Source organism: Phalangium opilio, unplaced genomic scaffold (assembly GCF_054372755.1).
Source record: "Phalangium opilio isolate 3A_F unplaced genomic scaffold, DU_Popi_V2 ptg000246l_1, whole genome shotgun sequence".
Lineage (NCBI taxonomy): Eukaryota > Metazoa > Arthropoda > Arachnida > Opiliones > Phalangiidae > Phalangium > Phalangium opilio.
This window is the reverse complement of record NW_028324225.1, coordinates 1,746,443-1,818,531: the sequence shown is the minus strand read 5'-3', so window position 1 is coordinate 1,818,531 and position 72,089 is coordinate 1,746,443. Positions and strand designations below refer to the sequence as shown.

General features: G+C 37.4%; 1 long non-coding RNA gene and 1 pseudogene across 1 annotated transcript; one reads left to right on the top strand and one right to left on the bottom strand.

Moving 5' to 3' along the window:
* Positions 1-13,215: 13,215 nt before the first annotated feature.
* Positions 13,216-13,778, top strand: LOC149611313 (uncharacterized). Its single transcript, XR_016376407.1, has 2 exons — positions 13,216-13,339; positions 13,604-13,778. It is a non-coding gene; the product is annotated as an uncharacterized LOC149611313 (long non-coding RNA).
* Positions 13,779-49,759: 35,981 nt separating this feature from the next.
* LOC149611312 (poly [ADP-ribose] polymerase 1-like) lies at positions 49,760-55,654 on the bottom strand (annotated as a pseudogene).
* Positions 55,655-72,089: the final 16,435 nt, after the last annotated feature.

Genomic DNA, 72,089 nt, shown 5'->3' with positions numbered 1-72,089 from the left:
GTAGTTTGCGGAATTTTGGTCAGTTTTAGGATTATGCGATGCGCTCTGAGGGAGTCGAGAAAAATGCGAATGTAATCGAGTTGAAAAACAATCTGGGTTTCATGAGAAAGAGAATTAAGCCCTACATAGTGGAGCACTACATTCACGACCCGATAGAGGAGAAAGAACAGTATTGTCACACTCTATTGATCCTCTTCAAACCGTGGCGTGCTGAAACTGAGCTATTGGGCGCTTTTGAAACATACGCCGATGCTTTCGAAAACTCGCTTTCGGTGTTGAAGGACATGAGAGAATATCACGAGAAACTCTCGGTTTCCAAAGAAGTTGAAAAGAAACGGAAGGCTTCTAAAAAGGCTAAAGAGCCAGAAACCATAATTTCGGAGGCTGAAAGTGACGACGATGAAAATGCACTGCAAGGGAAGGAAATCGTTATCGAAACCGAACAAGCGATGGCTGATGTGGAAGCTGCCATGGAAATGAATTTCGTTGCTGATGTTGACAATGTGGCGTTACTAAACTCGGATCAAAGGAGAATTTATCATCACATCATGGATCACTTCTCCCAAGAGGGAGAAAAATCTAGAAACAAGTGCCTTTTTGTGTCGGGACCTGGTGGAACTGGCAAATCGTTTCTTATAGCCACTCTCGCCAACGCCGTAGGCGACGCTTTCAAAATCCTGCTAGCGTGGCAATTGCAGCGCCAACGGGTTTAGCAGCGTTGAATATTAATGGCGTAACATTACACAGATTACTAATGTTGCCAGTAGATCATGGACGTATCACCGAATACCATTCCCTGAGTTCTGACAATATGAGAATTATGAAAGAAACTTTGGGAAATTTAAAACTGTTAATTATTGATGAAATTTCTATGGTCTCATCGGTGTTACTGACTCACTGCCACGATTTTTACCCCCTCTTCAGGCGGCCGACTACTTACAACCGTGTGCATTGATTTAAAAACTAAAAACTACGAATTTGTGAGTGAATTAAAGAGAATGGGTTGTCGTACCATGGATCTACTATATTTCAAACAAATATTTTCCAAACAATACAATACCCTAATTAGTTAAAATATTTTAAAACCGACTAATTTTGGCGGTGCATGTGTAGGGGTTATAAAATGTTAATTGTAATAATAATACAATTAACATTTTATAACCCCGACACATGCACCGCCAAAATAATAGCATGCACGCCATATTAAATTAAATTACTAGATTTAGTTGCCACTTAATATTTTATATTATATTAAATTAAATGCGCGTTATGCGAAAGAGTGCTTATCACAACGGAGTTCATAGTTGCGCACTTGTCACCGAGACTTGCGGCGATACTAGACGGATCGGACGGAAGTGAAAAACGTAGATGTTGTAGTTAAGAGTGTTGGTTGGCGCCAAAGGTGAAGAATCAAGACTTTTCCGGTCGACCAGTGGTTTACAGCGCTCCGCAACCGAGGTGGAGTTCCGTTCCCGCCATGGGAGAAGTACCCGGAGATGGACTTCGGTTCTATCGTGCAGTCATCAAGAGTGTCTTTCTTGAATCTCGGATCTCTATGTTCTGGTTATCTCATTGTGGTGTTCAGTCCTTTTTATAGAATTTCGATGACTTGAAAATCTTTGTTCACTGATTGGTTGAGAGCGTCGATTTGAACGCCGATTGGTTAACGAATCGAGAATTTGGCGGTTACTGTTCTTGGTGTTAGGACGCGAGCGCGGGAAAATAATTTTGACCACGTCGCGGTGGCAAATTATATGGGCAACGATAAGATCTGGCGACTATCTGGCGTCTTTAACTTAAACAGTACAATTTCTCACAAAAGCCCGCGAAAAGACATTTCTATACAAATAAGCCTAAAATTACACTATAGTTATAACAGAGCTATTTACAGCATCCAAGGTACGACAGTATATTTTTTGAAAGGGTAAGGTAATAATAAAGAAAGAAAGACTCGGCCGGCGAAAGAGGGGTTGAACCGAGGGGGTAGCCACTAAGTGAAGTAGGTGTACATTTGGTTTTGTAATATTTAAAGTATTAAAAAATATCGAAAAGTAATGTGAAGTATATTCGAAATAATAAAATATTGCAAAGTATGGTGTATTAAGTGTAGTACATGTAATACGAAGAGTATACTGAGAATATGAAGAGTATGATATAAATATCCGAAGTATTTCGCGAATCGTTACGAATATTAAAGGGACGTTGAATATATTTTTTTAAAAAAAACTCACCCGACCCATCCTCCCCTCTCTTGTGTTTGGTTTTGATCCGCCCTGCTTCGGCGTTTCCCCAGTTCTGACCCGCGAGAGTCCGAGATCCCCGCTGCGTTTGCTAGAAGGAAAGACTTTCGTTTTGCTCACCCCCCCTGGGATTCTGACGTCAATAACGACGTTTTCAAAAAATATTTCCAACGGTCCGCCGACCTCTTTAGAGACCCTTTAAGAATCTTAGTGTAATATTTTATAAAATCGAGTAGTCTTGCCGAATTTTGTTTCCATCCCATATTATAACGGTGGGAAACAGAGGATCTCGGATTTTAGTCCAAATTCCCGAACTTTCTCACGGTAGATACCGAGCATATAGCTTTACATAGTAGTAGAGTGGTAAAGGCTCGTTTACGTGTGAGTGAGAATGGTATCGTTCCTTTCAACCGAATTCCCAATGGACCGAAATCCCATTCGACCGAAAATCCCGCAATGATTTTAGATTTCCAGCCCAATGGCTATATTCCCGATGGACCGAAATCCCAATCGTCAGAATATGCCCCTAAAAAATACATGAATATAACTTGAAACACTGTATACGTCAGCGATTCGGTGGTGTAGTGGATACGATGTTGGACTGCGAAGCGATAGGTTGTTGGTTCGAATATCCGTAAGGTATGTTAATAATCTTAAACGTAAATGTTTCGTGATACTAATTAAAACGCTCACTTTCATTCCTTTCAAGGCAAGAGATATATAGAATTAATAAACAAATTGTGATTAAAATGAAGTACAGTCTTAATGGTAGTTCCATCAACGTCTCTAAGTTTTAAATTAAAATTTTAATATTTTGGTTTCGGATGGGTTAGGTTAGGTTCCAATAATTCGTTGACATCTTTTCCAAAATATGCTCCTTTTAATTAGCTACCACCTTTTCCAAAATATTCTCCCTTTAAATAGCTACCACCTTTTCCAAAACATTCTCCTATTAATTAGCTGCCATCTTTTCCAAAAGATTTTCCTATTAATTATCTGCCACCTTTTCCAAAATATTCTCTTATTTATTAGCTGCAACCTTTTCCAAAACATTCTCCTACTAATTAGCTGCCACATTTTCCAAAATATTCTCCTTTTAATTAGCTACCACCTTTTCTAAAATATTCTCCTATTAATTAGCTACCACCTTTTCTAAAATATTCTCCAATTAATTAGCTGCCACCTTTTCCAAAAGATTTTCCAATTAGTTAAAAATATATTTAATGCAAAACCACACAGTATGTCTTCTTCCAGTTCAATAGAATTTCGGTCCAATGGGACTATAATAAAATCGCACCTTTTGGCTACGTTCGGTCGAATGGGACACCACAAAAAAGCCGTTCTGTCGAATGGGAATTCGGTTCAATGGGACCAAAGTGCGAGAATTGGGCTTAAAGTTGATAGTAGAAGTTGTAAGTCGAATCTTTTTCTCGCGCCTAAAAAAATCGCGTCTGCCAAAAGCATTTGTTCCCACTGCTCCACCCGCTCCTTCGTTTACATACGAGCTGGGCGGTAGCATGAATCTAGATTGCAGAGTTGTCTTTCAGTCGGAAGTAAACAACTAAAATGGCATCGACTGTCGTTAGTTTACTTCTGCTTAAAAATAAGCTATTGCTATTGAAAAACATTCGACATTTATAACAAAAAAACACCAGAAAATTAGAACGGAACGTCGTTGGAGGGGTACATCCTATATGGAGAAATAGAAACAAAGAAGGCTATTTTCTTCTTTTGGAACGTTACTTGATATAATTTGTCAAGGTGCGTACATTTTCTCTACTTGAGCTTGAGAATAATTTTGATTAAATTGTCGAGCTTGAAAGGATGAGGCAATGTGATTACACGTATTTCAAAAAATTGTATCTTCTCCATGGTGGCAAAGAGGGTATAAAGTGGGGGAGTAGAAGGCTTGGCAGGAGTGTTCTCGCTTTGAAAGTTTTCCTCTAAGCTTCCGGTGTGCACGCGCATCTATCTCTGCTCTCTTATAGGCTAAAATACGGTGAACCGGATATTAGGAGGAAAATATATTAAATAAATAAAAAAGAAAAGCGAGAACACCCAAATTGCCTTGCTTTGATGGTGGTGCCTAGGCCTATTTCGCGAGATGAACGCAAAAATATCAAACGATATTCGGTCCTTGGATATTATTGGCTTGGAAAATCACGCGACTCTTTGCGACAAGCAAGCATGAGCTGAAAAATCTACCACGGCAGATCGGAGCTTATTCGGAACACCCGCTTCATCTATGAGCAACAAGCGCGACTTGAAAAGTTCTCATACGCCTCATCTCTCAGCTTTACGCTTCGACTTTTTTCATTTCTCGCGCACATGTAAACGAGCCTTAAGGCAAGGTTTTCGATTGGCTTAAGCTGTGATCTGACGTTTAGTTGGGGAGTTTCACCCCTTTTCCACCTACACTTTAAACGCCACATATACTGGTAAATGGATGCTTTAAAGAGAGAGGTTAAGCAAGATGCTTGATTCCTAATTTTATGTTCGGGCGCACATGATCATTAATTCCTGTGATATTTATCATCACTATAAGCTTAAGCTCGCTTGTTGAATAAAGATATGAATACGAAATCATACCTCTGTTACCAACAATTAAATAAAGTGAGCTTGAGCTTACAGACGTATTTTCACCCTTTACTTAATCTGTCTGTTATCTATACGTGTTAAAGGCTTGTAATTTTAGTCTAGGTTTATTTCGGTCCTCTTGACTAAGCAATTACACTGGTTTTTGCGAGTTTTTCGGACAAAAAAGTAGCATTGCGCCCATGAGTTCATCGAGAATCTATACTATCGTTTGAATAGATTTTGTGATCAGATCTTAGGCAAGCTCTAACCTAAACCTCATCAGGGCTAATATTAACGGCTAATCTAATCACAACCTCGATCTAAACCTAAATTTGGAGCAGGGTAGCTTAAGGGTTAGTTTTTCAAGTTAATAACTAGGTTTTATTAAAATACGATCCAACTCACATAACTCTTAATTATAACTTGGCTGTAATGAGCCCATGCATGAACGCCTTAGAAAAATGCCAAAATTTCCATGAAAACACGATCGACGAACCATCAGTTTTTCTACCCCAAAACAATGTTATATTCTACAATACCATAAAAAAGCTTAGACAAGATAGTACGTATTAGATGGAAATACTATAATATCGAAATATTGCAACTAGTAAGTGTAACGCATAGAGACGTGAGTCGGTAATTTGCCGTCCGTTTATTACCAGTAATTTACCAAATACCGAGTAAATTACCGTTTTATATCTTACCGCAATTTTACAATGGCAATTTACTAGTAAATAACGGCGGTAAATTACCAAATATTTTTATAACGCATTAAAAGTTCATTTTACACTTAAATGATCAATTAATTCTGTGTTTACTTCCAAAATGACTCACCAGACGCTATTCGCTAGTCAGTACCAGGGAGAGAGAGAGGTGCCGCGTGAATAGCGCGAGGTGTCTCTCTATTGGGTGGGGGAAGTAAATTTCCCAGCCAACGGGGGTAGTATCGCCTGGGCTACCGCGAGCTCTACTGCGCAAAATCCAAAGTTTTTATCTCATGTAGCGACTATTCGTGATGTCACTTCGCGCATGCTCAATGATCCACCGAATGACCCAAGGTAGAGAGAGAGAGAACATAGTATTTCATACCCCCGTTTTCAACCCCTTCCCGCTAGATACGAGTTCTGTTAGCATTAGGCGGCTTCTCCCTCTCTCCCTGTCAGTACTCACAAAGTTGGACTAGAAATTAGTCTTTTAATAAATCTTTAGTTAGAGATCAGATTAGAAAGGCCACTGCTGCCGCTTTGGTAGCAAAAGCCGCAAATACGTGTAAAGCAGTCAAGATAGTGCTCACAATTAAACGTTGTGTAAAGTAATTGTAATAACGCGTGGTTCAGAATTATCTAGAGAACAATAACGCGTTGGATTACGTTTTTGAGTACCTTCAGAGCTGGTGTAATATTGGAAATAACGGGTTGAAAAGGTAAGTATATTTTTAGTATAGTGTAATATTTGAAGTTGGGAGAATATTCCATAAATTATGTAATTTCGAAATATCCAGTAATATTTTGAATTTTTCCGTAATATTTGGAAATATCGCGTAATATTTAGAAGTAAATTCGTAGTATGAGAAATTATCGTGTAATATAGAAGTATATTCGTAGTATCGTGTATTATTTGTATTACCAAGAATTTCGTAATATATTCGTAGTACCGAGTAATATTTAGTATGGTGTACGTTGAAAACGCTAATGGTTACCCCCTCGGAAATTTGCTAGGATATTCTCCCTTCGGTATTGTTCCAACTCAAGCATACGTCTTAGAGTAAAGCATCTTAGTACCTCGAGGCACTGCTTGGTATTTGGCTGCAAAAGACATTTACCCAAACATTAATTAGAACCATAACAACCAGTTACTAAGTTTTCCATATAAATAATTTCACAACCTTGACATGAAATATAGGATTAGACCTTCTTTGGCTACTAATATTCTAAGTCTTCCGGTCTTGTATAAAGCCCCACTAATATTGTTAAAGATAAGTTATGAACACCAACTTACTTCAGGATTCGGTTTTAACAAGTGTTCCAAATAGGCTAATTGGTATGAAAAGTCACACTGCCGTTGTTTCAGTTTCTTTTCTTTAGCCTGGCAAAGATTTGACAAAACATTTTCCCCTTCGAAAATTGCATCCAGGTTCGGAACAAAATTATATTCGCTTAACTCCACTGTAATTCCTGTGGTCTACAAAATTAATTAGAACTCAATTAAAAAACAAATATTCCTTTCTAAATTCTAAAAATCTATGTCTGCATAGAAGTCGGTTATAGCCCTGAAGTTTTGCCATAATTATTGTTCATTTATTACTGTAAGCAATTACCTTAATGATTTCGTCAACGTTCAAATGGCTTGTCCCAAACAAGCTTAAAAATGGAAATTGTCTTGTTATCTCCTCCAACGTAGACATCTTTTCGTAATAAGCGGACGTTTCAATCGATAATAAAAATCAACAATGATGTATTACTACCCTGGATGTGCACTTTATATCTGAGTTGTAAAAAATGTATGTATATTTTTTAAAACAGCGTTTCTCGCTAAAAATAGAGTATCTATCACGGAGGAGGTATCAGAAGGAGAGCTAAAGTTCGATTTGGGGAAAGGAAACTATTACGGCAGAGCATGATCGCATCTATCGCGCATCCACTTCGGCACAACAGTTGAGGAGCCAGACGTCACAAAATCCGTTAGGAAGTAAATTCAAAAGGGTTGAGGCTCAGAGTAGATAACTGTAGGCGAGTTTGTTTTTTGTAACATTTTTATGTAGGCCGTAAGTTGTAAAAACTGATCCTATGAAAAACATTAACATGTACAAAAATGGGCCAAGCCTCGCTCGTGCCCTCTCCGCCGTAAAACGTTCTGAGATCCCATGTAGAGCCAAGCCTGCCTTATGTTCTTATTCAATCGCCAATAGAACAATTATGTCATAAATTAAGTCCTTTTCCTAATTAATAACCAATATTCTTTGACTCTATCATTATTATACATCTTTGTTCGTATCAAAAATATCGTGACTTGGCAATCGCAAGTAAGTAATATTAAAAGGAAGTCGAGGGGATATTCACTAAATCGTTGTCGATTTCAAAATAATCGAAGGGATATTCACTAAATCGTTTATGGTCGAGGGGATATTCACTAAATCGTTTATGGTCGAGGGGATATTCACTAAATCGTTTATGGTCGAGGCGATATGTACAAGTTTATAAGGCGAGTTATGCATAACCTTATGTACACGTTTATAAGGTAATTACCTGCGCTTGCCAAGTCACGATATTTTTGATACGAACAAAGATGTAAAATAATGATAGAGTCAAAGAATATTGGTTATTAATTAGGAAAAGGACTTAATTTATGACATAATTGTTCTATTGGCGATTGAATAAGAACATAAGGCACAATTGGCTCTACATGGGATCTCAGAACGTTTTACGGCGGAGAGGGCACGAGCGAGGCTTGGCCCATTTTTGTACATGTTAATGTTTTTCATAGGATCTCACTTCTTTTTGTAGATCCTCTCGTTATACTTCGGTAGTTATATTAAAACAAGACCCTCTCGTGGTACTTCGTTTGCTAATATAATCGCTAACGTTTGTCCATATTTACGCTGAATTACCCCTTTCGACCCGCAGAGAATATGCAATAACGATTGTACGCGATATCCTAATATAAGAATGTAGCATCAGTTACGACACATTTCTTTTAAACTACTACTCCTATTAGCTTTAATATATATTTAACTTTCGGTTAACTTTGGACCATTACGTCCTTTCATCAAGAACACACACTATTTCTGTTGAAAAGACGGCAGCGCCATCTAGTTTTAAAATAAAGAACTAAAGAACAATTTTATAAAAATTTCGGGATGTTTTAATTTTTCTGTGCTTTATAAAATAAATGAAAACTAAATCATGAATTTTAAGTTTCTATCTCCCCTAGAAGTACCTTAGAATTTTGATGATCGGTGAGTGAGTGAGTGAGTGACAAAATAAGGTAAATTTCACCTGCGATATTTCGAAAAGTATATAGGGTAGGAACTTGAAATTTGGAAACTATAGCTAGGATTGACAGTCCTCGCGGCAAGCAAAATTTCAGACTTCTACCTGAACCCATCACGAAGTTACAGTGGGCTTAAAAGTGCCACGAGTTGCTTCGAGAAAAGGATGTCAGTGCTCGACTTGGCTGGGAGCACTGCCGTGCTCCCAGATGTTTTTCGTCTCTGTTGCGCCGATTGCGCATGTGCGAAACACTTGGCTATAACTACAGCTCCGTAACTCAATTTACAAGGGGGGGGGCTAACGGAGAATTCGGTCTCTTCAAGAGTCCTTGTGTTGTGCGATCCTTGGTATCTATAGACCAAGTAGCGTCAATAGGCCAAAAATGAAGTCAAAGTTCTTGCAGAAACAACACGTGTTCCAACGTCTTTTCCTCAAAAAATAGGACTTTGAGATCATGTTTGGCCTATTAACGCTACTCGATCTAAAATCAAACCAAGGAGTCGCATATATAAGGTTCATTAGTATAAAAATGTACCTTCCGTAGATTAAAAGTTGCGTTAAAAAACCTGTAAGTGACGCTTATGCCTATTTCTATTGCCTATTTTGTATGGAGTATCGTTCCTGGAGAGGTAACACAAAAACGGCCATAAAAGAGCAGTTAAATAAAATATCCTTTCCCAGGACATGATTACTCCATGGGGCGAAAAAAGTAGCAGTCAAAAAAATGACTCATTTCAACCTATGCCCTTATAAAAAAGTATTAAATGCTAGCATTAAGGCTTTTTCATTCTTTCTTTGCTTTAACAGCTACCCGATAAGTTCGTAGGTGCTTCGCTTGTACAATCTATTAAAACTCGATCTAATTGACTAGAAAACTACTGTCGGCGGAAAATTTTTGAATTGGAATATTCAAGCGTTGTAAGAAGTATTCGTAAGTATATGTTTTATTCAATTAATCCTTATTCAACATGAAAATATAATGCTGTAGTTGAAAAGTTTCCTCTAAAATTTAGTTATGGGCTATGTGAATGAGTCACGTTATATTAAAAATGATAGGACAAGTTACAGGAAAATGGGATATATTCCTCCCCCAAGCTCCTTAATCATGCTTTGGCACGTATCACCTAAAAACTATCATACATTTAATTAAGGTTCTGATATAGTAGGTTTTCTCAATTTAGGGTTCGTTTGCCGTCTTTTCCGACTCAAAATCTAACGTTACCTTACCTGAACTATAACAGTCTATATGAGAGTCCATGAAGCTGGGCATTTTCGCAAAATGTACTGGGTTTCCTAAAGCTCTGGCACATTTTCACGAAATTTCCGCCAGAACTCGCGTTCTTTGTAATTACATTAATTTTCGTTAAGCCTTTGTTTTTGAATTTGTTTTAATTCCTCGTGTTTTGATAAAGATTGTTTCGGGAGAAAAATATTAATTTTACATTTAAGCCTATTTTTGTTTTAATTTCAAGCGCTTTAACAATGTCACGTTATGAAAAGTGAATACGGACGGACGGTCTGACGGCGCGAGGAAAAACAGGCTTTTATGTATAAGAGTAGAAGTAAAGTCCGTTGTGGCTATTACAACGGGCGCTAGCAATATGTTTCGGTAATCCGTTCCCTTTGACTTATATTTTGGTGACTGTCTCTCCTCCTAATTGAAGTTAAAATTAAGACGGTAACATAACTATCTTATTGAAAACTATACTAAAACCTGGCCACAGCATGGCAAACCGACCCCATCCCCAAGTACTAATAGTGTGTTAGGCTAAGTTTGGATAGAATAGGTTTTGTCAATTTAGGGTCCGTTTTGCCGTCTTCTGCAACTGAAATTCTACCCTAAAACTAACCAAGCCTAAACCTAGCCTTACCTGAACTCTCACAGTCTACATGAAATGGAAGGTCAGGTTTGCGGCTAGAACACGGCTGACGGACCCCACTTTATATACTAATCAAACCCAACCTAACAAAACCTAAACTAACCGCAGCTAACCTTACCTGAGCTAACCTATTAGGCGTAATGTATGTTAGGTTTAATTTTCAAATTATCGTATAGCAGTATATAAAGGGGGGTCCGTCAGCCGTCTTCTCCCCAGGTTGGCCGTCTTCAACTTAAAATCTACCCTAAAACTCACCAAGGCTAAACCTAACCTAACTTTACCTGAAGTGTCGCAGTTTACACAAAATGGAGGGTGAAGATTGCCGTCTTATATCCCCCTACTAGTTTCCGCAATTCCGAAGGGTCCACTGGGTTTTATACAGGGTGTTTCTGATAAGTCTGCCATAAATCAAGGGGCGTGTTCTTTGGGTCAAACTGAGTGGAAAGTGTCAAAGAACATGGGGTGTACAAGAATTTGCAACTGAGATATGGCCCCCCAAACATTGGCCCCTAAAACAAGAAAATGTTCGAAAATGTAGAGTAAAACAAATTTTGCCTCATCAACTTGTTTAGAAACAGGAGACAATTTCAATAGTCTTCCTTCTAACATCGTTATTGAACTTTTACCTGGTAGAAGTGTATTAAATGGGTAGAAGCATGCCTACTGTAGTAAAGTAAATTCAAAGTATCATGGTACCTTTCGGTTGTTATTTTTAACGCCGTTGGTGGACATTTTGAACAATACCTGTAACGTCCATGTTAACTTGTTAAGAATAAAATAAATACCAACCGAAAGGTACCATGATACCTTGAATTTACTTTACTACAGTAGGCATACTTCTACCCATTTAATACACTTCTGCCAGGTAAAAGTTCAATAACGATGTTAAATGGAAGACTATTGAAATTGTCTCATGTTTCTAAACAAGTTGATGAGGCTGAATTTGTTTTACTCTACATTTTCGAACATTTTCTTGTTTTAGGAGCCAGTGTTTGGGGGGCCTTATCTCAGTTGCAAATTCTTGTACACCCCATGTTCTTTGACACTTCCACTCAGTTTGACCCAAAGAACACGCCCCTTGATTTATGGCAGACTTATGAGAAACACCGTGTTTATTAGATAGTTTGTAAAAGCATTGTTTCTGAAAAAGGAACCTCGCGCAGATATTTCATATGGGTGGATCCAAAGACTATTAAATGTTTAGTGCCTATATAGACGGGAAACTCTTCTCAGTTTGTTTTTAATGTTGAGAGTCATGGAAGGTTTTGTTTAAAATAATATAAAACTAACGTCTGAATTACCAAGCTAAACATTTAGTCATTCTTTGTTTTAGATGGATAGAGCAAAGTCTTCATTTGCTGCGAAGTACAACGCATGGAATATACTACAAAGAGTATCGGGTGATTTTGCAAGTGTTTGGCCACCGAACATTTCGAGGCTATTTTTTAAGAAAACTCTAGTATACCCACAACAATTATCTATGATTGCCAGCTTTGGCTATTTAAATGGCATTCCGGTGCAAATTCTTATTGATGCGCTCTCTCATAATAAAGTTGACCACATTTATGAAGACCCATTAAGATGTGTTACACTTTTATACAATTTGTGGGACACGTGTACCGACATTAAAATGTCGATTGGTAGTTACTCCGTAACGAAGAAGGCTTACTGTTATTTGGACGGAAGCAAGTAAGTGGAATTAATGTTTTTAAAGTACCATGATAAATGTAAAATGGTTTCAAAATAATTAGAATTCAAGAAGACGTTTTGGCAGAAAAAGGACGTTTATTGGGAATTTTCATTGAAGATAAATGGTATTTATGAAAAAAAGTTCTTATTTTATCCCATAAAATAAGTACTTATTACTTATAACTATAATAATATAATGTTAAGTCATTCGATAATTATTTTAAACAACTGGTATTGATGGTTGCGCGACTCTTATACTAGAACCAGAAGGGAATTCCATCCCGTTGTCTGTGTGAATAGCTTAATTCGGGTTCAAGTGTTTATTGCCTACTTGAGCCAACGGTTTAAGACACCAACTTAAGCAATTTTCATTTGAAAAATTCAGTTTAGACTATGAAATATTATTTTGTTCTCCACTCGCTCGAGACCCCTTAAGACATTAAGCGTAGCAACATCGACAGAAGCTCGTTAGCCAATCAAGGGAAGGGAAGGGAATTTGAGGTTGGTAAGAGTTTTGTATCAGTTTTACAACATTATGGATATGTAGAGTGCCATTCTTCTCATATTATTCCTTTCTGCTAAAACCCATAGAGAAAAATGAAGCTTTTATTTATTATTTCTTTATCAACCCCAAAGTGGTTTAAGAAGCGGTTGCGTTTTTTTAACTATGTCGGACGACAAGCATGCAAGAGATTATGATCCTTAACAAGTAGAAAGCGTAACCGGCTCGTTACCCGTGCGATGAAGTCGTAAGCTATACGTTCTCGTAACGACCCGCCTGAGTCTACGCGCTTATGAATAATGACTAGTTATAAAGTACTTATGGCGCTATAGATTATTATCAAAATGATTTTATATAAAATGAAATGTGTTTTAGTAGCGTATCGTCACCCGCAGTGGTGAATGTGGAGTCGTCCGATATTGATAGTGCCGATGAAAAAGAACTATCGCAGTTCCTTGAAAAGTACGCAATGATCGGCCTACCAAAGGTTTGAGGTTTGGCCATTGTACGGATTTCTGATTTTATGTGTAACATTTTGTTTGTTTGCGTATTATGGTAACTTAGAATAAATCATAATCACGATATTTCTTAAATATGCCTAACATTATTACGAGTGTAATAACTCTGTTTTGTGTTTTGAGATCGGATGAAATTGCCAAACCATTTTAGACATTTTGTCCGAGGCTTAAAGAAATAGAATTAATGTTTCTCACTATTTTTACTTAGTCATTCCGATACACGTGAAGTTCATGATGAAAATGACTCAAGTCATGAAGAAGTTAACGGGGATGAACCATTTGTTCATTTGGAATCCTTAGTTGGCAACGAAAAAAATAATACCTTGGAGGCTGAGTGTGAAAAAGCTGCTGTTGAAATTGATTCTAACGATGATGTTTTCTAATTAAAAAATAAACAATCAACGCAAAAACACTCCTTTTTGGGGTCTAATATTTGAGATTGTATGAAATTTCAGACAAATAAAGGTATATTTTTGAATAAAGGGTTTCATTATTAAGCTTATTTCGCACTTAATGCCCTGCAGTTGATTAACTAAAAGCAAAAGTAAATGAATATTCAGGTTAAATAACTGGGTAGTGATAGTCTTCTCTACTCGGAGAGGTAATATTTTGGCTTTCCCAACTTGTTGTAATTAATTTTATTTTATCTCCAAGAATCAAATGTTAGTCGAAAGTAAAACCTGGTATCAAGTTAGTAACCCTTAAATTATTTTAGGTGACATTTCTTCTTGAACTACTATTGAGAAAGCCCCTGGGCAGTGCAGTATATTGGGCCCCGAATCCCCTATACAAATCAAATTAATCGAGAAATTAAAATATTTATTATTTCCTTCAAACGAAAGTCTACAAATTTAAAAGTCAACGCAGAGTTAGAGACATTTGGGCACTTCCTTCCTTGAAAATGCCTTACAATTGGATAGAAGTCGATAGTTTTTTGGATCTCCATTACGTAATTCACGTTTGAACACATATTTTGACCAATATCTTGCCTTGGAATTCTAATGCTTTCTCCATCCTCTTTATACACTCGGCGGGTCTTGGAAAGGTCGCTTTCATGGTTCTGACAAGATGTCGGCCCATTTAGAATCCAGCAATCAACTGAGTTAGGATTACCCATCTGTTTCCTGGAAGGAAGATGTTTTCGTTTCACATTTAAGCACTTCCACTGGTGGAATATCCTCATCTGGATCAGTTGTAGGAACAAGTGATGACTCCACTGCAATGTCGGTTGGAACTGTGGTAGTCGTTGTGGGCTTCGGTAATATTGTTGAAAGAGTCATTTTACCAGGCTCAGCACTTCTCATAGCATTTTGATGGAAACATGATGTTAGCTTTCTCTTTCTCCAGCGCAGCTCGTTTTATCTTCTGAGCACCGCTCAAAGTATTACGTTGCATTTTTGATTTGATCACTAATAATCTCTATTTATGGTTTGTCTAACATCTCAGCCATAATTTTATTCATAACAGGCTTTATATTTTAAACAGAGTTGTTCACTTTCAGCAGGGAGAGAAATAGACTTGTACCCCACGTGCCACCTAACAGCGAGAATGATCGAGAATATTCCAGGTTTTCTCTCTGAGCATGGGCAAAATGACAGTATAGACTGAGACTGTTTTAGATTGAAGGTTTCAAACTAAATAAATAAGCCGATGTGCGGTTGTTAAGTCAGGCCATGGGGAGGGGATAACGTAAAAGCCTAGGCAATGGTTGACTACCTCATAGGTCTCAGATTTTTAGTTTTACATTTTTCAAGTTCGAAGGCGAATTTTTTTATTGACCGATGGAAAGTAGTTTATATTTTCTTGTGGTTTTCTTATGACAAGAAAGGTAAAATGAGTATTATTTGACAATTATGGGGCCCTGTTCTTAAGGGGCCCCTGGGCCAGTGCCCAACGGGCCCAATGGATAAGACGGCACTGCTCACAATAGCACCATCTACAGCAAAATATTTGGAAATAAAATTCATTATCTTCGAATATTTAAAAAGTTAATTGTTTTGCCTTTTTTCTTAGACTTATCTTGATTGGCCCTCCATATATGAACTTTTTGTTTTGATTTATTGTTCATAACTACTTACATTTAAGGTTTTCGAAATTGGAATATTCAATTAATGAAATCGAAAAAGGCCAAAAAAATCGATGTCACGAATACACGCACAGCCTTACGAGTTCTGCACAGGAGAACAAAATATAGTTGCAACACAGTTTTTGTTCATTCAAGGTACAATATAACTTCGTCACCAGCGATTCGCTTTAGCAATGGGTCCTTTCTCTTGATAATGGTTGTTTTCGGCAACTTGTTCAGCGGAGTTTTGAAAGCCAGTTACTCACCTCAGAAAAGAAAAAAATAACAGTGCCTGTGATTTGTTGAAAGTACCCCACGTCCCTGGAGTTATGGAAGAACTTTGCAAATCGGTGATAACTTTTAATGCATTATTTTTATGTCTTATGTGACTCAATAAAATTCCATTAGATTCAGACTGACAAGGAATTGAGAATTATCTGCAATTTAAAAAAGAACGCCAAAAAGACAATGGGGAGAAATCATGTGGTAGTTGGCGGTTTAACCAGTCTGGAGTATTTTGTGGAGATTAAGAGAATGTATCAATCTCAGCTTTATCTCAGTTCGTATAGGTACATGTGAGTAGTAGGGACTACCTAGATATGCAGAGATCCAAGATGGCCGCCACCCCAAGATGGCGGCCAGACCCTCATCCACCAGACTCCAACCAAACTTCCAACCAAAAATTGTGTTATTTAATAAGAGAATCTTACCTGCCTTCCACCCTGCTAAGACTATTCAGAGGAGATTTACCTATTTTTAATAAACCAGTCCAGTTATTTTTGCAAGATCCCCGTTTGAATTTCCCGCCATAAACCTCTAAATATGTCTAAGAAACAAAGACAGATATACAAATAAAGATTTTTTAATAACAATACCAAATAGTATATACAATAAGATAATAGAGAATAACAAGAATATAGATATAACAAAAATAATGACATTGTTTGCCACCGTCATCAAGAAGGTCAATACTTCTTTTCTTTGAGTTGGGAATGGCTTGTTCCCAACTACAAAAAACATGTTACATGCTGAATCCTAAATTAAATCGAAACTATTTACCACAAAGTAAGTTCGCACGATCTTGTGGATGACGTCAACCACCATCAGTAAACTTTGTTCATGCATTCTGATGGCTGACGTCAAGTGGCGCGACATAGGATAAACGATGCCGGATGAATTTTGATAAAAGGCAAGCAGGATAGACGAGGATTGTTAGAAATGACCTTTTAAGTGAAATCCTCCATTGGTTTTCGAAGATCGTGGATCTTTCGGCGAGACCTGGTAGTTTTCGCCACTTTTTGTTCCCGAAATGTATCTATCGTTGAAGGTTGGGCCACGTTGATGTCGTGAAATTGTTGAGCCTCTCTGAAGAGAACATGCTCCAACTGGTGCAGGGTACGCAGAACCTTATGCGGAGGATGGGGCTTGTACGGGCCATGTCCCATAAAATTCTTCGTTGACCCTTTACCTCCCGAAGGAAGTTACATCCGAGCCACTGTGGGGCCTAATCTTCTTGTGCAGGTCTGGCTGTTTGAACCAGAACTTCTCCTTCATTGCGAGAGTCAGTTGTGTGCACGCAAATGACACTGCAATGAAGTTCGATTCATGAACCTCCTCAACATTATTCCACCTGGTTTCTTAGTCCGGGACCAAATTCTCCGGATTTCTGACGTAAATCTCTTGCATTTGGTCCCGAACCATGGCCGATGTTGAGTGGTGGGACGAAAAAATGCGACTTCACACAAATTTCCGCAACTTTTTTTGCAGCCAAATGTAACCAGTAAAGATTACAAAAAAAGTTACGGAAATCGAGGCACATGAATCGAATTTGGTCTCTTCTCAAGCTATGCCCGAGAAGAGACGGATGGAAAAATCGAATTTGGTCTCTTCTCACACGACTTTTGTTGTGTGAGTCCAGGAGCGGTGGAGAAAGACATCTTCGTAAAAATAGTACTGGAGGAAAGCATCATCGTAAAAATAGTACTGCACACGGTTAAACATGAGAGCGTAGTCAGGCAACTGATAACTTTCTTTTCGAAACACCGCGCTTATATACTAAAATACGAAGGGCAAATTTAATATTAAAAGAGTTCTCTAGATAAAAAAATTTATTTTTTACCGACTCCACCCTTTAATTTATTACTACAGGCGGATGGCTTATATAATAACTGCCTCAAACAAGCTTGAATCCGGATCGAACTAGTCAGGGCGTGGTCCTTTTTTTATTGGAATCGGGTCGGGTTAATTACCTAACTACGTAGATGTTTCAAGGGTAACGACTTTAAAAGTCTTTAACGACTAAAAAAGAATTTTAATGTTTTGATGAAAATAAACGGAGTGTTTTGTAAGGTTGCCAATGGCTCAGTGGGTAAAGGAAGGGTTTACTAATGTGATAACCAAAAAGTGATGAGTTCGAATCCCGTACAGTCCACCGAACCATTGGCAATCTTTTTTATGTATAAAATAACGTTAGTCTAAGAAGTTGGGGTTAGTTGACAAACAGGCGTTAGTCATGAATGACGACTTTTTTAACTTTAGCGTCTAATACGTGTTTAGATATATATCCAAATAATACCCAGTCAAGTTTTAAAAATTATTTGCATCAGCCTTTGAACTTGACTAGTGATTTTGAAGTAGGGTTAGCGGAAATCATATTTCCAAATCACTGGGTGAATATAATCGAGGATTTTAACAAGTTTGAAATTCAGGTCGTAAGTGACTCAAATCGGGGCAATTACACGGCTGTCCGTGAACCTATTGAATATTATAAATAAGAGTTACCAGTCCAACGCTATGGCAAAACCAAAGAGTACGAGCTTCCTCGAGATTTTGTCGATTTGCTAAATGATGATGTTAACAGTCACCCGTATCTAAAAGGCAAATTATCTTTTAAATTAGTTAATAAATATAAAGACGGGGTGCGAGGAAATCAAAAAGATAGTAATTTACCGGTTTACCTGCAAGTTTTAGGAGCTGAAAATATACGGTTCAAAATACCAGGTGATTCACCCCTAGCCACTTTATTCGAATTTAAGCAGAATAATTTCGAAAACGTCCCCTATATATCCAAACTACCTTTATCAAAGCATGCTAAAAATATAACTTTAAATTACACTACCAATTATGTGGAAATCGAAATTGAGAATGTTGGAGACAGTTTTAAAAAAAAATTTGACTACAAGTACGTTCCTAAGGCCGCCATTAAACGTAAAACAAGCCAAGAAATTCCGCAAATAAGAAAAAAACCTCAACCAGAATATAAACCTGTACCGCCATCTATACCTATTTTACCGCGAACTACCCCCTTTTTGCCGATACCCATTGATCCAACTACGCCTGTTGTACCGGTGCAACCAATGCCAGCTAAAATAACTCCTCCACCACCACCACCCAAAATAACGCTTCCAAAACAAATTTTCCCAGAGCCTGATCAGCCAAAACCCTACTATCCAGCATTTCCGACAACTCACCCACCTAAAACGACCACTTCGCCATCAACTAACCCAACCCCTCCAAGTTCGACTAAACCGATACCTCCAAGTTCGGATAAACTAATACCTCCAAGCTCGACTAATTCAATCCCTATTACAACGATTAAGCCAGCATCTACCACAACAACTAAGCCAACATCTACCACAACAACTAACCCAACATCTACTACAACAACAACAACAACTAGGCCAACCCCGTCTACTTGAGATCCCTCAAAGATTCTGACTACAGAGCCACCAAAGGCTAAACTACCAAAGTCGAAGCCGGAGACAACGAAGTCCGAACTACCAAAGGCTGAACTACTAAAGTCAAAGCCGGAGACAACGAAGTCCGAACTACCAAAGGCTGAACTACCAAAGTCAAAGCCGGAGACAACGAAGTCCGAACTACCAAAGGCTGAACTACCAAAGTCAAAGCCGGAGACAACGAAGTCCGAACTACCAAAGGCTGAACAACCAAAGTCGAAGCCGGAGCCAGATCCCCTGAAACTTCCAGATCACCCGAAAATTCCAACTCCAGACCCATTAAAGCCTGATCTACCGAAACCCGATCTATCGAAACACTCTACCTTTGAACCACTTTCACCTAAACCCTCGCCAACGGATGTTGAGGAAATAGATTTGTTTTCAGAGCCAATCGATCCGCCATCAAAAAAGCCCGAGCCAATTGATGAAAAACCCTTGTTTCCGCAACCGGTTGATCCCCCCGCAAAAAAGTCCGAGCCAATAAAACCTGAAGAGCCTGAACCAATTAACCCTGAAGATTATGATAACTATAAAATATTGTTCTTATCGCAAACTTTTAGAGCCAGTGAAACGCCCGAGAAAAACGCCGAAGGACTTTATCGAGCCGTAGCCCGTACTTTAGAAAGTTTAGTATTTAAAAAAATTGCCGTAACATATCACACAATAGATAATTGGGGTGATGCTATCATGTATAATTTCAAAACACCGGAATGGGTGGAAATTATATTTTCTCCCCAACTAGCTAAATTGCTCGATCTTGACCCCAATAAATACTACACAGGACTCAATCAATCTGGTCCTTTGAGCATGACGTTACAAGAATTTACCATAAATGAAAACAACGCGTACCTAGAATATCGAGTCAATAGAACCATAAAGCGCTATACCGCTTGGGAAGAACCCTGGCTTTATTTCTTTTTTGGAATTTCAGGTGAGTTTAGATCGACTGATGATTATAGGATCTATGAAGAAATTGCCGAAAACCTCAAAATAACTGCGCGCAATTTTGACCCTTTAAGATTGCAACAGGCCGAATTTAGCGTTATTAAACAAGGAGCGGAACGTTATTTTAGAGTCTATTGACCGGCAAAAATTGAAATACTATTCCCAAAGGATTTGCGGGATATATTAAATATAGAAGCTGAAAACGTTGGTGGGACGTTTCTATCCACTAAACCTTTAGAGCGTAATTTTACGCATTTCAAAACAACTAATGACACATTCGTAAATTATCGTGTTCATGACTCGCTAATGTATCTATTTACTAAGACTAATTTCACAAAAATCAAAATACCCGCGGGCGAATATACTTGCGATTTTACGGCGACCGGGGCCGTAATCCCCTTCTCTTTACATTTAAAAATTATAAACCAGTTATTGGGGGTTCAAGAATATATGCCTCGCCAGTATTTTAAAATGAACATTCTCAAAACGGCGCTGGAAAATAGATACTATGTTCGTCTCGAAATAGAGCCAGGTGTTCGCGTATCGGTAGCTGGACCAATGGCCCAGTTATTTAACATTCCCGAAGAGGGAGAATTTTTTCAACACAGTCACTCGGGAATAGCTCTGGTAAATCCCCGATTGAGATCAATAACCCTGACAGCGGCTAATAATTTTTGGACTAGCGAATACGATGTTGATAGATTTCCAGAAGACCCAAATATGGCTGACCAGCCGTATTTACCCGGGTCTCAAGCCAGACGAGTTGATAATTTCGCATGAGAGATTCTCCCGGGGTATATTATCATATTAGCGATGTTTTAAGTGCTATGAGCGAAGCCATGTCGGGAGACTGTTAGGCTTTAGTAGTAATCAATAAGATCGATACATTAATAATGAGACGTCGGAGTACCCCGCGGATATCATGAGAGGCGTCGACGCCATGTTTGTCTATACCAATATTATCCGTAAACAAGTAGTGGGTGGTGGTCAAGCCCCTCTGTTACGCTACATAAAAATGCCTTCTTTCTCGCTGCTAGACGAGGAGAACCAGGAAATATTTAACAATATCGATTTTTTATCCAATTTCAACTAGCGAAGAAATTGAAATTGAATTGAAATCCGATTACGGGGAAAATATCCCGCTTAATGTGGGTAAAGTATATATTAAACTGTTTTTTAGGCGTCGATAGAACTTGAGCGATGGTATCCAATAGATATACTCTGTATTTCCACAGAGGATCGTCTCTTCCAGCTTTACACGCGAACGTTTTCCAATCGGGGGGGGGGGGTCGTTTTAGTGTTGGCGGTATCTTCAATTCTTTATTGCGCAAATTTACACCCTTTATTAGGCCGGCCATTAGTACTTTAGCGTCCGAAGCTGTTGGATTAACGAGCAGAGTAATTAGCGATGCCCAAAACCCCGGAATATCACCTCGAGAATCGATTAAAAGAAATGTCAAACAATCTATAAATTCCCTACTACATCAAGGCGTGGATAGATTTGTCAACACTCAGACCGGGACGGGTCGAAAACGAAAGAGGACTGCTAAAACAAGCCTGAGCAAACGTCCTAAGCGACGCACTAAACGCGATTTTCTAGACTAAACATGTCGACCTACGAAAGTGTTCTCTCCGACTTTGAAGTATTTGAAAATCCAGTGGTGAATAATAATATTGTTGGGACTAAAACGACTGCTCATTATCCAATTGCCCCACTAGCTAATGCTAAATATGTAGAATTTATCATTCCTCCCTCTAACAATTATCATGATTTGACTAAAACTCTTTTGAGATTAAAATTTCGCGTTTTACAAGAGGACGCACTGCTGTTCCAGACGCGGAAAAGAAAGTCTCGGTAACAAATTTAATAATTGCCTCGCTATTTTGTCAAGTAGAATTATTTCTCAATGGCGTCGCTGTCCAGCAACCTAATAATATGTACCCCTATATGGCCTATTTTAAAATACTTTTAAATTATGGACAAACGGCGGCCAACTCCTGGTTAACTTCTATGCTATATTATTTGGATACCATTATCGATCCGGCTACGGCTTTAGAAGACGCCAATATCAACAAGGAAGATAATGGTATTGGTCGTCGCGCTAAACGCGTGGCAAAATCAAAGACGTGCGATGTAATAGGCGAATTATTTCTGGATATGTTTAAAACGCCCAAATTCTTGCTAGATAATATCCAGGTGCGAATTAGACTTCATCGAAGCTCTACAGATTTCGCTATTATTCACAATGAAACGGGCAAAAAGTATAAGATTGATTTAACGGAATGCACTTTGTTTACGCGCGAAATTGAGGTTAATCCCGAACTGCAGCTAGGTCACGCGCAGATGTTAAATTCGGGAATAAACGCTCGCTACGAAGTAAACTCTATTGTTATGAAAAATTTCTTAATAACCACCGGAACGCAAGATTTTATTAGGGACAGCTTGTTTACTGGCCAATTACCCTCGCGAACTGTCGTGGCTTTCGTTACTAATAAAAAATTTGTAGGGGAAGCAACTTCTAACCCCCTGGATCTCCAACACTTCAAGCTCGATTTCATGCAATTCTCTTTAAATTCTCAAAATTACCCTGATATCCCCTTTACGCCTAATTTTGACGACAATCAATACGTTAGATGTTACAATTCTTTATTCGAGGGGCTCGAAATATTAGGTCTTGACAGAGGAAATATTATTTCTTACGATTTATATAAGAAAGGCTTTTTTGTCGTTGTTTTTGATTTGAGTAGAGAACATCTCGCTTCGTTAGGTCTAAATTCCATGCCCCAGACTAGTAACTTGCGATTATCGTTAAGATTTAGCTCTCCGCTAACCGAAAACATCACGTGCATTGTCATGGCCGAATTTCCAAACAACCAATTAATTATATCTAAAAACAGAGAAATTATTTATAATCACCCCAACGTATAAAAGACTAAAACTTTATAAATACAGTATCAGTCGCGTGTCAATATGCATCGAGTACACACCGTCACGCGAAAGCTCGACATTAGCGTCATTGAGTCAATTGAACCTAAAATTTTAATTCAAAGATCGGATACGCGTACAAAAACTATATTAAAACCTAACGCTTGGTACGCTTTGTTTCGGTTTCAAAATGAACTCACGTCCTTTTTTGACGGAAAAATACCTCGTTACCATATTTGGTTGCCCGTCAAAGAGCGCATCAAGCTGGAATGCTTCGTCAACTCGAAAGATGAACGTCTAATCGATCTTCGATACTACGAACGAGGCAGTGGCAGTCGTTATTTCCTCAACTTTAGTACCAGCGAAGGATTCAGCCTGAACAAAATAGGATGGCAGACATTGATTGATTTAAAGCCGCTGATTGATGAGGCTCTCAAGGCTAAAGGGATAGCTGTCTGTCGCAAGCGCGAATTAATTTTAAACGAGCTCACCACCACTTTGATTGACGTCACTTCCACTTGCGCCAAAGTCGAGTGTCGAAAACAAATATGCCACTCTCAAAGCTGCTCGGAATTTGACACAAATTTCAGCGATCGAGTCGAACGTAATTTGCACGAAGCGTTGCCTCAACTGGATCGAGAGAAAATTTTGCATCATTTTGAGACTGAACACGGATGGATTGAAGATCAAGAGGATATTTACGCTTATTTTGTCAACAGTTTTGCCGATTAAGAAAGCCTTGATATATGGCTATTAAAAAATGTACTAATACTACTAATAATACTAATTTGTTTAACTGATATTGTTTTTTATAAAATACCTTTGTGTGTATTAAATAAAGTTGTTTATTGGGAAACCATTTAGTCGTTATTTACACTTGTTAAGATATGGACGCTAAAATTAGAAAAATTTATTACGATGTGACTAACCCAGCCGCCTATGGATCGCTAGCGAGGCTACAAAAGGCCTTACCGGACATGCCAAAAGCAAAATTAATCGCCTTTCTCGAGAAACAACCCGCCTACACGAAACACCGATTTCGGCGCTTCCGATTCAAAACCAATCAGGTGTACGCCTCGAGTATCGATGACGTTTTTCAAGCTGATTTGTTGGATTTACCGAAATTAAAACGCTTTAATAAAAATGTTCGCTATGTTTTGTGCGTCATTGACGTCTTAAGTCGCTATGGATGGACAGTACCTCTTAAAAACAAAACATCTGGCGAGGTTATCGAAGCTTTTAAAAAAATATTTCGAGAGAGGATCCCTTTAAAAATATACACTGACTACGGTGGAGAATTTAGTTCACGCAACTTTGATTCCTTCTTGAAACGTCACAATGTGCAAATACATTTTGCCCGGAGTCAGCATAAAGCCAGTCTAGCGGAACGTTTTATTAGAAGAACCAAGGAACAAATTGCCGGGTTATTACGGCCACGGGGAATAAAAATTACGTTAAATATTTACCTTTAATTACTCAAGCCTATAATGAACGGGTTCATTCAACAATTGGAATTGCACCGGCTCATGTTAATATAGATAACGAATCAATCATTTGGAATAAATTGTACGGGAAATCTAACGGAATTAATCGATACGCACCGACCTTTAAAGTTGGCGACCACGTGCGTCTCTCTATAGCTAGTCGGGTATTTAGAAAAACCAGCTCGGGCGGCACGTTTACTGACGAAATATTTCGAGTTGTTGATGTCATACCAAGGTCACCACCCGTCTATCGCGTAGCGGATTTGAAAGGAGAGCAGATTCTAGGTGTTTTCTACGGTGCTGAACTGCAAAAAGTCTCGCTACCAGAAACGGGCCTTGTCAAGACTAAATTATGAACACTTCGCAAAAAAAACGCGCTTTTAACTTGCGATTAAAGAACGCGACCCTACTATTTAGGATGCTTTCCAGTAGATAAACCCCCCCCCCACATCCAAAAAGGCCGAAATTTTGCTTTACATTCAATAATGAAGCAGCTGGAGAGACTGGAGAACATTGGATAGCGTGCTTTTCTAACAATGACACTGTGGAAATGTTTTGCACGTACGGAAATTCACCACGATACTATAAAGTTAATTTAAAACGATACGGGAAACGAGTTGTTTACAATAAACAACAAATTCAACATCCATTCTTTCAACTGTGTGGTCTGCACGCCGCCATGTTTTTAACCCTCCGCTGCCAGGGCGTGGCTAGAAAGACGATATTAGACGCCATCTATGACCAGAATCTTAAACTTAACGACTATGTTGCTTTATTATATTTATGTTTACATTTAAAAAAACATGTACACAGATATTGTTCACAATAAAACAATTTTTTATTTGTCTTAATATTACATTTTTTATTAATCAATATCACGCCATTTATGGTGTCGACCCCTCTGTTCGTTAGATGGAACTACTGGGCCGAGATTTTGAAGTTCGTCTTTCTTTTTCCGAGGTTTTTTCTGTTTTTTCTTTTTCTTCTGTTAAGCGGAGGCCGTCTCAAACAGGTTTTCTATGTCCGTTAAATTGTCCGCTTCCGCTAAATTCTCTTGTTCATCGGCAATCGGGCTGGGTAAAGAGAAAGTGAAAGTCAGAATAAAAAGGGGACTTAGCGGAAAGAGAGAGCATACACTCAAGAACAACCTCCACCCTTCGGGGGGAGGAGGTGAGGGGGAGACACACCAACCCCCTCCGGGGATGGAGGCATGGGGGCAAAAATTCTTCCCCCCCCTTCGCGGGTATAAACCATGGGGGAAAAATTCATCCCCCCTGCGCTGCCCGCGAGTATCGAGGCTTACTATTCTCTCCTAACAATAACACACAAGTCCACCCCTTCTTACCCCTACTCGACAATATTTTCCCACGGGCTAAAATACAGAGGAAATGAAATGCGCAGAAAGTTTCCTCACTTTCCCTCTAGCGTTATTTGGCAAAATATACAGTGTTACAAAAACGATTGTATGCCCGAAAAGAGTGTAATGTATTGGTGATTTTGGGTCAAAAATCGCCAAAAGGGACACCCTAAAGGAATCGGAATTATGATAAAACTAATTTACGGATGACTCCTTGAATAAATCCACATTTTCTTCCAATCTCTTACTTAAATTTTAAAGGGTCACGCGTAAAACACTCCAATCATAACTTGTTAATTGTGGGCCTTAGGCCAATTGTCATAGAGCGTTTTCGACTCAAAATAGCCCATAAAACCCACTGTAAGTACGAGGTTACAACCCTTTTTGGAACATTCTATACATGAGTTCATTTGTTGTGGGGTTGAAGAGGTGAATCATACGTAAGTTGACCCTCTTGCAGACTGCGCTTACACTTGCATAGCAAATAAAACAAAATTGGAATTTAAGTCCAATTTATTGATGGTAATTTGTCAATGTAATAAAAATAGGTTCAAAAAAATTATTAATATTATTTTAGAGCTATGGAAAATGCCTTCAAAAACAATTGCATTTAAGTATTTCGGAGAGCGTCACACAGGGGACAATATAAGAGAGAAAGTCATTGAATTCCTGAAAAATATGAACATTTATCCTATACAAGTACGAATGCCTCTGTTGTCATTTATTCTAAGATCACTCAAATGTATTTCGTTTTAAGGAAAGTCAAAGATGAATTTAATTAATTGTATTATAATAGAGCCTTTACCGTCCCTTTATACGACTTCGATCAATTCACCTAATTATAACTATATATGAAACTTGCAGGTTGGAAAAGTAATGGCTGACAATGCCACTAGCATAACGAAAGCCATCAAGGCAACACTTCTTCAAACTATCGGTTCGGATTGGACAATTTTAAGCAAAGTTTATGTTACAGAAATAGAAGAATTTCCAGCTGATGAGCCAGAAATTGGATTTGGAGATGAAGATGACAGGTATTCGTTTAAGCTTTTGATTACAAATTTTCCCAAAATTTTAACTTTTTTTCAAACAAACAGACATGCCCGAAGGCGAAATATCGAAAATTATCATGCAGTGGGGGGAGGTGTGGGACAGGATTTGCTGTGTTGCCCACACCTTGCAATTAGTTGTCCACGACGCCGAAAAGGGAGACGCAGAAGCCACAAAACAAATTCAACAAGATATTATCACATTTTTTTCTGGAACTCTAACCACTATCATGGGAAATTGAAAAAATTATCAAACAAAACCCTTGCGGCACCAAATGTAACGAGGTGGGACTCTAAACTTCGAGCCCTAAAAAGTGAGGTACGAGTTAGTGTTCCTCATATCAGATGACCAGAGCCGTACTAACTTTTCTCAATGTAAACAGACTTTTCATGACGTCCAACAGTTGCTATTGGCGGCAAACAATGACCCTAATGTAAAGAAGAAAGAACGAATTGAGGTTCCAAAAAATAGCATGAAGTAATCGAAATTAAATTTTTTAAAAAGATGGTTTTGGAAAAGAATAATAGGGAGGAAACTTTAAAGGGAATACAACCCCTAGTACTGAGTATTTTTGTATTATGTGGAAAGTTTATTCGTAAAGAAGGCAACATAATCCTTGAAGATAGGCTTGTAAATTGCATTCCCCTTTAAGACATATGCGAACGGGTTCGAGAAATGGGGATGAAAAAAAATTATTAATGGCCATTAGATTTTAAGTGACCTGTTTTAAGCCGTATTCTTCATTTTTAAACGCCCTTTAACATGAATTTATATAGAGATGAGCACGTTTTAGAAGCCAAATTTTTTATAAATTCCTCCCTTTGCAAAACAATTATTTCCCATTTATTGACTAAAATGTTGCATTAACTTTAATAAGGGCCTATATTGGAGAGATCATTAGTTTACTTCAACCAATTTCCGAGGTAACTGTGTTAGTTCAATCAGCTGAGAAATCCACATCTGCCATTGCTCAGTCGCTAATTATCTATGGATATGAGAAAGTGAATGATATTCAAGTTTCAAGGTTTCATGAAATGAAAAGAATTTTACTCAGTGGACTACAAAGCAGATTCCAAAAACTTTTTAAAGATGAATCTTTTGTGGTAGCCACAATTCTTAATCCTGGTGTTAAGCTTGGACTGTTTGAAAGTTAGTTTTATTTCATTATAATCTTACACCCTTCGGAGACGAGAAGTTTTGTGTTTTCACGACAATTTAACCTAAACTTAAATATCTAAATCGATCAAAACATTAAATTATGTCTCGTCTGAAGAGATATAACAATGAACGGTTTACCATAAAAAATTCAAAGGCCAATTTGCTTGGTTTGCCTACGGTTGAAGAGGCACGCAAAGCGTTGGAATCTCAGCTGGAACTTAATGTACCGGTGGAAAATGAGTCACAAATAGACACCACCGAAGGTGACGGTAATGAAAACAGTGAGAACAAGAATAGCGACCTTGATGGTAAAAGGGACTAAGTCTTCTAATTTCGAAAATGTTTAATATTTCAAACTTATCTCAATTTCACAGCTGGATTTTTTGGGTTTCTGCAGTCCATACGTGAAAAACGTCGAAGGACAAGTAACCCGACAAAACATTAAGAAATCGATGCTTTTTAATGGAATGTTTCAATGTAAATCAAACTCCATTAGAATATTGGAAAAATAAGACAGACTTATATCACAGGTAATAAATTTTTCGCTTATTAAATAGATTTTGATCTTTTAAACCGTGCCCGAAATCGCTTGACGGTGGGACTAGGGATGATTAGAAAAGTCTGCGCAAATCCACTCTTAGTTCTCGAAAAATCCGCCCGTGGAAGCGGGTAAAATATTTTACTCCCGGAAGCGCCTTGGTTCCTCTTGAAATTGAGATACACTGATTACTGATTGTAAAAATAATCCATATAGGTTGAGCAAATTGGCTCGGATTGTGTTTGGCCATACCTGCATCGTCGGGGGACTGTGAAAGACTGTTTAGTGTGGCCGGGTTTCTTAAAAACGCAAGGAGAAATCGTCTTACACCCGAAGTTGTGGAAGATCCCATTCTTTATAGGGAAAATCGAAGAGGTCCCATTATGAAAAAACTGGGCATTTTAGAGGATTGTACACAATCCAAAACTCAAAGATGAAAGTTCAGTAAATAAATATTGCAATTGATTTTTTTCTTGCCCTAGGCTTTTATTTTGAATAAAACGTATATGAGATTAACTGAAATAATTTTAAAAATTATTAAATTTTTTTGAAAAAAAAATGTTGCGACCTATAAAAATGAATTCAAAAGTAAAGATGAGTACTAAAAGCTCTTGTGAAAAATGAAATAAGTACTTCATGTTGAAAGATTTCTAAAAATGAGATGAATGCTAATAATAAAATATGAGGACTGAAAACGAAATGAGTGTTTGTAAGAAAATGAAATGAGTGCTAGTAAGAAAATGAAATGAGTGCTAGTAAGAAAATGAAATGAGTGCTAGTAAGAAAATGAAACGAGTGCTAGTAAGAAAATGAAATGAGTGCTAGTAAGAAAATGAAATGAGTGCTAGTAAGAAAATGAAATGAGTGCTAGTAAGAAAATGAAATGAGTACTAGTAAGAAAATGAAATGAGTGCTAGTAAGAAAATGAAATGAGTGCTAGTAAGAAAATAAAATGAGTGCTAGTAAGAAAATGAAATGAGTGCTAGTAAGAAAATGAAATGAGTGCTAGTAAGAAAATGAAATGAGTGCTAGTAAGAAAATGAAACCAGATAAAAAATTATAGGAGTTCTAAAATAAGACTTCGTGAGTGTTAAAATGAGATGAGGGAAAAATACCAGATATATTGCAGGTGCTTAAAATGAGATGGTAGGCAAAAAAACGGGAAAAACTCACCTAGAGGCATATCTATTAGAAAAAATTGAAAGGAGAGGAGAGCCTAACTATAACTTTGATTTGAGGGCTGCCATGAAATGAGAGAAAAAGTATATTACTGAAAGGAGAGGATCCAAAAATGAGCTTTAAATATTTCTGAGAAGTAGTAGTGGGCTTGATATTTGGTTGCATTTTGTAAAATAAAAGATGCGAGCCATAGAGGAGTGGCTTCTAAAGAAAAGCGCCAATTTGTTCACGTGAGATGAGATCGCTTTGTCTTTGAATTTGAAAAAATAAGGAGAGGAGAGGTTTAAATTTTTTTTACCCTCTTATGAGCTGGGAGAGGAGAGCGGCGCTTTGGTCAATACTTAAAAATCGGTGTGAGTGGGAGAGGGAAGAAGTATATCAAAAATGCCCATCACTGGATGAGATTCACCCCCAACACAATCTTGGGTTTCACCCCCTTTACCCATTTAATTAATACCGGAGAAATTAATGGTTCGAATTTTAATCTAATTAACATATCAAAATACTGTTTATTTCTTAAATCATAATTCACTATATCTTCGTACGGTATTACATGTACTACGGTACCCGAGAATTGAACACACTCATTGGCCTGTCAATCAAAAACAACCCTTGCAGGTGCGAGAGCGGGGTGCGTCAATCAAAAAGGATATAACTCCCACTTACAAATATTTTAGCCCTCCATCTTAACCATTTTCTCATCGAACATCTTCTTCAACCTTCCACTGTACATCCTCCTTCCTCTCCTGCCTTCCACTGTACATCCTCCATCCTCCCCTGCCTTCCACTGTACATCCTCCATCCTCCACTGCCTTCCACTGTACATTCTCCATCCTCCCCTGCCTTCCACTGTACATCCTTCATCCTCCCCTGCCTTCCACTGTTCATCCTCCCATCCACCCCAGCCTTCCACTGTACCTGTGCCAGTATCGGCACGAAGACCCGACTTATTATTAATATGGTAATTAACGGCTTGTCTCTTACACGACCGAATTCCCATTTGGCTAAAAAAAAACCACAGTTTTGGCGAATTTTGGATTCGTTCTAATGGGTTAAACATCTTGTCTTAAATATTCCACATGGAAATTTGAAAAGTAATCCCCGGGAACGCAAATATACTATCTATTCCCGAGATGATCTAATTAACTTATGAAGATTGAGTGGTTAGCTAAAATGAGCATTATTTCCATGTTTTTAGTAAAATATTAAGCAAAATTTATTCTTTTCAAGATCTATATATATTTTTAAATCGAAGAAATCTACCTTTGTAAAGCAATTTGCTAATTTATAGTTTTAATTCAAACGGATTATGTAAAAGTGTAAAAAAGTTTGAACATAGAATGAGCACCCAAAAGTAATTTTCTAGTGCATAGTGGCTATAAAAAACGACACTAGCAAATATTTTCTTTTTAAACGCTGTCAGCGATAAAAGTCTGTAATTATTGAATATATGAATACATGCACACGTCCACTATTAAGAGGTACAATGCTTATAATTTGGAACCGTAGGTCTCAAAGACACCTAAACTAACCTAAGCCTTTCCTAACCCTAACCTGACCTATAAAACATACATTATTCTACAAAAGGCATGTGTTTATTGTTTAAAAACCTTAATAAATATTGCCTTTATTTTTCAAGGACCTTGAAAAATTACAGCATTTTTTGAGAAAGGCCCGCGGTTTATTATGCAATGACTTAATATTAATCTCGGTCCGTACAATAAAAATAACAATTCGTATGCCAAGAAATATTTTCAAATGAGAAATAATGTATTGGTATATTTTTTAAAAATTGTGCAAACAGACTTCAGAAAGGTTTTAAAGTGGTTCGTTGAAAAGTAAAACATGCTCTTTGTTAACACAATCTGAATCGACCAATAGAGTTATTTTGGATAATTTGAACAGCATTAACTTGTAGTCGTATTCATTCGGGTTAGATATAATCGGAAAGCCTTTAAGGTGTACATACATAACAGGAAAGGTAGTGAAGTTCCACTGAACACGACTATAATATTCATGTAAATCAGGCATTATGGTCCTGAAATAGGATGAATAGCTTGAAACAGTGGTAAATAATGGGTTTGATATGAGATGAAATGGTAAATAGTAACTTGAAATGGCATAAATACGAACTTGAAATGAGGGTAAACAGGCACTTCAAATGGGTAAATTGGGTTTGAAAAATGATAATTAGGAGTTTGAAATTGAGCAAATAGGAAATTTAATTGGGGTAAATAAGGATTTGAAATGGAGTAAATAAGGATTTAATATGGAGTAAATAAGGATTTTAAATGGGTTAAATAAAGGTTTGCAATGGTGTATATATTTGTAAACGGCGTGAACCGATGCACTATTTAAATTTCATATAACAATTGGTGGCTTCTTTCCACCTTTTATTTAATCTAATGGCATTTAAAAATACAGCTTCATTTTCAAGTTAGTTTAGCACTTTTTATTGTGGTATTCGAAGGTGTTATTTTAATTAATTTAGATTTCATTTGCCCACCTTCTAACAAATAGAGTTTTTTTAGTCATTGTTCCACCTTATATGGAAGTGTATGGTTTTTTAAAAATTAAACACCATTTAAGGGTATAATCAACGGTGTTTTTTTTAAGACATTTAGGTATAATTTTAGCACCTTTCATCGAGTGATGTTTGTGGAACCCTTTTTTAAAAAACTCATTTTAGCTAAAGGTGATAATAAAATATCGCTCTATTTTCAATTCATTTCAACACTCTGTCAAGGTGCACAAACAGTGAAGACTAAATTTTACACCACTACAACACCATTTTTGGTACCATAATGTTTTAGAGTGCATGTTAATTGCCATCAACAATGTGCTAGTTCCATTTTATTATAAACACAATTAAAAGTAGGATTTATATTTTGCTCCATGAGTAAGTGCAATTACATTACCCCAGATATATGGATTGCAAAAGCTGCTGTGGCCGCTGAAAACAACGTAAAATACATTTTAGAAAGTCGTTCTCTCAATATTCCTTGTATTTTATCTTTAACATGAATGCCTTGTTTTCGAGATTTTCAAAAGCGATTTATATTTTTGCAATTATTCCCACCACGAAAAATATGCATCATAACATTGTGAAATTAAACTATATCGACCGTTTTAACACAAGTTAAACTGCTTTGAGGCAAAGAACAAGCGAACGCGTTCGATATTTCCTCCATCTTACTGACAACGAACGCAAGCTCATAGTTCAGCTCTACGAAAACTTCGAAAAACTTCCTCCGTCATTAAGGTAACATGATAAGTAGTCTATAATGCACAGTCACAGATTTTGAATTTAACGTTTATTTTTCCAATATTTTGATAAAGAGTACCGTACCGCTAATCGCGAAAGTATATTAAGCTGATTCAAAGATTTAAATGTTAGTTAAACCGTTTCCAAACATCCATTTCGACGAAGCAAAAAAATTTCGTTCGCCAAAACGATAAGTTCAAACACATCTTCAACTAAAACGTACTTTATTTGTCAATAATTTAAAATCGAAACATACTTCAAAAATTGCTATGCATTTTTTCCTTTGCTATACGTTTTCAAACGAAAGTTTTTACAATAACTGGGGGAAAACTCTTTAAGCACTAGCGCCGCATACCTGATATTGATAAGTGGAATGTGAATTCGTAAAATAACGGTTCTTAAATGACAACTACACCTATATTTTTCCTTGCGGTTTTCATGCTCTATTATTTCTCTAATTAGACGCTGGCTGTCATATATAGCTTTTAGTGGTCATATGAAGTTATATTAAAATAAATGTTCTTAAATTTACATTATACAATTAATAATGTCGATTAAAGATTAATAAACTTTATTACTAATTAAAAATTAATAAAAGACTTTACAGATTAACAACTTGGGAAACCCAAAATATCTCTCCGAGTGCAAGCAACTATATACAGGGTGTTTCTGGAAAGTCTGGCACAAATTAACAGGCATGTTCCTTGGGTCAAAAGGAGTCCGAAAGGTCCTATGACGTTTTGGGTAAAGTGCTCCGTTGCGACGTTATGGGCTCTCAAAAGTAGGCCGAAAAACAAGGAGATTCTGCAGAATTATAGCACTAGTATTGTGGTTTTGACCCAATTGTTTTCGATTATTGAGCATAAGGCAATGATCGAAATAAGTTCAAACTTAGTGGAAGACCGTGAACGTGTTAAACGGCCAAAAGCGTTAATCCCTTTGTTTTTATTAATGATTGTAATTAACGGTAAGGAAAGTAGCTCAGATATTGGTTACTTGTTTGTTCAGATGTACTGGTAACTGACCAGTCTTTTATTCTTTATTTGAATTAGACTCATAACCTTTACAATAATTCGAATGAACCCCTTAAGTTCTACAATAATTCGAATGAACCCCTTAAATTTTACAATAAATCGAATCGAACCCATTAATTTTAAAATAATTCGAATCGAACCCATTACATTTACAATAAATCGAATCGAACCCATTAATTTTACAATAATTCTAATGAACCCCATTACATTTACAATAATTCGAATGAAACCCAATTACATTGTTCTACAAAAATTGATCAAAATGGGCACCATCAACGTTTAAGCAAACTTGCGCGCGTACGCAATGAAGCACGTTAAGGTACACACATTTAAGCCGTCTGTAAAAAACCTACAACTTCTGACGTTGAAAACTACCCTAATGTTTAGACCAACACAGCAGGGGAAAAATTCGAATTATTGTAAATGTAATGGGTTCAAATCGAATTATTGTAAATGTAATGGGTTCAATTCGAATTATTGTAAATGTAATGGGTTCAATTCGAATTATTGTAAATGTAATGGGTTCAATTCGAATTATTGTAAATGTAATGGGTTCGATTCGAATTATTGTAATTGTAATGGGTTCGATTCGAATTATTGTAAATGTAATGGGTTCGATTCGAATTATGGTAAATGTAATGGGTTCGATTCGAATTATTGTAAATGTAATGGGTTCGATTCGAATTATTGTAAAATTAATGGGTTCGATTCGATTTATTGTAAAATTAAATGGGTTCGATTCGATTCATTGTAAAATTTAAGGGGTTCATTCGAATTATTGTAAAAGTAATGTGTCTAATTCAAATAAAGAATAAAAGACTGGTCAGTTACCAGTACATCTGAACAAACAAGTAACCAGTATCTGAGCTACTTTCCTTACCTTTAATTACAATCATTAATAAAAACAAAGGGATTAACGCTTTTGGCCGTTTAACACGTTCACGGTCTTCCACTAGGTTTGAACTTATTTCGATCATTGCCTTATGCTCAATAATCGAAAACAATTGGGTCAAAACCACAATACTAGTGCTATAATTCTACAAAATCTCCTTGTTTTTCGGCCTACTTTTGAGAGCCCATAACGTCACAACGGAGCGCTTTACCCCAAAACGTCATAGGACCTTTCGGACTCCTTTTGACCCAAGGAACATGCCTGTTAATTTGTGCCAGACTTTCCAGAAACACCCTGTATATTACCCTATCCTTGCATTTCCAACTTGTAACAGAATTCCTTTTAATTTCCTCTTTTCCTACATTCAGGACTTCAGAAAGTGAGTTAGAATTAGATATACCGATTTTAAGGGCTGTTTAACTAGACGCATCAAGGAGATAAGCCGAGAGATGGTAAGGTAGAGGAAAAGTGGAAGGAAAAGTATTTAACAGACGACGACCGTTAAACCATTTGCATCACCCTTCTAGATTTCATCTTCACTTAAAACCAGGGACCCTATTCTCTGAAAGTCAAAATCATTTGGACGAGTATCCAAATCTAAACGTTTGGATCGGTTCCATTTGGACAGGGCGCTTAAAACTGTATTCTCTAACCCAAATCCAAATCGATATTTGGATCTTGCTCCAAACCTTTATCCAAACCAAATGTACGTCACTTCCTCTTTCATTACGTAATTTTACTTACTGTTTATTGGTCAATTCTTTTGCAGCGTTTAATATAAAAGTAAAATGTTTTTAAGCCTTGGATTTTTGCATGTTAGATTGTATTAATTTTTTAAAATTGAGAAACCTCTTAATTTGATAGTTAAAGCTTATTAGGCCTAATTAATATTAAGTGGGAAATAAATTTGAATGAAAAATAGGTGGATATCTTTTATTAATTGGGAAATAATGCACACATTTTTACATTTGAATTTTAGAAGCTAATTTATTATTTATTTTGTGTATATAAATTTCAGCGTTAATTTCACTAAGACAATAAATTAATTACCTACAAGGAATTAACTAGTATATATGTTTAATATTAGAATTTAATCGTTTCAAAACTAATAAGGTTTTGAACCGGTTTTGTAATTAAGTTATTAAAATTTGTGATTGTCGATTGGTCAATATTGTAAATTAACCAATGATGGAATCAAATTTTTTTAAACTCAATAAAACTGAAATATCAATCAATCATCTACTGAAAGAGGTATCAAACTATTTTTTTCAAAATAAGGTGAATAGGGATTAGATGGCTTGCTGCTTCAAACAAGATTTTTAATCATGAAGAGAATATTTTGTTAATATTAGTCAAATTTAGATATTCGGTAATCGAGTTGATATGAATAAAGCCCTTTTTGCTCATGTCTATTTTAAACTTTAATCACAGATTTCGCTTACCATTTCACAAGCATAATAAACACTACTGAAGGGCGCAAATCTATCTGTGGTCGGTAACAGTGACCAATATAGCAATTTGCCCAATTAATCGGTTTGAACTTCATTTGCACATTTCTATTCGTTAATTTGAAATGTTGCGTGAAATTTGAATGGAATATAAGTAGATATCTCTTTCAGTAGATAATTTTTGATGTTGATATTGATATTGAAGATTCATGGAGTTACAAAAAATTATTAAGCTTTGATATCAACATCGGTTAATTTACGATATGGGCTTATGATGGTAGTCTGTTTATAAGATTAAATCGTTACTTTAAGTGTCACTAGACAGTATCTACCTCCAAAATCCAGAGTTAGTAACTTTATAACCATCTCCTAGTCACAGAATATCCGAGGGTCAATTTCTTATATCATTGACATGTGATTATCTGACGAAGGCTTACTATAGCTGTCAACTTTTGGCAAGGCCTAATACCGTTTTGCTTGACTTTCGCGGTCAAATTCCTTTTAAAGCATATATCATATAGTATCCACCCTTGATTTTCATTTCGTAACACACGTTGGATTCGTAAACCTCGACGCGCACCACGATTAGAAACATTAAAATGCAAAAACAACACACTGACCGCATACATTTTTAGTAAATAACATTTCTCTCTACAGCTGTTTTCGGGGCTGACAGACGGCGATAAAGAAAAAGCCTCCTCCCCGTTAAAGGGAGTGTCTTCGAGGGAACGAAATTCAAATTCAAGGCGCGTCCCTTGAATTCGTAAATACCGACGTTTAACGCAATTATAATATTGAAATCTTATACAATTAAGCTAAATTTAAGAAAACAAAGCACTACTTTCAAAGTCTAAACGGGCAACGAGAGGCAAACATTTAAATGGCAAAAATTAACGGTTAGCCAAGGCTTAGCGCAATTTCACCGCCTTAAAAAAAGGGCTAAGTTTAGAAATAGATTGTGGGACAATAAAAAGGTGGAAAATTATGATATTAGGCTTATATTAAAGCTTGAAACCTACTTTATATTATATTTAAAATCCATCCATAAGCAAATCCTCAAAAAATATGAAAATGACCACGAAAAAGAACCCAAATTTTTTCCCCTTAAATAAAATGGCGGCCACAAACGGGGTGAAAATGGGGAAAAGAGCTATCCAAATGACGATTTGGCCGGCCATTTGGCTTGCCAAATGTTTGGATAGGGTTTGAACCAAATGAAAAGGGATTTGTAGTTACAGAATACGGATTAGTGTCATTTGGGGATGAGCCGACCCCAAATCCAAATCATTTGGATTAGGAACGATCCAAATGTAGTTAGAGAATAGGGTCCCTGGGATTTGAAACCTGCTGTTGGGAGCTGCAAATATCTTGGATATGAAACCTGTCGTTGATGGCTTCTAATATCTGGGATTTGAAACGTGCCTTTGGGGGCTACTAGTATCTGGGATTTGAAACGTGCCATTGGGGGCTGCTAATATCTGGGATTTGAAACGTGCCGTTGGGGGCTGCAAATATCTTGGAATTGAAACCTGTCGTTGATGGCGGCTAATATCTGGGGTTTGAATCCTGCCGTTGGTGGCTTCTAATATCTGGGATTTCATCACCTGCCGTTGGTGGCTTCTAATACCTGGGATTGGATCACCTGCCGTTGGTGGCTTCTAATACCTGGGATTTCATCACCTGCCGTTGGTGGCTTCTAATATCTGGGATTTGATCACCTACGGTTGGTGGCTTCTAATATCTGGGATTTGAAACGTGCCGTTGGGGGCTGCTAATATCTGGGATTTGAAAGCTGCCGTTGGGGGCTGCTAATATCTGGGATTTGAAAGCTGCCGTTGGGAGCTGCAAATATCTTGGATATGAAACCTGTCGTTGATGGCTTCTAATATCTGGGATTTGAAACGTGCCTTTGGGGGCTACTAGTATCTGGGATTTGAAACGTGCCGTTGGGGGCTGCAAATATCTTGGAATTGAAACCTGTCGTTGATAGCGGCTAATATCTGGGGTTTGAATCCTGCCGTTGGTGGCTTCTAATATCTGGGATTTCATCACCTGCCGTTGGTGGCTTCTAATACCTGGGATTGGATCACCTGCCGTTGGTAGCTTCTAATACCTGGGATTTGATCACCTGCCGTTGGTGGCTTCTAATACCTGGGATTTGATCAAATGCGGTTGGTGGCTTCTAATGTCTGGGATTTTATTCCTGCCGTTGGTGGTATCTAAAATCTGGGATTTTATTCCTGCCGTTGGTGCCTTCTATTATCAGGGAGCTGCTATTATCTGGGATTTGAAACGTGCCGTTGGGGGTTGCAAATATCTGGGATATGAAACCTGTCGTTGATGGCTTCTAATATCTGGGATTTGATCACCTGCCGTTGGTGGCTTCTATTATATCTGGGATTTAAAACCTGCCGTTGGGGGCTTTGAATATCTAGTAATTGAAACATGGCGTTGGGGGCTACTAGTACCTGGGATTTGAAACGTGCCTTTGGGAGCTACTAGTATCTGGGATTTGAAACGTGCCGTTGGGGGCTGCAAATATCTTATATATGAAACCTGTCGTTGATGGCTTCTAATATCTGGGATTTGAAACGTGCCGTTGGGGGCTGCAAATATCTTGGATATGAAACCTGTCGTTGATGGCTTCTAATATCTGGGGTTTGAATCCTGCCATTGGTGGCTTCTAATATCTGGGATTTGAAACCTGCCGTTGGGGCTGATAGTATCTGGGATTTGAAAAATTGCCTTTGGGGGCTGCTAATATCTGGGATTTGATCACCTGCTGTTGGTGGCTTTTAATATCTGGAATTTGATCACCTGCGGTTGGTGGCTTTTAATATATCTGGGACTTGAAACCTGCCGTTGGGGGCTGTGAATATCTAGTTTTTGAAACATGGCGTTGTGGGCTGTGAATATCTAGTTTTTGAATCATGGCGTAGGGGGCTGTGAATATCTAGTTTTTGAAACATGGCGTTGGGGGCTGTGAATATCTAGTTTTTGAAACATGGCGTTGTGGGCTACTAGTAACTGGGATTTGAAACGTGCCATTGGGGGCTGCAAATATCTGGAATTTGATCACTTGCCGTTGGTGGCTTCTAATATCTGGGATTTGATAACCTGCCGTTGGTGGCTTCTAATATCTGGGATTTGATCACCTGCCGTTGGTGGCTTCTAATATCTGGGATTTGATCACCTGCCGTTGGTAGCTTCTAATATCTGGGATTTCATCACCTACGGTTGGTGGCTTCTAATATCTGGGATTTCATCACCTACGGTTGGTGGCTTCTAACATCTGGGATTTGAAACCTGCCGTTCGGGGCTACAAATACCTGGGATTTGAAACGTGCCGTTGGGGCTGCTATTATCTGGGATTTGAAACGTGCCGTTGGGGGCTACAAATATCTTGGATATGAAACCTGTCGTTGATGGCTTCTAATATCTGGGGTTTGAATCCTGCAGTTGGTGGCTTCTTATATCTGGGATTTGATTACCTGCGGTTGGTGGCTTCTAATATATCTGGGATTTGAAACCTGCCTTTGGGGGCTGTGAATATCTGGGATGTGAAACGAGCAAAATTTCCTTCCAATGACTGGTTTCGCCAAATTGTAAAGAGCCGTTTGTCGTGGAATGTTTAGGAGAAACGAATAAAACATTTAAGGGACATATGGTATTAGCGACAAGACCTTGAAAGCGCCACCGATATCGCCCAAAAGTAAGAAATGATACTATAATAGAATTAAATATATGTCACTAACAATATAACTTTATTAAGATTGAGATTCCTAAATACTGAACCTGATTGGCAAGGCGTAATGAAGAATCTTCAAGCTATTGGCTGGGAAAAAATTTAATGATTGAGAGAATAAAACATCTCTGGGAGAATTCGGTTAGTTTGTATTATGAGTTTTTTGCAGAAAAATTCCCTACATTCCGCTAATAGAACAAACTTTCCCTGCATTTTACCGGCGTTGGTTAGCTGCTAAACTAATATTGTTTTGCTGTTCAAAGTTCCTTATTTGTGATTTATTCAACTATTAAACATTATGACTTCACAATTGCACATTCAGAAGGTTTCCGTTCGGCCTTCCAAAGAAGACAAAGAAAATGAGTTGGATGGAAAAAGTGGAGAGTCTGAAAAATCGGGGGAAAGGTGGTTACGCTACGAGAAGTATTGAGAAAGGTATTTTTTTAAATATAGTACGCTAAAGCTGCGTGTTTAATTACTTTAAAAAAGAGTATTAATACTCATTGATTCTTTGATAATTACTAACAATTTTCTTAAATCTCCGAATAACCCTACTAACACTACTAACTAATTTTGGGAATTTTAAAGAATTTCTTTTGGTTTCATTTCCTTTCTAACTGTAATTGCGTAAAAATATTATGGTGCAAAATTATTTCGAAGCTAATATTTATTTTAAAAGTTGCGGGTGCTTACTACAAAATCATTATTAAGTTAAAAAAGCCTAATTTTTCTCCCGATCAAATTAATAACAAATTAGCCTAACTAAATTTTAGTGCAGATTCGAACTCACCATCTTTACTCGGCAGTCTAACGCGTCATCTACTACACCACTGGATCTCTGATTTTTAAAATCGTATTAATTTCACTATGGTCCTTTTTCTACTTAACATTGTTTTGTACCAAATGACAGGCTTCGCGTAAGCCAAAAAGCTAAATACTTGTAACATTAAAAAAATAATTTGCACCGTAAAGTTTTTGCGCCGTAATTTTCTTCTCCAAATAAAAAAGTGACCTGCTAGCTAAAGTTTTTCTGAAATATGTCCGTAATGTCTTGCTTGAATAACCTCACAAAGATAAACTTGTACTACTGGCAATATATGTATTTAAACTATTGTGTTTACGGTTTACCTTAACAGGAGAATATCTTTGCGAGTACGGTGGAGAATTAGTGGAGACCAGCTCAGTGGAGAAAAAAATATTTGGCCACAGAAGGGCACTGCTACTTTTTTCATGTCAAACACAATGGCAAAGATCTTCCATTCATCACAGAAGGAAGGACTGCACCACTGTAGCGAAAAAAAGAGAAGTTGACGACGTTCTGCGATTGATTTTCTTCGCGGACCGTGACATGCAAGAGAGAACCGAAATAGCAATAGATTACAATGCCAGAAAAGGTTCTCCTGGAGAGGTACCTTTCTGGATGTTCGTTGAGGAGGTGATTGAAGATGAGTTCATCGACACTAATGATGAACAAACACCATCTTCCTCCGAATAAATATATTGTTTTATTTCTGTTTTCAATTTTCACCAATGAAAGTTTTTTGTTTTCAATAAGCAAACTAATGAAAGAACTCTGCTTTTTTATATTAAGTAACATACTAAACTATGGGGAACTAATTTCACAAGAGACAAGTTGGGAAACAATGATAAAATATACGTAATAAATACTCCCAAGACAAAAGATCCCCGGTCATAATCCACCGACTTTTGAAAACGTACAAAATTTTCCCTCTGTCAATAGTAAATCCCCCGTTCATTTTCCCAACATCCTAGGAAAGAGTACATAATCCTTCACTCTCTAGACGAACGCCAATACGTTCTTTCATCCTTCTTATTGCATTTTGTAGAGCTGAGGTCACAATATTTACGAGATGGTCGCAAACTTCAAGCATAGGAACGTTGTAGTTGTATTTCACATGAGCAAAATATCTTGATCCCTTGAGGACCCTTCTCGAGTTACTTTTTTTCAGGCGTAGCGGAAATACGATACTGGGATTTTTGAGTGGTTTCCAAACGTTCCACCAATAGGCCAGGACAGATAGGCCGAAAAAGGGCTTGACCTAGAACATTTGAACATAAAGATGAAAATTGGTACATGTGTTGTTTTTGACCCAACAAAAAATATACTAAAAGTCCCCTGCTGTAGAGCGCGAGCTTTCGCCGCCATCTTGGAAAATGTCCGCCGAGAATTACAGCTACAATGTATTCCACGTTATTCTTCAAAAATTATGAAAATTAGTACACATTATGATTGGAACCACATGAACATCTTAACATAATTTTATAGCTCTGTGTTCAATAGTTTGGTCGCCATATTGGAAAATGGCCGCCGTGAATGCTAGGTACAGTATATTTCACCATGTTGTTGGAAAATTATGAAAACTGATAGGTATTATAAACAGAGCTGTATGAACCTCATAGTAAAATATTGAAGCCATTAGTCAGATAGTTTGGCCGCCATGTTGGAAATGACCGCCATCAATGTCATTTAGATAGAGTATATGGTTCAAAAATTATGAAAATTATGTTAAAGACCGTCTTAACATCATACTTGAATATTGAAGACGTGCTACTGATAGTTTGGGCGCCATCTTCGAAAATGACTGCTTGAAATGCCAAATATATTACCGATATATAAATTTTTTCGATATTTGTAGTAGATGATTTTCATGAAAGTATTAAACGCCATAAAAATAACTATTTTCGAGTCTAAATTATCGCACCATCTTCAAAAATGGTCGCTGAAATATTTATATCCTAAAATCTGAAAAAAAGAAAAGGAGAGCCATATTACTCGGATTTTGGTTAGGAAAAACCATTTTATATGGGGTATATACATTCTAGTGTCGTTAAGGATTAGATTTAAGATACATTTTAACATTTCGTTCATATTTCTCTTCATCCTGAAGATTTTTTATTACGGCTAATACCTTGACAATGACCACACATTGCCCAGCAAGCTAATCCAGATCGTCTACATTCACAGTTCTTTATACAAGATGTTCTGCAGACTGCAGGTAATAGCCCGGCCACACCGAAAATTCCCGTTAGCGCTGATCGCTTCGCAAGGTTTGCAATGCTCGCAAGCGCCTACGCGTCTCGGCCACACATGCAAAAACCGCCTGTTTAAAGCCCCGTTTTCATCAAAGCTAGAAGCGAGAAAAATTCGCGCTAGAGCGAGAAGAGTTTGCTAGAACTTTGTCTGGCTTCTAGCAAAGGTGTTTTCATTGCCGCGGGAACCCCTCGCTAGACGCGAGAAAACGCAAAACTAGAGCGAGAAAATGACGCTAGCTCCGATCTGTCAGAGACAGATATTTTCTAGCGTCCCGCTTAGCGAGAAGCGAGATGTAGCGGTCACGTGATATGGAACCACGAATCAGAAAGCAGTGGGGTTAAATTCCTTTTGAGAGAAAGGCGGCAGTTTCAACGGGTCAACATTTCGGTTTTTAAAAATGGATGGCAAAACCTCGAAGAAAGAACTTAAAGAAAAGTTAAAACAGGAAAGGGAAAGAAATAAAAATTATGAATTTGCTAAAAGGGAGCAAATTATTAACAGTATTAGAATTAGGGATGGGTTGTGGAACCGCAAATTAAAAGAATATAGAAATAGGGAAATTAATGAAACATTATGGGAAGAAGTAGCCACAGAAAACAACATGACAAGTAAGTTGAACAGTTTCTATTGTTTGAAAATTGAAGGTATGAACCCACCACCGTTTCTTCGAATATCGAGTTGATTTAATAGCTGAGTTTTTAAATAGAGCCAATTTAAAATGAATTTTTTCCTTAAAAGCACCTTTCTTCTACTGACCGCCATTTTAATGCAATAATTATTTGGACATTCGCGGAATCGCGCCAGATGACGCCACTTTCTCGCTTCGATGAAAACACCCCAGGGGGATATCACGGGCGAGAAAGCTTCTAGCATTTCTGGCGCGGGATTTGAAACTCGCGGAAACAATCCGCTCCAAGCTTGTCGCTTAGCGAGAAGTGATTTTCTAGCTTTGATGAAAACGCGGCTTTACCCCTTGCCGAGAGATGCTTGCACTAGTATGCGAAGAGGCGCGAACCACGCGCTCGTATTGCTCAGCCAATCAAGGCGCGATAAAGTACCACGTGATTCTTCCTTTTTTTACGTTTCAACAGACGACACACAGGATATGGAGAGATTGACCGTGTTGATGCCAAGGCCTAAATAGATTAGTTTGACTTATTTGTGAAACATTTGGAATATGGGGGATACAAATAATGTAAATGAAATAAATGACGAGGCTTTGATAATTGAAGTAAGGGAATTTCCAGAACTTTTGACAAAACTTGTAAAGGTTACCGGAACAACAGAAAAAAAGATGCCGCATTATTATTGAAACTTAAAATATTCTTCTGTTTGGAACACACAGGTGCCATGTTTAATTCCTACAGGAAAGTAGCAACCTCGATGACGAAATCATTTATGACGTCAAAATATAAGCGTACGTTATTGGTTGATCCTTTGCGAACAACCCAAATCTTGCCAAAATCTTTGACACGCCAAAGAATTTTGCTCTCTTCGGAAGCCTCGCTTAGTAGACGTTTTTTCAGGTGTGAACGAAACGCGACGGATGAAAGCGAACAATGCGAATGCGGCGAACGTGGCGAAAGACGCGAAAACGGTTGGTGTGGACGGGCTATTACAAAAACATCTGATGCCGGAAGCAGAATGGTGTGAATGGGATTAAATCGTTTCCTAGCTATTTTGGACTTGAAGATACGCTCGGAAAAAAATGTAGTTTTGCGGTGTCGGTTGTTGGATGAAGCTTAGCGAGATCAAATGAGGACTTGACAGTATATGTGGCAACGGTTTCATTATACGTGTAATATCTACACAGTTGAAGCCGGACCGGTCAATTATCACCCTAAAAAAAAAGCGAAAAGAAATCTCTCTTCGGCAGCAGCTATGGCTTCCCTAGATGAAATATGGTCATTAAAAAAGTGAAACAAATTTGTTAGATGTTGATTATCTGTCACTACTTTAAACCACGCCTTATCATAACCACACCCAGCTACAGCACATTAATGAAAGAAATGTTCTCTTAACCTTTTTAACTCAAAGGACTTATCGTGGCGGAGGAGGCTCGAGTTCGGTGTGACGGTTCGGGAGTTCCTTGGGTTCGCCCTTGGTTCAGACCGTTCCTTGCCCCGTTTCGTGAAGGTTTTGCTGGGCCGCTTCGCCCCCGCCCAGGTGTTTGCCTTGGCTCGCCCCCGCTATTGGCAACCCTCGAGGGGTCGCGGATGCATTATTTGTTTGGGCCGTATGGCACTGATGTGCTTGGAGGGAACTCTTCCGTCCCCTCGAGCCTTCTGCTGCCTTAATCCTTCCCTCTCACCGGCCACCTCCTGACTGGGCTCGCCGCTGACGGTGTCCAGCTTCTGTCACCTGCTCAAGTGGCATTTGTCGGTCCCACTGGCCGATCTCGTGTGCCATGACAGCGGTTCCGCAGGTTCAATTTGGAATATGATGGGGAGGGACGCTGATAAGGCCCCCAGCTATGTGTAGCGCCTAATCAAGGGTTGTGACATGCAATTATTATGAAAAACCTTCAGGATGACGATGAATATGTATGAAATGCTAGATCTTAAACAACAGTAGACTGTATAAACCCCATATTAAATCATATTCTCTAATCAACATGTTGAGAATCACAGCTTAGAATAACTTTCTTTCTTTCAGAATTTAGGGCTATGATTTTCATGTGGCCATTTTTAAAGATGGCGTCGATGCTTTCGACTTCGAGATATCCATTTTTTGTTGTTTATTACGTTAATGAAAATCATCTATTCAAAAAAGGAATTTCAAAAAGATTTATATATTTGAAATATATTTAGCATTTCCAGCAGTCATTTTCGAAGATGGCGCCCAAACTATCAGTAGCACGTCTTCAATATTCATGTATGATGCTTAGACGGTCTTCACAATTAATTATTACCAATTTTCATAATTTTTGAACCATATACTGTATCTATATGACATTGATGGCGGCCATTTTCCAACATGGCGGCCAAACTGTCTAATTAATGGCTTCAATATTTTACTATGAGGTTCACAAAGCTCTGATTGTAATACCTATCAATTTTCATAATTTTCCAACAACATGGTGAAATATACTGTACCTAGCATTAACGGCGGCCATTTTCACATATGGCGGCCAAACTATTGAACACAGATCTGTAAAATTTTGCCATGATGTTCAAGTGGTTACAATAATAATGTGTACCAATTTTCATATTTTTTGAAGAAGAACGTGGAATACATTGTAGCTGGCATTCCCGGCGGCCATTTTCCAAGATGGCGGCGAAAGCTCGCGCTCTACAGCAGGGGACTTTTAGTATATTTTTTGTTGGGTCAAAAACAACACATGTAGCAATTTTCATCTTTATGTTCAAATGTTCTAGGTCAAACCCTAAAAGTCCTGGGCTACAATGAGATAATAATAAAATACCGTCCAATTTTATTTCAGTTTGAATACCATGTGCTGGCTCCGAATTCATGATGTCGAACAAACATTTAATTTCAATATAATACGTTTCTATCTATTTACCGAAAATAATAGGAAAGCCGTGATAGAACATTTAGGTTTTAATCCTAGATTTATACAGTGGTGTAGCGAACCTCTTTGCCATAACTTAAATGTAAACAAACACGAATGGTGACAAATATATCAAAGTATTTCAACAATGAGAACTCTACATAATGTAAAGGAGTGCGACGATAAGAACTGAATCTCGCAGGAGCAAACATCAATAATTATACTGCTACTAGAAGAGTGGTCCTTGTATAGTAGGGTTTGTTCAGAGCTAACCGAAAATAAAGGAACAAAACTGCTGCTTAACCAGTGGCTTAACTAAGCACTAACTTCATGTTTTGTTACGGTTTAGGCTTACCGTTTCGGACGACAGTGTACGCTGTATAGTTTGATTTTTTCGATCCTTTCTTGATTCAGTGAGAATGCTTTAAAAGGGAAAATATTATATTGTAAGGACACACGCATTGCATTCACATTCAGTGATAATTCTATGTTTTCAATGTGTGGGAAATTTCCCGTTTTGCAGGATTTTTCGACGGAATTTTGGCTTTGGCGGAAAAAAAAAGTAATTTTTGGATTAAACACCACTAAAATAACGCCTGCATTATAATTTTACTGGTTAATTGGGAGAGCTAGATGTTGTTCGTAATAAGACCAGGTTATTACGACATTTTAAACAAAACGAAAATTTAGAAACTTTATTTGCGGTTAGGAAGGTCCTTCTCGCTCCAAAACTTTTCTCTAACTGGTTATTTATACAGAAACGTTTTTGAACATAAAAGAAAAAAGAGGTTGAACGGACCCCCACGACTCGAGCATTTCACCTCCCCTTCTGGGGGATTTTCTCCGGGTTAACACAGAGCTCTTATCAATGGAAATGCTCGCGTCGAGAAGGGACTATTTTGGGTGGCCAAAAAAAGAAGAAGTAAATTATCAAAGTAACAAAATAAAAGTGAATTAATTCTAAGTTTAATATCAAGTGCCAACAACGGTAGACCTGATGCTTTTTCCTATACAAGTTGAAAGTTTCTTTAAACCTGGGATGAAATTTCGAATGACGAGCGTTTATGACTCAGTGCCGACCTTAATCATCTCTTCAGTCCCGAAAATGGAAAGACAAATAACGAAAACTTTTCCCATAGGTTCCCAAGGAATCCAATAACAATTTCTTTCAACATTAACTGTAGTTCTTCATAACTGTAGAAAGTTTCGATCATCTTAGCTTTGGGCACGCCCAAAAATGGCCGACCGTTCGTCATGCCTTTTGTCGAAATGATCTGGAAGAATTTGCTATTTTTCTACGAACGTAAGCTGTTTCGAATTTAAATGGTGTAATATTATTATACTTGAAATGCGAGCCGTTTCTTTACAGCGTACAGCCGTGTCGAAAAAGCGGTCACGTGGCGTCTGGCAGCCATGTCCTGCTTGATCGCGATCACTTTCATTTACTTCGAAATATCAGGCAACCTCAAGTCGGATTTCACCGAGAAGGACTACGATATTGTGGACACCGTTGACCAACTCGTCAAACAGGATTTTCAAAACGTGCGGTTCTGGAACGACACTGACGATTTTTTATCTTTTCGAAAAAAGGTAAGAACAGAAATAGACCGACCTATCTGTTATTGAACACGAGCTACTATTTTTCTCAGAATTGTTAGATAAATCCAACGTCGAGTATCTTGGTACAGGTTTGACTTGCATTTTATTATAATTAATTGCTTACACGCATATCATGAGAACAAATTGATCTTGTATTACGCGCTTCTAAAATTGCTGAATGATTTAAACAGAACCATTAATTTCAATTTTAGGCCAACGTGTCCATCCGAAAAAGTTCAATACTTTAGATTGAGAACGTGGTAATCGGAGAAGAGTTCGTCAACGTCGCACAAAACATCGGTGACAAGAGAAAAATCATGGTCGTAGGGAAATTGATAATTCAATTCCTATTGCTTGAAAATCTAAAAATGGAAAATAAAACACAATACGCGAACAAAAACAACTTTTCAGCGTTCATAGTGTAACACTCTGTATGATAATTTAACCAAGGGAGAAATCCACCCGAGGGCCATAAAAAAGAATAAAGACAACTTACTGTTAATATCCAATATAAGAAGACTGATCTTCTTTAGTTTATTCTCAAAAAAGAAATAAGGGACAACGATCCCGAAACCTAACTTGGTTTATACAGAAAAACTCCGTCTTAGAAGACATTAACAAAAAGGGGGAGAGAACCGCTCTCGACCCGAGACTAATCGTAACTAACTTTTCTTGCGATCTATCTCAACAAGTAAACTGGAGGAGGAATATGTAGCATGGAGGCTTAATACCCTGCCTGATCCAAGAGTAGAAACTCCTGGAATCTGGCAGCCATGCTACATCAGACAGTAAGCTTTTGGGTTTTGTCGTTTTGATGCGTCCTCCTAGAATTTAGGAATTAATGAACTAGATGGCACCACTAATTAATGTAAACATAAACACCCCCCCCTTTAGAAAGGTATAAAAACACGACCCCTTGATTAGATACGGCATTCGAGTACCTGGCACGCGACTCCACAACTTCGGACTATGATCTGTACGGGTATCAACTAGTAAACTCGCGCTAGTATTATTTTAGCATATCTTTTACTTGTTATTTAATAAACTATAATTATTGCACATTCGGCAAATTATTCACGTTTATCAGTACATAACAGAATGGCGACGGAGGCGAGATCGTAAGTTAACGGAAATATTTAGTTTGAACTCTAGATACCGGAAACCGATCCCGCGTAAAAAGACCCCTTAGATCAGTACGTTATAGGAAACCGATAAAATATTTAGTAAAAAAGTCGCGATAAAGTCCGCGAACGGTTTTTCACGCGAGAAGCCGAGAAATAGGTATACGCCAGCCAATCAGAAATAAGCTAGAGTCCTGACGTCATTTTCGACCACGCGTGTTCGGAAGAAGCTGTCCTCGGTCCGCCATGTTTAATTTATTTCGTTCCTAATCGAGTCAGTAACTGGTACAAATCCCTGATAATGCCGAAGTTCAATGCTGAAAGGTTTATTGAAGAGGTTTGGAATAATACAAATCTGTATGATATTAGAAACAAAGATTGCAAAAAGAAAGAGAATAGATGGAAGATGGGCGGCAATTCGAGCAGTGTTCAGTTTATCCGTTAAGCCTTGGTTCCATTATTTGTATGAACTACGCTAGGTGAAACGCTATAGCGCTGGGCGACAACGTAAAAAACAAATCTGACGTTTGACGTCCAGCTGCAAAGTAGTTTTTTTCGGTCAAATGAAAACAATGCTTTACCGTCTATTTAGTCGCTACTAAATTTCGGCTTCAACGTTCGGAATCATTAAAATATTGTAGAAACACAGCCAAGCAAGATATAAGCTAGGAGGTTTGTTAAAACTGAAAATTCCGTCGTTACAGGAGGTCCCTTAAATGGGACAACCGAGACCAATTTGAAAGATAGACTGTTTGGAATTTAGAAGCCACAGACTAACCAAATTTACAGGGGAACAGGGGTTGGGGAAGTCTTCTAGCCCGCGAGGGGTTCGGCACTTTGTAATTATCATACCCAAATTTGAAATGAATTACGCGAATTAACAGATTTAAAATTGATTAGGTAAGTTTCAGAATTAAAAAATGATTCCAAAAATATGCAGTGTATCTTGCCGCTTTGGTATTTAATTTTAGCAGTATTAATTAATTAGTTGATTAAATGAAACTGGTTACTAGCACAATCCTTTTAATTTTATTAGTGTGAACCATAAGTTTATAACGCCTCTAATTTCTGTTGCGGTGCAGCCACCAAGCGGTCGAGACGATTACTAAATGGGTCACGTGAAAAAAAATTATCCAATGGAATAAAGTAGATATATACGTTTCGTATAGGCAGGCATTGGAGGGGAACGAATTTAACTTAAGCAACCCCAAATCCCTCTCTCTCTCTCATGAGATAGAGGCGGTTTCAGTCCCGAAACATTCTAAAAGGGATAATAGAAACGCTAGGCTAGGCAGTACAATATTGTATTGGAATTGAGGTTATAAATGATACGGAGAGAGAATAGGGTTTCATTAAAGGGAGCCAGAAAAACACTATTGCCATAAGAGTAGCAGCCATTTCTCTACTTAGAGGCATGCTAAAATGGTGTGAAAAGAGTGCCTGTGCGGAGTGCGCGCGTCTTTCTCTGCCCTCTTATTGTCAGAAATGATAAACCGCTGTGCGTTTGTTTTTCCGTAATTAATTAGTTTCATTAGCGACGTCTAAAATTTGTTAGTTTTTAAATACTCATTGAAAATACTGAGAGGGGGTATGGACATCTGATTGTAATCACGTACTACTAAGAACTTAAGGTAAATGCTACCCAAAATCCAGTCTGGTCTTTAACAGTATTATTATGTTCGTAAATAAACGTTTTGCATTAATTAAATAACAGAACTTCATTTTTAAAAGGTCCTTAATATTTATTTGCGCCACATCATAGACAATGAACTCGTTGTGGAGTAAACTGGAGTTAATTTTAGCTTTAACTTGGGGTCCTAATGGGATCTCGACATCATTTCTGACAATGCTTTTCTCAGGATCTGGAAAGGTTTGTCCAATTCCCTTCGTACTATGTGTATTGAGAGGTAATTTTTCAATAAATTTTCCGTGAGGTAGCTCAAGCATATTTCCTAAAGCTACTTCGCAGAGGAACAACAACCCGGTGTTGTTGTCTCGACTGGCGTGACAGTAATTGGCACTTTTAGAGACCTAAACGAATCAAATATTTGAAGTTAACAACCTTTAATTTAATTCTTTAATAAAAGGCTATGTGTAGTACCATATCTGCAAAGTAAACTCCTTTTCCAAACATGTAACCAGTAAACCGGAGGTTCTGGTGGAGCAATACGAAGGCCTTGAGACAAGATACCCGCCATGTTTGTGGTTCTGAAACCATGCCATAGTAGCTTTCTATTATGGAGTTTTTGGAATGGTCGGTAGCGTTTGCGATCTCCCTGACGAGCAATTTTAAACACTTCATCTACTTCAAGTTCATAACTCCTGTGAGTCTCAGCGTGCGTATTCTTTACGTATGTTTACTAATGTCTTGAATTCTTCGGATTTTTTATATAATACTTCAATTTGAGTTTTCGATTGCTCATAATGTTGATCTATTGGATTTTTGGTCGTTCCACTTTCCTCTTTAACTAACTTGTAACCGATCTCCATTTCTAGAAGGAAATCTAGCATTTCTACCTTGGATTTTATTATCTCAACATTATCCAAAAGAGGGGGCTTTTTGGTTGGTGCAAGCTATTAGCTGGGCTTTTTTGTTTTTGACATCTGCATTTTCGAGTAAAGCCAGGAGGTCCGTCAAAACGGAATACGCCTGTTCAATCTGTTTTCTCGAAAATTTTTCTTAATGGCTTTTTCTTTAGATAGATTTCAAACTCCAACATGGCCTTCTTCATTTTCTCCACGTCAAAGATAAGGCGAATTTGTTCTTGGATGGCGTTGGGAAGTTTAGATCCAGATCCTACTACCAGTTTTTCTAAAGTTCCATTCTCGGCGCCATAGTCAATGTCAAGTGGATACATTTTATTAGGAACCTTTGAGGCAGTGTGGCGTAACTCCCACGGAGTTCCTGTTTTTCCTTCGTAAAGCCTTTTAAATTCGGCAACAGCTTCATACTTAGTGGCAAACTGTTCCGTCTTGTTTCCACCAATAGTAGTTCCAACACGTCCTCATCTCCGAAACACCCAGTAATTGTTTCCTTTGTCTGACTCTAGAGGTTGAAGCTTGTAAAATGAATTAGATCCTTGAGTAATGTCGACTTTTGCGAGAACAGCGTTGAAAGCTCCTTCTTCGTTTTCTAACACGTTTGTGGTGGCTTCAAGATTTGAATCTAGTTCAACAGCTACGCTGCCTTTCACTGTCAGTTTAACTTTCGTGCTCTTTCCAGATGAGAATGTTGAGTCACTTTTTCCTACAGCCGCACTTTTGAGTCTTTTTTCAGCAGCGTAAGTATTAATTCTGTCTTTAGGATTTCCACCCCAACTGGCTATGCTGTATTGTTTGATCATAAGAACTAAACCTCCATTTTCTACAGCACTTAAAAAGTCTTCAGATACAACGTGAACATAGTGTTCCTTAGCTTCACGAATTTTCTTGATATTTTTCTCAACATCTTCCTTGGTACTTATAACGCAAGGTGTACTTTTGTCAATTTGAGAGACAACATTGCCTCCAAATCGGGCTATGGTGTTCTTCAGAGCATCTTTGGTACTTCGAAGATTACCAACTAATACTATTTTAGCATTGTCCAATGGTGTTCTTAAATCCCGGTATTTTAGAGCCATCTTCAAAAACCTTTAAAGCTTCTCTCGCTTGTACAAAGCAATCAACGTGATACCACGCTGGTAGTGGACCAAATCGTCTAGCTTTTTCACTCTGTTTGTCAAGTTTAGAAATGCGAACTTTTACGATTGTTTCTCCACAACCTTTACAAGAGGACCGATTACTTTTGGCATATTCAGTTGAGAAGTCTTGAATTTCAATGGAGAAGCTTTTTCTCTTTGTTCCTTTAGATGGGGTTTTGCTTGACCCACTCGAAATTTTACTCCTCATTTTCCCTTGATCTTCCCAACGTAAAGCCTCAAAGTGTGAGATGTCCGAGGGGTTAGTCATTCTCCAAAATTTTGTACACCTGATTTCTGATTTCTGAATTTTTATGTGAATTCCGTTGATTACTGAATGAATTTCTTGATTTCCGTGATTACGATTATTTTAGGTGATTTCCATAATCTTTACAATGATTTCCATAATCTTTACAATGATTTCCCGTTATTGCCGCAGATTACTCGAGATTACTACTTGAATTCCACTGATTACTCGTGATTACTATTTGAATTCCACTGATTACTCGTGATTACTATTTGAATTCCACTGATTACTCGTGATTACTATTTGAATTCCACTGATTACTCGTGATTACTATTTGAATTCCACTGATTACTCGTGATTACTATTTGAATTCCACTGATTACTCGTGATTACTATTTGAATTCCACTGATTACTCGTGATTACTATTTGAATTCCACTGATTACTCCATTTCAACTGATTACGATTTTTATTTTGGATTTTCGAATTCCTCGATTGATTATGCGTGATTATTTGACGAAATATGTGATTACCGAGATGATTACTAGGAAATCGTGTGATTATTTCTGATTCTCTCAATATTCCATGTGATTTCCAGTGATTATCGGAGATTTCTGATTACTCACAAAATTTATTATGATTACTTATGATTTTCTTAGAATTCTAGAAATCAAGTAATCGATTTCGGCGGTTTTGTACACCTGATTACTCAAGTGACTAGCCCCTCGGAGATGTCAACCTCGGTTGACACTTTAAACTTTGAAAAAAAGCACCGAAAATGGTACCAATTTGGAACCTGTTTCCACAATAAGAACTTAATGTTAATCGCGTCATCAGATGCTCAATTTTGATATTTACCTTTCCATCAAACATTCGTGACCGAACAATTGCCGCCATTCTTAGCTCATCTTTAGCTATGATGCTTTTACAGCTTTTGCATGATGACCTGCCATTTTTGGCATATTCGGTACGCCACCGTGGACCTGGATCAATCTCTAAATCATACAAAGAGGTTTGAATAATTTAGCACAGCTTGATTATTTGGTTTACTTTTCTGGTTAATGATGTATTTAAAAAGCAAAACGTTATTTACGGGTCTTAGTTACAGCCGAAGTAAGATAAGACTAGAAGTAAAGAGCTCTAGCATTGGTAGATCCTGGCACTAGTGAACAAATTTGAGGATTTTATGCCGCTTCCATCGCGCCTACACTAGAGGGAAAAAATTGGTCGCTTAGGTAATAAACCCTACTCAAGCAATACCAGTTTCAGAAGGATTCAGATGACTCGATCAGCTCCAGTCCCCAGAAAATCCAGCGTTGACCACGAGCACTCGCCTATCCTGACGAGTACTTAAATCGGAAATCTGGTTAACCAAAAAACGGGCCAAGTTCAAGTCAAACACGGATTAAACAGTGTGCAAAACCGACGAGAGTTCACGGTTGACGGGTTTGCGTTATCTAATTTGATAACGTATATGTGATATCGGGGAAGATATGAGGGCACGTGCGAAGTAGGCCAATCGAGAGCGCAAAAGTGTCTAAAAAAAGAAAGACGTCTACAATGACACGTTAAAAAAATCTATATAAAAATTAAGTTTAATAACGCAAGCGGTTGGAGATATGTAAATTATATTAGCCTACTTACGCCAACTTATCTCAGTAAATTGGCAATATTGGCCCACAGTCAGCCGAAAAAGGTTAGAATTAGGTCTACTAACTTCCGTTATTACACGTTTTTTGAATAAACAGCTTCTACCGATAAAAGTGGTAAAAATGTTTTAGGGAGTATGACCTTTCACTTCATACGAATGAAAAGCTACTAAATATAATATAAAGAGGATTTTGGCGCCTAAATTTAATTCAAAAAACTGAAAGATAAATGTGAAATTGAAATTTGGAAAGTGGCAAAGTATGTCCAAATGAATTTGGCCACATCGATAAGCTATAGGTTGATCAAATTAAAGCAAAAATATAATCGTTATTCCAGCTCATAATTAAGCGAGAAAACGAGTAAAAACGCTTGGAAAGCATTAAATATTTACTAATAATTATGATTTTAAAGTTTCCTGGTGTTTGTACTGGGAAAAAGAGTTGATAAATTGGAAAATATTACTATCATAAGAGTATGTCATTACGGACGTATATTATACGCTTATGCTACTCGCTGCCTTGAATCGTTTCTGGCGACCCTCCATCCCTCTCATTGGTTGACGCGGAGCTATAGCCATCTATGAAGAGTTAGCAAAAAATTAAATGTTAGCCGGGGGAGGGCCTAACTTTGTGCCTGATAACAAGTTAAGTTGAGCCATAGAGCATAGCCCACTAGATCCGCGCTCCCGGACGCTACGCTGCTCGTGTATAGCTATGGCTCGAGCAGCTTGCGTCGTTACGCGCGAGATAGAGCCTGTATCTTATGAAGAGACAGCCTCCATGGTTGAACTTGTTTTTGAACAGTCGATGCTTGTTTAGTATTTTAGCGCCTTAAAATGTTTTTTCGTTTTATAAATTTTCTGTAACACCCTCGCTAAGAAACACTTTGCTATTAGGTCGAAATTTTGTTGAAAAAAGCAATCCAGTTATAAAACTAAAGGTAATTGATTTCATTATATTATTTGATATTGGTTTTTGGAAGACCAAGGCTTAGATTTCGTATGTAGTTTTTCTCGACTCTCGTAGTCGTTAGACGGCGAAAACCCCCAGCTTCAGAGCCTCCAGCGTCTAGTTTGGCTTAGGCTCTCATTTCTTGAACTGAAGGTTCACAGTTTAGGTTAATGTTAAAAATAGTGATGCTTGTTGATCTTTAGGATAGCGAAGCGAAGGTATGTTTTAGAAAAAGAACTGCTACTTGAAGAACTGATCTTTAATTTTTTGAATTTAAATAAATGAGTCTGATACTCCATGAAGTATCAGACTCATTTATTTAAATTCAAATAATTAATAAAACCATGGATCGGAAGTTTAACATTTATGATATCTTTAATTTATTTTAAAATATTTCAAAAATTCAGAAGCTTCGCAGCCGTTGCTATAACTGTTTTATAATGGTATTCAGGATAGTGTTGCTATGTGTGTGCGAGTAATAAAAAGTAAAGCGTACCTAAAGAATAGAGATGGGCCAATACCTATACTTGACTAAACTGATATATTTGAATTGGTTTAAACTGGTATTGGCCCATCTGTACCGATATTTGGCTAAACCAATATATTGGTATTGGTTTAAATTAAACTAACAGATTAAGGTTCAAACTACACTTATCTTTCACCCAGACTCCATTTTCCTATTTAATACTTACAATTATTTAAATTATCAATAGAAAGCATTTTTTCCCAATATTGAAAAGGCGCAAAATTTAAAAGTTTGTGGTAATAAATGTTCCGCTAGGATCAAACGCACTACTAAACTTTGCAATTAAAGAAGAATTTCTTGTTCAACTTATGTGATAAACTAAATTAACTCTAGTAAGAGAGCTTAATAACTATAATTAACGTGAAATTAATCCAAAATAATAGTTTTTTGGTGAACCTTGACAAGAACGACGGAAAAATCGTCATGGAATTTAAACACCCGCTAAAACATTTCCAAATCTCATACCAAGATACAATTAAATAAACCGTTAAAACTTTATGAAGTATATTTTGGGTTAAATTAACTTTATAAAAGGTGTGATATTATATGGGAAGTAAATAAAGGTAAATATCAATATTTATGAAGTATAGTTAGGGTAAAAACTGGTATTGGCCCATCGGTTCCGATATTGGTGTGTGACAAAAAGGTTTGGCAAAACATTGTTCGGCTTGATGGTTTGAAAAAGGCCGTCGCTGAGCTGAAAAAAATTGATCCGTAGTACAAAGACATTGATATTACTCATATCAATGAGGATTATATTTATGGTACCGAAGAGATTAACGGAACTACTGAACACGAAAATTCATTAACTCCCGATGAATTATTGGCGAAAACGGATCCAATGGCGCTATTAAACAACTGCAATGAGGTCAATACAAAGGGCTTCTCTACAGCCGTAACAAATCCGCAAGCAGAATCACACCAGATCGATCTCAATGATGGTGAGATCGAATCAAATCTTTCCCCAGAGGATCGCTATAAAATTTTAACGCAACCTGAAGCACTGTTGCGAAAACCCTCAAAAGATGAAGTGAATGAGCTGTACGATCACTATACAATTCTCCCGGTGAATGTTCAGCCGTCAAAAGATTTGTTGGCTTCTTTCCAAATGAAGCGTGTGGAAGCCAAGCCTATCAGTAATTGGGACATAAATCTAGAATACATGTCATTCGTGCACTTATTCCCAATGGCTTGCTATGGCAAGCACGACGAAAGACCGTTTGGGAAAATAACGGATACTGAATACCGACTTTCTCGTCTTTTGAACGTAAATCCAATGTTTAGGCGAGATTATACGTTCATGTTCCATTTTTACCAAGAGGCCGAAATGAAATCCATTACCAGTAATTTGAATTACGTTCTACGCGTGAAAAAACCCATGAAAGTATCGGTCAATGATTTCGTGTATCAAGTTGAATCTCGAGATTCGGAGCTCGAGAGTAATTTAGCGACTTTCATGGACCACATTCGAGGAACCAAGGATTATTGGTATAAAGTTTTCAAATGTGTTTTGGCCATTATTAGGGAGTATGGCCCCCCTACTTGGCTTTTAACTTTGAATCCGGCCGAATACGATGACATTGAACTTCACGACCACCTACGACGAGTGAATGCTGACGTGCCAGGGAGCAGTTGCTACCGAAAGGTTAAGAGAGGAAATAAGGAGCTCTAAGTGTGTCGTCACGGTTTTCCTCGAAACTTACCAAACGTTGCGACATTGAACTCTGCTGAATCAGTTACGCGTCATCGTAAAATGAAACGAAGCCAAAAACGCCAGTATGATTTGCCCAGAAATGAGAGCGAAGTTTTTATCAATGACTACAATCCGGCATTACTTTTGGCATTAAAAGCCATTATGGATTTGTAGTTTGTCGCCGATTCCTCGGAACAAGTGGCGATATACGTCACGTCGTACGTCACAAAGGGAGATCGGGCTGAAATGGATCAGTGTTTCGCAGAGTTGGCACACGAAAGCTTGTCTAAAAGACTGTTCGCTTATGGACTGAAATCTTTCACAAATAAATCGGTCGGTATTTACGAAGCCTTGGACATGATGTTGGGTCAGAAATTGTTTCAAAAGTCTGACAGCGCCAGGTTTATTAACACTAACCTCAAGGAAAACCGATCCAAAGTTTTGAAATGTTACAAGGATCTTGCACGCTTGAGGGAAATTGATCCTGAAAGCGAAGACATTTGCCTAAAAGGGTTTGTGTCCGACAAGTATCCCAACACACCCGATACCTTGGAAGATTTAAGCTTGCGAGAGTTCGGGCGGTTTTACGATTACGTCAAGTACTCGGAGGCAGCGAAATAATCTGAAAATGTGATCGAGTTGAAAAATAACCTTGGTTTGATGAGAAAGAGGATTAAGCCATACATAATAGAACATTACGTTCACGACCCCATAGAAGAACCAGAAAAGTACTGCCACGCTCTACTAATTCTGTTCAAACCATGGCGAAACGAGACTGAGTTATTGGGCGAGTTTTCAACCTTCGCTGAAGCTTTCCAAAGCTCATTATCAACGCTAAAACCCATGAGAGAATACCATGAGAAATTCTCGGTATCCAAAGAAGTTCAAAAGAAGCGCAAAGCCTCCGAAAAAGCTAAAGAGATTGCAGCGATTTCGGATACGGAAAGCTATGACGATGAAAATGCTCTTCAAGGGAAAGAAATCGTCCTTGAAACAGAAAATGCGATGCACGATGTCGAAGTCGCAATGGAAATTGATTTCGAGGGCATGGCAGTAGACCAAGTTGCGTTACTCAACACTGATCAAAAAAGGGTTTATGACAAAGTCATGGATCACTTCACCCAAGAGGGAGAGCGAAGTGAAAATTTCTGCCACTTTGTATCTGGTCCGGGTGGCACTGGAAAGTCCTTTCTTATTGCTACTATCGCCAATGCTGTTAGACGACACTTTAAAAATGCCGGTAGCGTCGCTATTGCCGCTCCCACGGGCTTGGCAACCCTAAATGTCAACGGCGTAACGTTGCATAGATTACTTATGTTGCCAGTAGATCATGGGCGTACCGCGGAATACCATTCCCTCAATTCCGAAAATATTTCCATTATGAAACAAACCCTGGGAAATTTGAAACTCTTGATTGTCGATGAGATTTCTATGGTGTCTTCGGTACTACTAACTTACGTTCATTTGAGGTTAAATGAATTTTGGGAAATGAACAAGCCTTTCGGCGGTGTGGTGTGCGTTCTTGTTTTTGGAGATTTCTTCCAATTGCCGCCTGTACAGGGTAATCCCGCGTTTTTGAAAGTCACTTCCCAGGAAGCTAGACTAAGATTTAATAGCATTGGAGGTACTGATCTTTGGAAGTATTTCCAATACGATGAACTAACGCAAAACGTTCGACAGGCCGACGACCGAATTTATGGCGACCTACTTAACCGAATTAGAATCGGAACTGTTACGAAAGATGACGTTTCAACCTTGGAAAGTAGACTAGTTCCGGGAGGGAACAAAATTGAGGTGGCTATGAATCTTTATCTTAAGCTGGTTAAAGAAGGATTTCATCCCATCTGTTTGATGCCGAAATTGGTCATGTGTGATAAATTCAACATAAAAATGCTCGAGGAAAGCCGACAGAAAGTTGAATGCGTTCAATGCGAAGACAAACTCGTTGATTACGATAAAAAAATTACCAAAAACATTGTCAGGCGACTCAAAATGTTAGACAATGAGCCGTCCAAAACTGGAGGTCTAGAGAGGAAGCTGTAGCTCTGCGTTGGATCTCGAGTAATGGTTAGGAGAAACATAAATTTTGAAGAAGGTGTTATTAACGGCACCATGGCCGTTATAACGGCATTCCAAAAGAACGAGAGTGGAAACATCACTGGTATCCGTATCAGAGTAAATCGGGAACCAAGCGACGAGAACAATAAGCCCCACTTTTTAGTTGAGAAAATGAGCGTCAAGTTCTTGCTAATGACTAATTTATACGTGAAACGAACGCAATTTCCGGTAATCTTGGCATACGCCATTACTATACACAAAAGTCAGGGAATGAGTTTAAAATGCTCAATTATGGATTTGGGATCAAATTTATTTGGAACAGGCATGGCGTACGTTGCTCTATCGCGAGTGACTTCCCTGGCCGGTCTCCATCTCTTGCAATTAGACCCGAATAAAATTATGGCAGATGGACGGGCCATCGTGGAGTATAACAGGCTGCGTCAAAAACACAGACCTGATCTGCCACTTATAGAAATATTGGAGTCGGAAGTAAAGAGAGGTAGAAAAAGGCCGGCGTCGAAGAGTGTTTTAGAAGGTGAAGGAGAGCGATCTGGTGAAACGGCAAAAGAAAGACCAAATAAAAAGATCAGACTGTGTCTTCAGAGTACAGACATTTTTCCCTTGAAAGGATTTGAAAATGGAGATGGAGTAACGTGCTACGCAAATAGCGTTTTGCAATTGCTCTTACCGATTCCGGAATTAAGAAACCTAATTAAGGGGCATAAAGGATCATTGAGCGATAAGCCTATTTTGACTTGCCTTCGTAACACTATTGAGCATGTTGAAAATTCAAATACGAGTTCCTGCGACGATGGTTTCAATTTGCGAACGGCTGTTGGTCTGCCTTTCACCCAAAACCAACAACAAGATGCTAGTGAATTCTTGTGGGTTCTCTTGCCAAAACTAAGCGAAGAAATGGAAACTAGTGACTCTAACGCTCTGCGGGAACTATTATGGACAAAGTCGCAAAACGTTACCAAATGCCCCAGCTGTGACCTTGAAAAAAGTTCCGGAAACATTATCAAAAGCTGCATCTTCACTCTTCCTTTGCCAAACCTCGCTAAAATTGATTGGAAACTATTAGTCGAAAGGATGAGACCAACAATGATGGGATGCGGAACTTGTAAACGCAGAGAAATTGATGAACGTGATATATTGATTTCTGCCGGTAAGTACGTATTTCTGTGGTTTCCAAGAGATACTGTTGTAAATGGTCAAGCAATTAAGATTTTAACCAAAATATCTGCATTCGAAAATCAGAAAGTGGTTTTAAACCAGAGCGTTTACAAAACTAGGGGCGTCATCATTCATAAAGGTCCATCTTTAAACCAAGGTTACTGTCTGAATTTTATTCAAAAAGATAACAGCTGGTACGAGGTTAGTGATACAACCATCACCAAGCGTGACAGATTCGTCAGTAACTTGACTGACGTCTCAATTATCCTTCTGGAGAAAGTCTCTACTTTTTAAAGAGAACCCAACCAAAGTGGCGTTGTTCAGGTAAATTACGGAAACATGGGAAATTTGTCCTTGAAATATACGGAGATATTGTTGTAAAATGTGGGCGAGAAAATAATGAAATTGTAGGGGAAAAACTAGGAAGAAAATGTAGGGAAAAAAATAGTAAGAAATTGTAGGGGGAAAAAATAGTAAGAAATTGTAGGGGGAAAAATAGTAAGAAATTGTAGGGGGAAAAAATAGTAAGAAATTGTAGGGGAAAAAAGTAGGATGAAATTGTAGGGAAGAAAAGTAGGAAGAAATTGTAGGGTAAAAACTGGTAAGAAATTGATGAAAAATAAAGAAAGAAATTTTTTATCAAAATGTCCATTCAAATGCAAAGTAGTAACTTTATTATAATTTCATGGTTTCAGTTCTACAAACTAGTCAAAATAAAATTATATAACTTAAGATTATGAGTTAAAGTCCAGTAATTTTGAAATTCCTCCAAGTTGTAGGAAGAGTAAACGTCTTTCGTTATTTAGAAATTATCCACAAACCCCCAAGAAACTAATTCCCTCGCGTCTATTGCTATTGCTAAATATTCCTCGCAAACGCTTCTATCTCCTTTTCCTCTCTCTTGAAGCTCATTTAGCACGGTTATAAATATATAGAAATCTTCTTCTAGGTCTTCTACTCATGATGCATTTCCGCAAAAATTCTCATTATATATGTAAAGAGTGTACGAAACAAATAAACATTTTTACTCTACATTTCAAATACTGTTATTTTTAAACCTACTTCATAAATAAACCACCACATTATATGCTTATCGAAATCTATGTTATTGGATATAAGTTAAATGTAATTAACCATACTCAAGTACTTCTTTAAGCTACTAGAAATAGATCAATCTCAAATGTATGACGGTACAAAAAACATAAAATTATTAAAATTTTAATTTCATTAAGACTGAAGGGACAGATATTATTATAAAAAATGTCTTGGTTTGGACCAAGGCCGAAAAAACAAACGATATGTGTGAGGTTTATCAATTGACTGAAGTTCAGATATTGCATTTTTTTCTTTTATTTTTATTCCTTTAATCTTTAATCAATATTTAATTCAATCAACTGATTTTACTGTTGATCGATCTATTCTCTCTAAATTAATTTAAAAAAGTACATATCTACGCTTTTTCAAGAATAATTCCATTTTCCGAAAACATTTTATCATGAAATTAATTATTTTGAAGGGATTTCGTGTCGATTCTCACTAACTAGTAAACACCATGACGAACATAGTTTTAGTTGTCGCTGACTTGACAAATTTTCAAGTTTGACCATAATAAGTTTCCATCTGTTATAAGTTGCTGAGAAGACGGATGTTCACGAAAATATAATAAAGAGTTTATATTGCTCAGACTTATTAATAAAATAATATCGTCTACTTAAGACAAAGCAACAACCTTAGTCCTGTGTGGTTTCTTTTAGTAGGTAGCTCTCCTTTCATGCACTGGAAAAATATGATACTTCTCAGAACCAATGACTTGTTATATTCATTTCCTGCGGAAATAATATGGTTAAACACAACATACCTTACCAGTTGTGCGAAGTCACACTTCACTCCGCCCCCCCCCCTTTCCTCTATTTTCCAAATATATGAAACTTTGCAATCACAAGTGGTTCCAGTGTTTGAGTCATCTGAGCCGTCGCAACACACTCGGCCAATATTACCATATATGTAAAACCTTTTCACATTAATAAACGGTACATGACTCTCCAGACCTAACCTTAATAACCAAGCACTATAAAACATTCATGTTCATGAATGATTATGGTTATGGCTTGACACTCGCTAGCGCCGAAGGACCGATCACTCAGTGTAATCGGTGTACATTTATAACTGTGTAGACCATTTTGAAAATTACTTACAGAGAAACTAAAATACAGGGGTGATGCCGCCATTGGGGTCTTCTCCCTCTTGCCTAAAAGCACCGCTATAGGCAGTGCGAGTTGATGTATAAATTCGCGTCTACTGTATATGTATCCACTATTAAATATTTATATTTTCCTTTCGAGTTATGTCTAAGATCGCTTGGTCTTTTTAGGCATTCAGTAGAATATTTGAAATATTCAATATTGAATCCTCAACACGTACTCCCTTCAAAATAATTAATTTCATGATAAAATGTTTTCGGAAAATGGAATTATTCTTGAAAAAGCGTAGATATGTAATTTTTTCAATTAATTTAGAGGGAATAGATCGATTAACAGTAATATCAGTTGATTGAATTAAATATTGATTAAAGATTAAAGGAATAAAAATAAAAGAAAAAAATGCAATATCTGAAACTTCAGTCAATTGATAAACCTCACACATATCGTTTGTTTTTTCGGCCTTGGTCCAAACCAAGACATTTTTTTATAATAATGATTCGGAGAGGTTATCACCATATGATTAGGATAAGGTTCTTACAGAATACGTTTTATTTTCATTCGGAGTCAAGATTCGGATCGAAATTCCTCCAAAAGGACCTTAGAGAATAAGGTCCCTGATCGAAGTTTCTTCTCCTTTGAGAGTGTCCCATTGAGATAAGCCAAGTTATCAAACTTGATTTTGAAAAAAATTGAATGTGAATAGAACATCGTGATCGTCTTGACTTGTTGTAAAGGAAGGTTTGAGCTCCTCCAGACTCAATGGTGCTTGTCCCGGTAGACCAATTCAGCAAAGTCCAATCCGCAAGTCACTACCTTAACTTTACTTCTGACAATTAAAAATCACTAACTCTGATCACACTAAGGCTTAGCATAGCCAAAGCAAAATCAAAATCAACTAGGACTCGCCAGTCCTGTCAAGCTCGCCATTTATGCAACCGCTCTTGTGAGATTTCTAAATTCGCCCCACGTGGCCATAAAAGCCATGGCTAATACTAAAATTAAACTACTCTTGTACCTTAGTTTCATTCAAACTTTATTATAATAACTAAATAATTATTAAATAACGACTTGTATTTATTACAAATTAAAGAACTTAAGAGTTTAAACATATTTACTAATAATGATAATAATAATAATAAAAGCATCTTTATTTGAGATATTCTTTTCAGGAGTCAACTGTCCCTGAAAAGAGTCTCAGATTAACTTAAAATTTTAACATTAACAATAAAATTTTGGAAAAACAAATGTTTTAGGTTAACCCGGTAAATTTTGTACATATGTGAATACCGATTTCTTGAAGTCTGCAGTCGTTAGGCTGGCCTTAATATTATTGGGAACTTCGACTTATTTTACAAAGCTTAATGGTACTTTTTCCATTATCGTTGTAGTAGTTAGTATCGCTTGCACGAGTGTCATAGTGATGAGCATCGTCTAGTTTGATAAATAGAGATAGGATGTATTCAGGGGCTTTTCGGGCGTTTACGTTGAACATGAAAAGAAGAACTGACAGACCATGTATTTGGTTTAGCGTCATCTAATTTAGATTTCTCTTAACGCCGCGGCGGAGTGACGCTTAGAGACTTTGCATACCAGCCGTGCTCCATGGTATGGAAAATTTGTAGTTTATCTAAGGTTCTCTTGCTGACTGCAGGGCCGAATAGTATGATACCATATGTCAGAATTGGGAGTATAAGAGTTTTATAGAGCGTGTTAAGGGTTTGAATTGGGAGGTGCTTCTGTAAGGGTCGTATGAGCCACATTCTTTGTCGTGATTTCTTTATTTTCTGGTCAATATGCAGGTTCCAGTTAAGTGTATTGTTAATGTGGAAGCCTAGGTATGTGAACGATGTCACTAGTTCTATATTAAGTGAACCGAGGGTGTGGAAGCCATAGTCAATATCTTTAAGACTAGGGTTTAAGATCATTAATTTTGTCTTTTTCTCATTCAGCGTTAGCTTTCGGGAGACGAGCTTCTTTTGTAGCTCCCTAACATCTTTATCTAGGTTTCGGATTAGGTTTGTTAAGATCGACGACGAATCCAATATGACATTGTCATCTGCGTACTCATGAGCTGTTGCATGTGAGAGGAATTGGTGGATGTCACTAGTGTAGACATTGAATAACTGTGGTTCCAGAAAGCTACCTTGTGGGACACCACTCGAGATTGGTGCCCTTGATGAGATTGTTTCGCCTACAGAGACACACTGTGTCCTGTCCGAAAGGTATGACCTGAACCATCTATAGCTTTGCCCTCTGATGCCATAGCTTTTCAAGAGTTTTGGTAGGATTTCATGCTCAGCTCTGTCGAACGCTTTTGAGAGGTCGACGAAGACAATGCCTACAAAGTGTCCTTACCAGAGCCGGTTAATGGATGTTTCAATTAGATCCGCTGCGCAAGTTACGGTAGAGTGACCAGCACGGAAGCCGGATTGTCTCTCGTAAATAATGTTGTTTTGTAAAAGGTATTCGTAAAGTTGATCATAAACAACACGTTCGATTATTTTTGAGAGGCAGGATAGCATTGTTATTGGGCGAAGATTGCTTGGTTCTGTTCTTCCGTTTAATTTTGGCACTGGAATGACTTTCCGTTCCCTCCATTTTTTAGGAAATATTCTTGTTTTCAGAGAGAGAGAGGTTTACGATATTCGTGATGGTAAAGCAAATGATGTAGTGCTAGCGATAGGCTAACTAGTCCAGTCGCTTTAGTTGTATTTAAGTTCGTAATCAGTTTTAATACTGTGGCCTCATTAACTGAAACAAAGTTAAAACTTCCCGACGTAGCTTCTAGGAGATTGAGATCTGTTACAGCAGGTATTTGTTCGTTGAGTGAAGCGTAGTATTTATTGAGTTCCTCTACAATCTCAGTTTCGTAGGTAAACACTTGTCCGTTTATCGTTAGGTGGGAGATTTTAAATTTAGCACGCTTCAAGTGTGGTTTAAGGGGTATTATCCCATTGGACCGAATCCCATTCGACCGAAACCGCTTTTTGGTTTTTTTATGGAGAATATATTTAAATTTCCAGCCCAATGGCGGGTTTCTGCTGAATGGGAATTTATTTGAAAGAATTAGTTAATTAAATGTCTGTGAGGATTTCGAATCACCGCAGCAGCATGGTAGAATATCAAGCTTTTAATTCAGAGGCTCGGGTTCAAACCCAGAGATGGAAATTGTAAGTTAGGTTAGGTTAGGCTAATAATATTTTATAAATCATTTAACTATTCTACGCCTTTTCTAAAATATTTATGTTTAGCTTCATTGACTTCTCAAATAATATGCCTTTTCCAAAACATAACTGTTATGTTTGGTTTGGTTAAGTTAGGTTAGTAATATTTTATAAATCATTTAACAATGTTACGCCTTTTCCAAAATATTGATGTTTTATACCTTCATTGACTTTTCAAATAATATGCCTTTTTCAAAACTTTACTGTTATGTTAGGTTAGGTTTGGGTTCGTTATGTTAGGTTAGTAATATTTTACAAATCATTTTACTATGGTACGCCTTTTCCGAAATGTTCATGTTTGGCTTCATTGACTTCTCAAATAATATGCCTTTTCCAAAACATTACTGTTTGGTTAGGTTAGGTTAGGTTAGGTTAGGTTAGGTTAGGTTAGGTTAGGTTTGGTCAGGTTTGGTTAGGTTAGGTTTAGGTTAGGTTAGGTTAGGTTTGGTTTGGTCAGGTTTGGTTAGGTTTGGTTTGGTTTGGTGTGGTTTGGTTTGGTTTGGTTTGGTTTGGTGTGGTTTGGTTTGGTTTGGTTTGGTTAGGTTAGGGTTAGGTTTAGGTTAGGTTAGGTTTGGTTTGGTTTGGTTAGGTTAGGTTTGGTTTGGTTACTTCTATTATTCGAACCTTACAGGAGGGATTTCTACAATTATAGTAACTAGTTTTATCCTTTTTCTTATTCAATTGAAACAAGTAGCCATTATTAATGTAAAGAAAGCCGCCTTTATTAGCAATTCTCTCAGTTATCAATCACTCTTTAAGTTAAATTTTACATTTCAAACATCAATATATATATATATATACAACGAAAACTGTAGGGGGAAAAAAAAGCCTTAAAAAAAAGTGAAAACGTTTGCTTTTTAAATTTTGATATATATTTTCTCCAAACCGCACATTTGGGCTGTTTTCGGTTGAATGGGAAACGCGTTCGGTCGATTGGGATTCGGTCGAATGGGACACAAGCGTTTAAGGGTCTTTCACATGCTTGTGGGGGTCCATGAAGTATTCTTAACCTGGTGCGATAGGCATGTTCGTTTGGCACTATCAATCTTGTTTTTATAAGGTTTCGAAGTCTTTGGTATTCTTTCCGGTATATTACATTTTTCCGACTTTTTCTTAATAATAAATCTCGTTGATGCATGCAGTGCTTAATTTCACGTGTTAGCCATATAGGCGTGTTAAGTAACGCTCTCTTGTCTGGCTTAGGTGCATAGTAGTCCAAGCTTTGAAATATTGCGGTGTAAAGGCGTTGTAGTTCAGAATCTGGGCTATTGTTGATTCCCTCACTGTTAGCTAGGGTATCCTGTACCTCCTTTACATAGGCAACTGGGTCTAGATATTAAAAGTTCCTCACACTTCTGATTATCTTTGGTATGGACAAGGTTTTTCACGTCTCACGCATAGTACAATATCTTGGTCCGATAAGTCGTGAGGTATGACTATGGCTTTCATAATCCTAGATGGGTAGTTGGTATTGATGTGATCTATCTCAGTGCTTGTATTCATGGTTATTCTCGTGGCTTCATTAATTAACTGAGTTGATTCAACCATTATCTTTTGTACTGAGTTGGTTTTAGTAGATTTCTTAGCTGCAAGTAGGTCACAGTTAAAGCCACCAAGAATTAAGACTTCTGCGTCAATACTCGTCATTACATCAACTTGGTTTTTGAGTTTATCTACGGTATAAGCCATGTCTGCTACATTAGGTGTAATGTAGCATGTGCAAATGTACAGTGGTTTTGGGCTTGCTTCATAGAAAGTGATCCATAGGTTTTCAAGGATTGAGTGATCGTTACTGGTGAATATTGAGGTATCCATTAATGATATGCTTGAGTGTTCCTTATGATAGAAGCCTACGCCACCAGCATTTCCTACGGTACGGTCTTTCCTAATGAACTACTCAATAACATTTCCACAAACTGGAAAGTTAATTTCAAGTGCTTGTAGTTGTGATTGTACTTGTATTGCCTGATCCATGATTTAACTACTCAATTAAATTACTACTAATTGGAAAAATTTTTGCAATTGCTTGTACTTCTAATTGTATGGCCTGGTTTATGATTTCACTTCTCAAATACATTTCCATAAATTGGACAAATATTTACAAGTGCTTGTTCTTGTACTTGTATCCAGGTTCATGATTTAACTACTCAAATATATTGCCCTAAATTGGAAAAATATTTATAAGGGCTTTTGTTTGTACTTGTACTTGTATTGCCAGGTTCATGATTTAACTATTCAATTATATTACCTCAAATTGGAAAAATATTTACAAGTGCTTGTACTTGTATTGCCTGGTTCATGATTTCACTACTCAAATTAATTTCTATAAATTTGAAATATATTAGTGTATGTGCTTGTACTTGTATTGCCTGGTTCATGATTAAAAACTTCAAATAAATTACCAAAAATTAAAAGTATTTACAGGTGTTTGTACTTGTACTGCCTGGTTCATGCTTTAACTAGCCAAATTAATTACCACAAATTGGGACAAAATCTTCATATTCTATGCCCCCTAAAGTTTAACTTTCGTGAAAATAGAACAAAACATTCTCCTTAATGTATGAGATCAAAATGATGATGGATCGTTGATGGAAAATTGTTGATTCATGAATTAACTTCTCGATTTAATTACCAGAAATTGGGAAAATACGTTTTCAAATGCTTGTAATTGTACCTATATATCCTGGTTCATGATTTAACTACGCAATTAAATTACCCCTAATTGGAAAAAAATATTTACTTGTGCTTGTACTTGTATTACATGGTTCATAGTTTCACTACTCAAATAAATTTCCACAAATTTGAAAAATATTTTCAAGTATTTGTGTTTGTTCTTGTACTTGTATTGCCTGGTTCATGATTTAACTACTCAATTAAATTACCCCAAATTGGAAAAATATTTATAAGTGCTTGTTTCTGAACTTGTTTTTCTTTTTCCATTGGGTTTTTATGCTGTACCATAGGGTAGCTTTGAACTTCAGTTGTGAAATGCGCCTTTGCCGATGCTTTGGTTTCGTTCGGCTTTATAACTAAAAATGGCAAATTAGGCGTCTCCAGGCTCCGTCTACCAATGCTTCGTCGCGCAGGGAATGGTCATAGTATGGCAGCTATCCCCTTATCTACTTGACGGGGTCTTATGCAGCGCATATGCCATCACGACTGAGATTTTTACTGTGCTGCAATGAGTCGGACTGAAGAACTGACGTTATTAATTTGAGTTTTAGATATTATAATATGATGGCCATAATGGAAATCTTTACCGGCCGTTTTTTCCTCTTCAAAAGAGGCGGGTTTTCTCTCAATGAAAGTCTGATGGGTTTCAATGAATTGCGACAAAAGGCCAACCACATATATGCATGCAATAATGTGACATAATTTCTAAAAAGAAATATGTCAATAAAGATTCAATGCTTGATTATTAATTGTTGCCATATTTTGAATTAAGTTTCATTACTCGTAGCCTACTCATCCGATTGAATTTGGGGAAAACTTTTCATGTATGATTCAACCACAAGGAATCCGAAAATTGCGTATATAACCTCGAGTATTCAGCATTGTAAAAGCTGATAATATAGTCACTTCCGGTTTTCCCATGTAAGGTTGTCATTGGAAACTGTGAATAACGCACTTTATTTCAGGTAGCTAGCTTACATAGTGTTCGACATATCATAAAATATGTGGGTAAACTAAAACACGCAAACACTTTCTTAACACTCGGCTAATTCATACTTATCGTAGAATTGAAAATTTATTTCTAGTAGCGGTGGAAGGAATTTAGCAGAGTTTAAATTGGCCCGTAAATAATAATATTGGAAAGTGTACAAATCCATTGTTATTTTAACTTGATGTTCAGAGCGATTACTTCTGAATATTATTTATGTGTTTGCAATATTTTCTTTATTAACTCTCTAGAGAAACGTTTTGTTATCAATTGAGTGTAAACCTTCGATACAAATCGCGATCAAAGCAAATGTGCATCCGAGTCCCAATATGCATAGTGGAACGAAAAAACTCTTCAAATGTAGTTGAACAACTTCATTTTCAGCTGTCTTCAGAAAACATCTCTCTCCTGCCCAGAAGGCCTCTTCCAAGGATTTAAAGGTTACTCCACTTTCAAAAAGCTGGTAACAACTGTGAATAGAGAAATCTGCATTATTGTGTTCAAATGAAGTGTAATAATACGAGGTAGAACGAACCAGGTTCAAAAATTTAAGAGACTTTTACCATTTTTTAAATATATTGGCATAGGAAGAGTTGAATCCTCTTCGGATGGGAAAAGCCAACTTTGTCTTATATACGGACTTTGATAAACAGTATCTTCCTGGATTCTCAGTGCAAGAACTTAGCTGCTCAAAACCATCTTTAATTAAGAGTTCGGGCATGAAAAGGAACTGTTTTTCATTAAAGACTTCTTCTAAAGCCTTTTGGATGTCCAAATCACTAAATGGGATAATTCCTTTGCTCTTCACAGATAGTTCCCACAGCTTTCGAATATCAGAATCAGTCGTTCCCTATGTCAACGAAAAATGTAAATCGAAAACTCAAAATATTTTTTCTGATTTCATTATTAGTTCCTATAAATATAAAGTTTGCTATACATCAGTTAAAACGAAGTATTCTGAGAGAGCGGTAGCTCTCTTAGATAAGACTTCATACTGCCCTTAATGTATAAGGGTGGTTTTTTGATTGGATTGGACTTTTTTTGTATTACGTTTACTGTTTTGAAAATATACCCCAGAACTACAATTTGGGCCCTTAATGTGTGGTTAAAATTTCAAAAAGATCCATCCATTAGTTTTTTTTATAAAGAATAAAGTTGCTAAGGGTGGTTTTCATTTCCATAAAATTTTTCACACCTTTTTATGAAAAACAGGAATTTTTCCCATAGAAATAACATGGGAAAGTTCTTGAAAAGAACCGTCCGGTTAATTCGATGTTAGAAAAACTATACGTTTGTTAGTTTTGGGAACGGTCTTAAATGAAAGGTACAACATTTCTCATGGCGCTAAGCGATTTTCATGGAAAATAATTAAGTTTAAGTATTAATTTTGATAACATTTAGAACATAACTCGATTTGCGATTTTATATCATGGATACACTAATTTACTAGAAAATATCAGCGCGACCAAAATTGGCGTATTTTAACGTTTAGTTGCCTCATAATAATTTGAGAGTTTCTTCAT